Below are 53,594 nucleotides of genomic sequence, written 5' to 3'. Positions count from 1 at the left end.
GTCTTGCGCCGTATGTCAATAGCTGATTGTAAGCAGAACGGAACAGAAACGACCAAAAATTGATTTTCTCCGGAACCAATGGGTCAAATTTAAAAATCTGACGCTCGTTACAGACCTGAGAGTACTACAAATGCTGTAATTTTTACAGATTGACTCTAAAGTTTTTAGTCTTGAAGGGGAAAAAAGAAAAAAAATAGAGCCTTACTTGGTAAGGAAAACAAGTAAGCTTATTTTGGATACCCTTTATTCAAGTTATCATAACTTTGTCAATTTTTGACAAAATTAGCTTGCAGACCGCTCAATCGACGGCAAATTACACCAGCTTTAAAATGAAACCAAGATCATTTTAATAGCTATCTTAGTTTAGAAATTAAAACAGAAACATTGAGTAATTTTGAGTCAATTTTCGTATCAGCCTCTTATAAGCCCTAAAAAATGTAAAAAACGATATATTTTTCCAGGAGCTCGAACGACCTATTTTCATTTTTAGCTAGAAAGACTCCATTTTCACTCTACTTTTCGAATCCGAAAAGACTTTTTGAGTGATAGAAAATTTATATAACTTTGATAGAAAATTTCATATAACTTTTACTCAAACGAACCGTGCATCACCTCAATTATTGAAGGAGTTATGCCAGAATGATCAAACTACTAAAAAAATGTATGCTTTCATAGAAAATACCGCCATGTAGATTACGAGGCAGAGAAATTTCCTAATATTTAAACCTGTTTTACCATTTTCTTATGACATAGAAAAAATTGTAAAATATAATGTAAAAAAAATTCATCGAGCACTTTCATGTGAGACAAAAACAAATCCTCCTCCTTGTTTAAATCCTCCATTGAAAGCTATAGATAAAATTTACGACATCTTCTTTGACTCTCTCTGACACATTCTGGCAAAATTTCCTGACTTTGGGGGGGGGGGGGGGGGACTAGAATAATTATCAACCATCAAAATAACCATCCACTTTCCGAAAAATTGTGTTTGATGGGATGTATTGTGCATTGTTTCAAACAGAGAGCAAATACAGAAAATGATTTATGAACAAATTAAGAAGAAAACCATTTTGTTTTCAAGTACTATTTATATTTAATAAATACTTCTATCCAAAACAGATTGTTGCACAGTTTGATGTTATGGCATTACAAAAGGAATTTTTACAAACCTATCTAATTTAATATTTTGAAGACTGATAGTTTATACATACAAGATACGTATAAATATGATGATTAAAATATTAATGATCATCTTAACCACAATAACTTTAACATTAGTGGAAGTCTCAAGAATTCAATTCACAAAAAAAAATAAAATAAAATAAAAAATTATAATAACAACATGAGAACTGATAAATGCAGCCTTCTCCGTGGAAGTTACTTGATTTGTTCAAAAGTGGCTTGTGACATTTAAATGCAGGGTAGCCTTGAGGTTGGAATACATTGTGGTTGCACAGCTTAGAATTGTTCTACTTGACGAGACTCACTAACATCTGCATTTCAATATTTTCGATAACCATTTGAATGAAAAAGCCTTTAAGATGTGATTAATGACGATTTTAACAAGTCTCTTGGCAGCTGGAGCAAAATTGTATACGTATGAATGTAAATACTAATGACAAAGATTTTTCAAACGCATGGATTTGTTAAAAGTTTTCAAAACGGAGAAGATTTCTTTATGTATTCATGGCGTGATGAAAGAAAATCTATACTTTCAGAGAAACATTCTACTGTGTTTCTTACAACTTAAAATTATAAAAAGGGTACATCTTTCAAACACAGCCCATACTTAGTATGATAAAATGTATCAGTTCTTGGGTTAATATTGCATATGTTATAGTAAGAGTCAGTCAGAATGAGAATGGTGAGACAGGGGAAAAACCATCTTTGCAATTTAAAATCAAAGTATCCAAGAAAAGGGAATATGATAATTGCTCCGGTGGGCCACCAGCCAAGGTCTGAACAAGAAAAAAACATTGCATGCTTTCTCTTCAGGATCTTACGTTGACGATGCTTCTCACGACGTTGAGTTAAATGGTCAAAGGACCAATGTCAATTTTACACTTACATCTTGATCAGAAGTTGATTTGCAGACTTCCTGTTACGTTATTTGACTATCTTGTGAAATTTTGACGAGGAGTCGAGTTGCAAGGTGCTTCAATTCATACCTTCTCTGGGAGCCCATTGTCAGATTCTACTTTGAAGAATGATTTTTGGGGGGGGAAAAAAATGACAGATCTGGAAAGGATGGAGTCATTGGTAAAAAAGAACTTTCCATCAACCAATTTTTTCCCCGGAGAGATCAGGCGATACAAAGCAAAAAAAGGTTAAATTTGTCTTAAAAATACAGACTACACCTCCGACTGGATTAAATGCGGATATGTGAGGTCATAAATATGAGTAATGCAGTATAATTTAGAAAAAGTGTTTTAAAAGTCTAAAAATGTAAAGGAAGAGTAAAGATTAATAAATGTAAGAGAAGTAATAATACTAGTGTTAATATTTCATGATTACGATAATTTACGATGATAAATCATGAGGATAGTAACAATTAATAAGTTGCCTTAAGGCTAGAATGGGTAGAACATAAATCAAGACGATAAAATAGGGGCTTCAAATAATCAGTACAAATTTAGACCAGGAATGACATGAGATCAGGATCCGTTGTAGTTTTCGAACAGAAAACTGAGTGTCATCAGTCAACGGATTCACAGTTGAGTGTTAAGCTATCCAAAAGATGTAGCCACCATTAAACTGAAGAGTCTTCTTACTACTCCTTACACAATTCATTCTCAGCTGGAGCGTCTTAAGTTCTTTACTGTTATACTTGAGACTGCTTGAAGTCATACTACAAAAGAAAAAATACTTCCTCTACCCTAGGGGAGCAAGAAAGTAAAATGTACTCCATCTAAAAACTCTCTAAGTAAAGACTCCCTTTCATGATGTGCTCATTTTTCCTTTTTTTAAGAGAAATATTGCTTCTGCAAGGCACGTCAGTATAATGGACTACTTTCTTTTGGAACTCAACTTACAGACAGTGAAAATGGGACAATGATCTTACAACTAGGTAAAGCGAAATAATAATTGGCTAAAATATTTGAACTAAACGACAACTTCCGAGATGTTCCAGGGACACCATCTTTCGCGAATGCGCCCCTGCAGTGAAGGGATTTAATTCCAGGGAAAAAGCGTGCATTTTTGGGGTTTCAGCATTCATTCTGACACCCAGCAGTAAAATTTAAAAAGCTTTGCAAACCTGCGCAACAAACAAGCACTTGAAAATACATATAATTGGCATAAATAAAAATATAATTTAAGACTAGCTCTTTGTTACAAAAGACTAAAAAAGAGGAAGAAAGTAGAGCCTTCAGGTATGAGAACTTCAAGAAAGCGGAAATTCAACTCTTTCAGCAATTTTTAGACTGCTTCTTCAAAATTTCAAGATCATCAGGCTCAATAGAATTTTTGTAACATCAGTACAAACTTTGTAGCTCCTAATAGTAAATGAAAAATGCACACACAGCTCATTGTACAAAATCTGATGTTCTTTTCATATCAGTACATTGAAATGAGCTGCTGTCTCTAATTATTGACTTGAATGAAATGAGAGGAATGAAGGAAAGATACTTCGTTCAGCGAGATAAAAGGGAAAATGTGTTTGAAATTATTAGAAGCGGTTTATCAAGTTCTGTTAATAGATCAGCAATCCTTACAGAGTTCAGTTCATACGTAGAGTATTCTTTAACAAATCATCTTTGGCAAATAAATTAGTTTTCAATGAGAAAATTTTCTTATGAGGACCAAAGTTTTAATTAGGAATTAGGAAATACAAAAAAAAAAAAAAAAAAAAAAAAAAAAATATCCGAGAAAACACAGTCTTAAGTCTAAATAAAACCTTAATTGAAAGTCTTCTTTGATTGCAGCAAATGGAATTTATATTTGATTTAATTAAATGTAATTTCTTGAACGAAGAGGAAGGACTTCATCATGGACAACTTTCTTACAATTACCTCAACCAAATTCCAAACTGAATATTTTAGCCAGGAAAAGCCTAAGGGGAGATTCTGACCAACAAACAGGAATGTTAAAGAAGTTTTTAACACAAAAATTAGTATTTCACCTCACAAACTTCATTTTGGGATATAATTTGGAATTTATTCAAACTAATTTTCGAGAAAAAATTGAAATTATCAGAGAGTAAATAACAATCTTTAACTAGGCGCAAGGCTTTAATTGTGCGTTACTTCCCCAATGTCCTTTACTCACTGACTTTGGAAAAAATAAAATTTGAATTCTACATTGATTTAATATTGAAAATGAACACGGATGACACTAATTCTAGTTTACGGAAGTATAACAAAACAACCCTTTAATGGTACGATAGCTTAGATTGAGAATGAGTCTGATCACCTAGACTACGACAGAATACACAAAATAAAATTGGAAATATTCTGTACATTATGAGTTGGAACATTTACAGGCAAATGATACAAATAGGTATATTTACAAGAACACAATTTACTAGAAAATACAGAAACTGAGCAAGCAATAAAAGCCTCATAACTTTGCGTAGGGGAAACAGGGGTGCAAAAATGTTTGATTTACCTCGCACGGAGTGTTAGATTTGCCCCAGTTTCTCAAACCGACATGAGAGGAAGAAAAAATGAGGGAAAAGATAGTTGCCTTGCCTGCGGTCTGTAAAAAGTGAGATCTGGCAATTTTTGCACCCCTGAACAAAAAATTAGAAGTATCGAAAAATAAGAAGCAGAGTTGGAAAAAAATGATGAAACTGATGAGAACCCGACCTATTTATGTGAAAAGTTAACTAAATGTTATTAACTTGCCAATGAGCTTTAGGCTCAACTCCTCAAAAGAAAATGTTTCCTCTACCTTTGGAATTAGAAAGGGAGGAATTGAAAATTTCTATTTTTGTCCAATTATTACCACAATGACTCTAACTCGTTGGTAAATATACTCGGTAATGTTGAGTCTCTAGTAAGCGCTCTCCCTCCTGATTTATATCTTGTCATTATTTCAAGGGCATCCACTATAGGTTCATATGTGACTGTACTAATTATTACATGTTGCAATCAAAATGATAAGGTTTCTTAAGATCAACTACTACAATTAGATACATTTAATAATTCATTGAATTTCTGATCAAAAATATTTTCAATAGCTTAAAGTTCAATAAGTGTTTAAGACCTTAAGGACTCAAAACCGCAAAAACCTATGAGTCTGGATGGTTTCTTCTTTTCATATTATAGTTAGCTTCATTTTATGGAAGCATGGAACTATACTCGGGATTTTGGTCAGGAGATCTGAGTTCCAATTTCTGTATGAAGGTTGGTTGAAAATTTCGAATAATTTTACAAAAAAAAGAGAAAAAAAGAGAGAGAAAAAGCAGAGGGGGCTTTCTTGAAAAATTCAGCATTTTATACACGGTAAATTGTACAATATGAGAAGCTGCTGAAAGACCAACAAAAACAGAAGCATGTACATGATAAAACATCACAAACATGAGATATATATTTTATAAGCATAACCAACATTAAACACTATTTACACTATTCAATACTAGCTTTAGATTTACGCACGTTTAAGAAAATAAAATGAGAGAATCAAAATTTTGATTTTAATCGTAAACGAAGAAAAACGAGGCAGAAAAAATGGAACTGAAAAGCGGTGAACGAAGTTTCACTTTGAGAGGAGGTAGAACAGGGAGAGAGTACCAAATTATAATGGACATTGTACATAAGTTGATACACAGTTTGAACGGTTTAGATAACATCGTACATTTAAAAGAGCACAGGCAATATTTGTGCAATTTCTGATAAAAAGCTCATTGGTAGATTTGAAACAGCCAACAAGATATTGGTATGTATAAATGCATTGAGGGCTGAATAATGAAGCACTTACCACCAAAAGGAAAAAGAGAAAAATGAAATGTTTTTTTCCAAACCAGGAAAAATAATTCGCTATAATTCATTACTGGTTCAGTTGGAATAATAAGATTTTGGCGAAATTCTCTTTATGATTGTACAAAATTACGTACTAACCAAACTTTCATACAAAATAGAAGGAATGAAATTAAGGAATAAGGCTTGAAAAGAATCAGAATAGGAAATGTTGAGTGAGACAGATATATCAATAGTGAAACTCCCAAACCATGTATCCTGGTTTGCAACATTGTAGACTTCTTGTCATACTTTCCTTTTGGAATAGGAAACTACTCAACGTCAATTCTTTAAAACTTCTGTGATTTTTCCTCCGTGTGAAAAAGGCTCTGTAAAATCTTCAAAGAATGATGTTGATCTGTTCTCCTTCAAAAAAATATAATGGGAGCAAAGATTTTTGAACACCGCTGATGAAGTACACAATTTGGGAGTTGAAGACATAGAGCTTGTTTTTTCTCTTCTGCTTCTTTAAATCATCGAAAAAAGTTATTTCTTTTTCTTTTCCCCCACTTAGGGACTACAACTTCCCCTACATAGTTGGATGCATAGCTTTTAAGCTTCTCGATCAGTCCAGCGGCAACTTGCTTTGGGACCAATCAGAGGCCAGAATTTTGTCACATTACTTTGGAGTCTTCGGTTGGCTAGAATTTTCAAATTTTCCAATATTTGAAGAGCTACTTTAGTTATTTAATTTTTTTAGTACTGATTTAATTCACAATCTAAAAGACATTGGTGCACTTTCTGCACCTTTCTTTCAGAGGCACAGTTTCAAGTAAAATTCAAACAAGTCGAAGAGATTTGGCATTAAGGACAAAAAATATAACTCCATAAAGGAACTTACATAAATGGGAGGAAACAGGGGTGCAAAAAGCTCCAGAATATCCACCGTTCCTTAAAAGAGAATATCCTGCCTTAAAATAAAATTTCCAATTTTCCTCGCAAAAAGTTCCAATTTAATGGTACAATGTGCAATTTACTCCAGTTTTACCAAATGCTGAACAAAAGAAGAGGGGAAAGTTGGTCACTTTTTGAAACTATGCAATAGGCTAGAGATTTCTCACAGATTTGCTGCAATATACAGAACTAAAGATGGGGCATTTTTTGCACGCTGGAAGGAAAATCTAGCCAACTGAAGTTAGTCTTAATCTCCTAATATTATGTGAAGCAGCAGAGAGATAAAACGCAAAATATCACTTTTACACTTAAAATATTTGAAAAGCAGTGCAAGGTTTTTTTGTTTTTTTTTTTACAAAATTATAAAATTGTCAAAAACTTAATTGTCTGAAACCCGCAATTTAGATAGCTTTTATTAGAAATTCATGCAACCATTAACTTAATGCAGTCTTCATCATCTAGAAACGAAACAAAATTATTTTTTCTATTATTTACAGCATTAGAATTTTCTAGGGATCAAATTTCGTTCTAAGAATTTTAGTAAAAACTCAGTTTCGTAATTGAGCAGAATACAATAGTGAGAAGCTTGCTTGAGTGCCTGAACTCAATTTTTTTTTTCTATTTTGTCTCTTTACATTTTGAGTCAAATGCTACGGGTAAAATGAATTGACAAGTGAAGAGTGTTAGAGATAAAAAAGAAAAAATACCTCAGGGAGAAAGTATACAAGAAATTAACTTAAGTAAGAGTCCAACTGTTTAAGTATTACATTGAGTATTTAAAAGAAAACTAGCTTTTACGCCAAATGAAAAAATTCTGAAATGATATGATAATCTCCAAATTTACTTGGAGGGCTAAAATAAAAGACAATATCACAAATGTCAAAAGTTGAGGCAACCTTTCCACCATTACATTTGAATTTAAGATGAAAGACTATCGAGAGTCACCAAGATGTGAAAAAAGTTCATTCGTACAGCCATGTTCTGTCTGAAGTACGGAACTTCAAGATAAGCTTGAACATCAAACAAAAAATTAAGTAGTTATGTAGTTGCTGGGACATTTTTCAACCCATACCAATTAGAAATAATTGATGATAAAAGAATGAAATCTAAAACTTTCTAAATTTTTGGTTTATCCATTCTCTGCCAAGAGGGACTATTAGACGTAAGTACTATTAAAACCAAGAATATTTATTCTGAGTGTGTCACTTCAAACTTTACCTCACTTGGAGGATTTTCTTAATACAAAAATTCTCACAACCTTTCACTTAGCCAAGAAAAAACAAAAATAAAAAAAAAAAAAATATTAAAAAAACCATGTTCTTCCAATTTAAAAAAATTATTGAACTAAAAAGTGTAGAAAAGAATAATTGTAAGAATGACGATTATGAGTATGGATTTTGATTTGGATACTTTGATCAAAATAAAAAAATTCCCAAAAAATGTTGCGGCTAGTACGGTTGATACTTTTTTGCAACTTTATTCAAATGGCTTTGGTTTAATGAAGTTATACAAACAATGTTTCACACAGTATGATTTTGGGTTATACGAGAGAACAGAGAGAAATGTATTTAAAACATTCAACTAAGAGTCCTCAGATAAGGAATTTTAGAATCCTAATTTATAGACTTTGTGCCTGCTTTCCTTCCTATATGCTTGACTTTTTTTGAAGCTCATAAAAAGATTTGACAGAAGTAAGACTTACACAAGTATAGAGCCCTTTGAGCTTAAAGTGCACAAGATATGTCAGTCGGCACAAAAACTGCCACTACCTGGCGGTAGTAACTGGATCTACATAAGGTATAGCTGTTTTCCCAATTATTTTATTGAGAGCGGTTATTATTCTGATAAAAATAACAAAAGAGGGGTGTGAGGGAAAAAATTCCCTTCAACATTGTTAGGTCTACAAAAATACGTTGAAAAGTTACATAATATTAGAGCTAGAAAATGGGAGTCACAGGAAGTATAAAAATTTGAAGAAAGGGATGAGGTTACATCGAAACATTGGAACGTGAGCAATATGTAATAGATTACATGGTCAGGGTATGTCATTTTTCTTCTGCTAATCTGATCCCCTCGTTTGGCTTGATACGATGAAAGAAACAATATGTTTCTGTATTATGAAGAACTCCAAACCTGTCATCAATGAGGTATTTACCTGCGGTTCAGTTCAATTTTGATAGCTGCAAACACAAAACAAAATTGAAGAAAAATTGAATCAATTACAAAAAATAAAATAAATAAATAAAAAGATAAATAATTAAATTTGCTAAAACTAGAGCTGTGGGGTTAAAGATTCTTGAATGTCTTTCAGATTCGATTACAATTAAAAAAAATTGACTCCTATTATGATTATGATTAAAATTGGAAAATAAAAGAAAATAATGATAAAATTTTGTCTCCTTCATTTTTATGCAGCTTTAGTGGCCAGAAAAAAAGTTTCAGTTAATGAATTTTTGAAGAATTCTTCGAAAGACTTTGAAAGCTGATAGTTCTGCTCCAATATTTTATCTTCTTCTTTCACAGCCCAATTCACACGATTCAACTTTTCACCCGACTAAAGCGGACAAAAAGTTGAATGGAGCATTGAATGCAAAAAGTTTGATTCAATAGCCATGGCCGAGTGATATTTTCAAACGGCTTTAGGGTATCTCCATTACCTTCCCGGTTTGCGAAGATATAAATTCAGCTAATATTGGTGGGAAGATTTTGTTTCAACTTCCTTTTCAATTTTCAATTTATTGTCCATTGGACAATATTTTCCGAAAACACTCTACCCTGACCGGCCGCGCGGATGCCCCTCGGAATTTACATTTAAGGAAAAACCGCTTGTAACAGTAACCCGCTTATGACATTACATTTTGCCCATCCCAATGCGTTCCGTTACATGCAGTTTCTACTGTTTGAAAATATTTGCTCAGATAATGGTTTTGAGGAGACACGGATTGATTGAAAAAGAGAACTAGAGCACAGAGCCTTGCACAAAACGTTATGAAAAGGGCAAGCTAAAATTCAATAAATTCCCCATTCTTACCGTCAATAATATCCTGTTTCATTCTACTAATCTCTTTCTTCATTTCTTTCAGTATTTCTTGTTTGAGTGATTCTAGCTCGGATACACTGCCATTCACTTTACCGCACCCAACAAGCTCTTCAGAAGAATTTGCCAACTGCTTTCTGACAGGCTTAGGACTTTCACAACCGCTTTTACTGTTAGGACTGTTCCAAGATTTTTTTGCATCACCTGACACACCATCACCATCCTGGAAGGGACAGAAAGTTATACAATCTTACAAACTGACAAAAACTGAACTACATTTTACAATAAGGAACTACTGTTTTGATGGTGAAACAACCCAACCACTCATCTCGGTTTGCAACATTACAGACTTCTTGCCATACTTTATTTTTGAAATAGAGAATTACTCAATGTCAATTCTTGAAAACTTCCGTGATTTTTCATCTCTGCGCTAAGGAAATGCTGAGAAAAATTCAATTAATGATGTTGCTATGTTCTCCTTTAAAAAAGTAAAACAGAAGCTGAGATCTTAAAACATTGCAACCAAGATAGTTTAAGTTTCACCATCAATTTCTGACTCACCCATGAAAGCACCTCCACAATGAGCCAGAAATAATCGTTACATATTGCAAAATTAAGGCCAATTGGTTGCTGTTATTTTAATGACTTCACAGGCACAGTATGTCCATGTGTGAACACAGATATCTGGAAGCTGTAAATATAAAAGCACTCCTGTTGATTGCTAACTTTTGACAACCCTCTCCCCCTCTCCTTGGATAAACACTATCTAAATTAAGTTTCTTTCTCGGCAAGCTTATAGTCATTGATGAAACTTTGCCGAATTTCCCAACTTGTTCACCATTAATTTAGATCCATATTTCATTTGAATACAACACTTTTTTCCACTCTGGTTGAAATTTGCAGCAGACCTGTTGTAGACACATAGAAATTTACGACTAAACAAGTAAAAATACTAACCTGGACTACGTCCGTTTGTGTTTTCTCAACAGCAGCTCTTCGCCTTGCCAATGTGCGAGTCATTTCATCTAACATTGATGCCATTCCGGTGGTACCTCTCAAAGTTCCATAATTTCCAGCGCTACCATTACTGCTCGTTGATGATCCACTATTCTCAGCAGATTGCTGCAAAAACCATTGGGAAGTAAAAAATTGGTTAGTTTTACATTCACTTGATGTAATTTACGATCATTTCACACATACCATTAATTAAGTATTTTACAAGAGGCAGATGAAATATAATGATTAGGATACCTACATTAACAGTGGACAAAATATAAGGGTGCATGAAATGGACTACAAGACAAGGTTAAGAACCAAATAACACTATTCATGCCCACTCATCAAAATTTCAACGAATTTTTTTATAATCATCATTTTGATTTTTTTCTTGCTTTTAGAAACATTAATACCTTGGATTTTTTTTAAAAACAATGAAAGCTGAATTTCAATTAGATGCCTCTGTCAACGGGTCAGTTTCATGTAAAAAAAATATTGAATTGAACTATGAAAACAAACCCAAGAGACTTCATTTTCCTGACTCTGGATGTATTCTAAATGCAGAAAAATACGAAAAGAAGGGAAACAGTATAGTACCTTGTTAGCTCGTCGTAGCCTGGCTGACTGCAGCTGAGCAGCAAGGGATCCCGGGTCTTGGTTATCACTGGAATTAGACCGCGACATTGAAGCTTCGGGTTCAACGCTCGTTGATATTGGTTGAGGAGGAAGAGGCGGACAGGGGGGAGGGCAAGGGGGTGCTACAGGTGCAACTGAAGGGGTTGCTAACGACATTGGTGGTGGTTGGGGAGCTGGAGGTGCGGATGATGTGCGATGGTGCCCTGGCACTTGCGGGGGCACTGGAGAGGCTTGAGTGCCAGATACACCGACATTGTTTAGGCCACCGGGAGAGGATGCTGTGCTCGGACTACTGACTGTAACCAAGAGCAAGAAAAAAATTTAGATTTAGGATGTTACAAGATTGGGCTTTTTTAATTTGAGAGTCCTATTTGAATCATGTTGCGCCATCAGGAACAAAATACTGAATTCTGAAGGACCAACCAATAATCTAGGAAGAGCTCTTTTCCATGGTTGCCTTATAGTTATTTCTGCAAACTGTTGTATTAGAGATACGACTTTACGTTGGTTTTCGGGACAACTGTTGGTGTTATTAAGAGGACAAATATACTTTAGTATAAAAGATAGTCTTTTCACTTTCATCATGAGCTGTCTTAAGCTTTAACATTTTGGAAAACTGGTAACTCTTCAATTGAAATTTACTAAAATCCTATCTGAAATTGTAAAATTCAGAGCATTCTTGCCAGAAACTTCAATTTGTGGACCATCAAATACACCAGATGACACTCAATACTTTTAGTGGTAAGTGCTGTAGTTGCTAAGACACCATGATAAAACGAAAATCACGAAACTTACAGTAGTATTTAGAAATGAGCTCATTATCATACCAACTTGTTAGTTTTAGATCCATTTTTTAGCTTACAAAATTACTGAAAATTTGGACTGAAAATTTAGTCGCAGAGATTTTCTGTTTAATTTCCTTTTAAATAAATTTAGAATCTTTTAGTCAATGGAATACAATTTGACAGTCGTTGTTTATTTGTACAGAATGGGGAGAAAATTATCATGCTGATCGAAGCTACTTACTTTGAGACTGTGATGACACCCGCCTTTCCTGTATAATTGCTACATCCTCTCGCGTCATGGTTCTGCAAAGAATGAAAAGAAAAAATTAAGGAATGCCAATTGTTTATCTTCAAAAAGATTGTAAAAATAGTTCAGAGGTCAAGATTCTTGATAAGCAGCTGATGAGAAGCAACTGCAGTTGTGCATTGACACCTTTGAGACCTTGACTGATTGACTGGATTTTATTTGCTCAATAACCTCACAGTGTATGTGTATTTTGTCCATACACACAACCATAATGTAAGAGTTTAGTGAGCATAAATGGTAGATTTTGACAAGAATTGACTTGACTACACCAGACCTTACCAAATTCCTCCTCATGTTTTATTTCTTTAACAAGAAACTAAGCTAAATTCCGGCTAGAAATTTTCAACATGCATTATTTAGAATCTGAGGTAGGGGATCTTGACTTTTGGTTCTTTTAGTAAACCTTTCACAAAAATTACCTTTATTTCTTGACTTGAGGTTTTAAACTTGATAGACAAAAATTGATGGCACAGAAAATAATAAAAGTTGAGAAAAAACTTCAAGAAGACTGACATTCCTCTAGTTGCTACGAACTTCTGTTTATTTTATATTCAGTCTCACGCCGTGTAGATAAGACAAAAATTCATTACCGCAGGGCAGTAAAATTTTAGTAATTGTTTTATAGCATCTGTGCACACTTAGGTTCCTGCAAAGAGAGAGCTATCACGACTGACATTTTCAAACAGAACGAGGGGAAGTTTACAGCAATATACTGTGTCATTAACATAATTACAAAATTTATAATAAGGAGAAAAGTTAGCCCCAAAACACCAAAAAAGAGTAATTGAATGAGTTAAGAAAATTAGTAGCCGTGCAAATTTGTAAAATTTCATAGACATTAAAACCGAAGTTCTGTAAGAAAAAAAAAAAAAAAAAAAATCAAAGGATTAATCAAAAACTTTGAAATTCCTCCGTTTTCCTCACTTTATCTTTGTACTTAAGATTAGTTTGTGGTTCAGAGATATAAAATATGCATGTGATGCAGCAGTACAAGTCAGACATCTGCAATTTTTTTTTTTTGGGGGGGGGGGGGGGTAAAAAAAAAAAAAAAAAAAAAAAAAAAAAACTGTTGACCATCTTTTGAGTATTAAAATTATCCAAAATATTTGTTGCCCCTTTGAGAGAAGGGCGTCCCTTAGTTTCTACCAGAGCCTCAAGTGACATAAGCTTATTCAACGATATGGTTCATCCCAAAAACCAGTTATGCCCTTGCATTAGAGGAAGACAGACAAACTAGGGAAGAGATCGTAAGATTTTGTCTCACTAATTAAGAAAATTGTGTGACTGAGAAGAAAGATATACAGAAAGGTTGTTAAAACACCACCAAATATACTTATTAGGAAAAAAAAGAAGGAGAAAAAAATGAGGAAAAAAATAAGGGAAAAAAATAAAGATAAAAAAAAAACAGGGGACATTGTACCTTGAGTTGGGACTAACATCTATCCTAGGTGGGCCGCCGGGTGAAACTTGATGGTACATTCGGTGACCTACTACTGGATTGTGACTGAAAATGTGAAAAGTACTTGTTAACATTCCATTTTAAGTCACATTTTCTGAAATCCCTTCCGACATGAATAAAAGTGAACTCATGATTTAGAACCCCCAATGATCTTGCAATTTTGTGGTGACAATCTATTATTTTCTTTGAGCATGTTTGAAACCACGCAAAATATTCAGGGAAAAAAAATTTAAATTGAGAAGAAATGTAGACGAGGGTACAAAAACAATGCTTAATAATGAACACCTAAATTTGACCCAGGTGAGGGTTAAATCCACATACTACAGGAATTTTAAACAGAACTAGGGGGCTATGCCCCTTGACCGTTTCGCAGTTCAACCTCCGGTTTACACCTCAGGTGCAATGTGGTGCTGTTATGACTTTATGTTACACAGTATATGATATGATAAACTGAGGCTGACGCATAGAAATATGACAAAAGACTGGATAAGTACTGATCAATGCTGATGCTCGATGCTCTCATGGCTTCCTATGATAGCACCATTAAATCTTCTTAACAGTTTGCTATTTATTTGTTAAAAAAGAAAAAAATGTTGATGATAAGATAAAGAATGTTTTCTTTCAAATCTTACCAGTCATTGCAGTAGTCGTTGAATATTTTTTGCCTCTCCCCTACGATTTTCTTTTCTTGCCTTTGATTGTCGTGTTTTAAGATGAATTCTGCTTTTCCAAAAGTTTTTGAAAACGACCTCTTCAAGAATAACAAATGCTCATGTGACTAATAATTTCAATTCTCACATGGGTAAAAGTTTTGGTAGTTCAACTTATGGTTTGAGCGGCACTCAAACTCATCAAAAAGTCACTAGAAGGGGGAGAGGATTGAGAGAGTTGGGTTAAAAATATTAGATAAACCACAGGTTCAGACCTCCTGTAGCATAAACTCATCACAAGAAATAATTTCTGGACCCTCGCTACTGTAATTCAAGGAAAAATGATAGATGCATAGATCTGATGAAAAAGTCATCTCACCTATATCCCATATCTTCATCGTATTGACTAACTGCCTGTTCATATGTTGGAGGAGGTCCAGGGTCTACTCGTGCGGGCCTATTACTTGCACTTCCTAATACCTGGAAACACAATTGTTGAAAGGGAATTAATAAAACAATAGCATAACTGGTCACTTTTCATCCGAAAACCAATCATGCAAGAACAGTGTTCTGCCTTCCTCGGGCACCATGCGCCAAATACACCTAAAAATCGGGCCTAAAGCGCTCTCAATACGCACCGTTTGCAGCATCGCCATGGCTTGTAAGCAAAAATTTAATTTGGCTCCTAAAAAATGGTAGATGGCTCCTAAAAATTGGGATTTCACGCCAAGGTGGCTCCTAAAATTTTAGGGGGAAGGCAGTACACTGTGCAAGAATAATAGATGGAAGGGAAGGCACATGGATCAACTGCACCTTTTTTCCCCTTATTTTTCAGGCGGTCTATGATGACGTAGCCAAGCAGGGAAGAAGGGAGGGGGGGAGAGGACTGCATTCGCTAACTGGCTGAGCCCAGCTTCAAGCATTGCTTTGCTACATCCGAGTTCCACTTTGGGTTTTTTCAAAAGCTCAGGTATGAAAGAGGTATTGGTCATTGCTGACTTACGAGATTTGCCCCACCATTTAGAAAAGAGAGAAAAAGAGAGAAGAAAAGAAAAGAAGGATACTCACTTCTACAGCGTACATCATCGCCCTGGCAAATGCATCTGCATCTTCTTTGTTACTAAAATTTAAGCCATAGACTTGTTTGTTGTCCCGCCATTGGTGGAATGTTGCTGTAGCTTGGTTGTACTTCAAACTTTTCAAAATGACACAATTAATCACCACCTGGAACAAAATTAAAATCAAAGATGAAATAAATTTAACGTAAAAAAAGCAGGGCCGGGTCGAGGGGGTAAAATGTAGGGGGCGGCAAATTTTGCAATCTTTTTGAATGTAGGTATCAAAAAATGAGAGAAAAACATCGGATTCAGAAAATAAATTACAAACGAGAAAAGGCGACAAAATCTCTCATTTCCTGAGAGTAAAAGTACAGTAATTTCTAATTTTGTCGTCTTTCGGTGATACAAGAGACAACACCTTTAATTAGTCGAGTTAAGAGAGAAACCAAACACGCAATTTGACCTGGAACGGAGCGGCGCGGCTGTTGGCATAAAACGCATAGCGCCTACAAGACTGCAGGAATACTTCACGCATTGCGTCAAACACACTGCGGTCAGCAGTAGTCGGATTGAAATGCATAGCGCCTACAAGACTGCATGAATACTTCACGCATTGCGCCAAACAGTGTGCTCAGTAGCGGTCGGCCGGCGTGAAACGCATAGCGCCTACAAGACTGCATGAATACTTCACGCATTGCTCCAATACAGTGCGGTCGGCGCGGCGGTGGAAGTTGAAATTTTTAACCATATCTATGTTTGTTCTTTCATGATTTTTTCGTTCGTTTATAAGTGGAAGGCCTTGTCCAAACAGGGATGGGTTTACAGAACTAAACTCTTTTAAGTTTTGACAGGGCTTTCACAAAAAATGTGCCCAACACGAGTAAACGCGTCTCATACACCCTTCCCCCACCGGCACGTTCACTCGATGGTTTTTATAGATCGTATTCGACAGATCACTCAGGTTAGATTATATTGATATCGATTGGTTCAATATGTAACCACAGCCTCAAAAGTAAATTTAGAAATCTGAGGTAACGGGTCTTATGTGATCGAATTTTCATTCTCTCGAGTACCAAGTGGCAATGAAAAGTGAAATTGTCAGGAATTTTCTCATTTTCAGCTTTTATAAATTAAATTCTAAAATGTTTGTTAGAGGTTATGTTCTATTGTTTTGAACCAAACGATACATCGAACCACTGTCGAATACGATCTATTGATGTTTCAAAACAAATGAGAAGGGGGCGGAAAAATACAGGCGGCCCATGGCCGGCAAGTAGGTAAATCCGGCCCTGAAAAAGAGCAAGAAGAAAGGGGAAAAAAGAAAAGTTTTGAATTCTCATCTAGTAAACCAAAAAACTCCGATGAACAAATAACAACTCTTCTATAAATACTTGCTATAAAAACTAAGCTAAACAAGGCTAAAAATCGGTACAGAAACCCCATCATTACTGTGAGCTCTCTGATCACCTAAATTTTCATTTTTCGTCACAGTTTGCTCTACCGTTCGATTGGGCTGATATACATGTATGATTTGTGTGGCTATCGACAAAAGATAATCCCTAGATGAGCCCGTTTCATTTAGATTTTAGGAATATGACCAAGGTTTTTTATATGACGTGATATAGTTGTGAATTCTCCCATTTGGACAATACTCAAGTTCATTGTTTGTGACACTTCGTTTTAAAGATCTACCGGGCCGATTTTCATGGTTTTTGCGGCTATCGATAAGAAATAGGCCCTAGATGAGCCCGCTCTGTTGATATTAACCCACATGAGCCCAGAAACGGGCCGGAAAGGGCGCTTTGCGACAGGGCTGCGTAGCGGCCAGGGGGCGTATCCCATAGTAATAATTGAACAGCTTGTTTTGATAAGAACCAAGCTCTGCAAAAAGGAGAAACCTGAAAAATTTACTACTTATCAGTAATAAACTCAGCGTTTGATCATACTGTATTAAATTAATTGAATCTTTTGAAAATTGAGGAATAAGTGTGGTTCAATGGTTGTTGTTTGCAATGGTTGATGGAATGATTAATGATGGTTGATGGAACAAACTTAAGGCTCACCTCGTGATCTTTGAGTTTCCTTCCAACAACACGGAACGTGTTGTTGACCTGGTGCTGGAAAATGTGAACTTTGCTGACGCCGGATGACGTACCACTAGGAATCCATTTCTTGCTGACGTCATCGTAGAGCATCACCGATGCCCGTGCCGAGGCGATGCTCAGCTCACTGGAAAAATTAAAAATACAATACTTCAGACAGTTTAAACCAAACATTTAAAAAAGCTGAGTGGAACTATGACTGAGAAAAATAAGTGCAGCTATAATCAGTTGTCTAACCTTGACCAACTAAGAATAAGTTTCGACTTTCAATAATTTGAGGGTTGGATAAGTTAAAGTTGCTCTTTTTTCTATACATTCCTTCCCATAATTTCCACAGACCTTCCTAATACTTGCCATGCATTGTTACAGCTCATCCTAATTGTTTTACCGCTGATGTTGATGGTTCAACACACTTGAAATTGCAGCGAGCCAAAAGAAAGATAATCAACTTTTGGATTTGCATGCAGCCCTGCTTAAAAACTAAAAACAATGATATGATCAAATTCAAAATAACAAGGCCAACCCTATTGGAGGGGGGGGGGGGGGGGGGCGGCACCGCAGTGGTCAAATCTAGAGTCCATTTATACTGAGAGTCAAGACAACACCCTTCATTTGCCGAACCCGTAATTCCCCGGTCCATTCCAGATTATAATCTTTGCAATCGGTGAAACTGTAATCTTTATTCCCGTTTGTGACACTGTGAAGGCCTAAAATACGGGAACCAATCAGAAATGGATTCAAATTGTCTTGACTCTCAGTATAAAGGGACTCTAGTCAAATCTAACGACTTCTACAAGTCTAAAACTGATTGTGAGATATTAGCCTCATGAATTCTATTTAAAAATTTATAAGGGCCAAAGTACTTTCCCAAGTTGCAATTCATCGTATTCAGGATTAGGTTAACATGTGTTGGATCCTTTAGTTGGAGATGGAATTTGATCAAATTTTCATTCAAGAACTTTCAAAGTTTAGTGCAAAAGCAAAAAGAAAAAATGCTTGTAGGGAAAAGATTCTCAAATTGAGAGGCTAGATCTAGAAACATTAATGCGAACAAAACATTATTTTGATTTTTTATTCAATGTGGCGATGAATATCATTTTGACGTGATAAAAAAAAGCTAAGGGCGAATTACAACTTTCATGATCCCAAAAACTGGAACAAGCGGCATTAATTGGGTTTGAACACTGAATAAAATCCTAAAAACTAAATAATGACGATGGAATTTGTATCTGCTACCGTTCGGAAGGAACGAGAAGATAAAAACTCCTTTTAATTTTTTAACAGTGCGCTACTGCACTACTTAGAGTTCTTCTGATATTGTACAGTATGTATGTGTAATTTCACTGCGTCCTATGGTTATACACTTTTGATTTCAAGTACATTATTCATGTAGAAAAAAATTGTGTTTTGGTGAGGAGATAATTCTACGTGAATCAGAAAATAAACCCGAACATAAGTAGGAGAAAGTTTTTTGGTAAATATACAAAAAAATGTTCTGATGAAGAGATGAAAGGATGATTCTAGGAAAATCAGAAAAAAACATAGGTATGCTCTATGAAAAGATTCCATACATAAAAATGAGATAAATTTTCAGATAATGCAGGGAAAATCCTCACATTCCGTACAAACAGAGCAATAAGAGGAGTTGGTAGCTCGTCCTTGCAAAATATAGTCCGGTTAAAGAAACATTCACTTTAAGAACGATTCTCTATTTGAATTATCTTAAGAAAGGGCATGAATTCCATTGAAACAATACTTTGCTACTTGATGGTATCTGGTTCCACAAAAACATTTACTAACAGAACGTTCTAATAGGAGCTGCCTGAATTAAAAAATTCAATGCTTTCATGCACATGCTTTCATACTGACAATGTCTACCCGGCTTGGATTTTATGACAAGGATAAAGCATGAAATAAAAATGCAAAATTAGGTAGGAAAAATGGTGACACTATAAATGTTCCTTTCAGCAAGCTACTGGATGAAGACTGAAAGTGAACACAGCTAATATTGTCGTGTAAAGTACCAATAGTTCAAGATGGAAAGTTTTCACTGAATTTTAATTTTAGGGAATAGGCAAGTGTTAAAAAGAGGAAAATTTGCGGCTTCTTGATGGGAGCAATGTATTTTTAGAGAACATCTGCTTTCTTACAGCAATTAGGGGAAAGTTCATTGAAAGTTCCGATTGAAGATTCCTTCAGTAGAAACCTTCAATTGGATATTCTACCTTCAAAGAGAACTAGAGCCATCGCAGAAAGTAGAAACAGCCAGAGGTTGCAAGGATACTAGACCGAGCAAGTTTCTTTTGTTTTTTTGTTTTTTTTATCAAGACTAGGTAACAATTTATTCTTCAAAAAGGGAAATTCGATTTTGTGATTGGCCCCCTTGATGCGACATTAACATTTGCAAGTTATCAAATAGTAAAGAATATAACGATATATTCCATGAAATATTCGAGAATTTCAAAGATCTTTGACTTAAAACTATTGAGAACAAATGAACGAAGCTACAAAGAGAGGTTGAATTCCTCAGAGAATTCTTGAGCACACTACTAAATAAATTAGGCTATTTGTACTTGGCTTTCTTCTGTGTCCTTCCGTCATCATCAGAGAACCTGATTTTGTTTTTGGGAGGTCAGAAGTATAATACTGTTGTTTTCTACCTCATAAGGATGTCTAGTGATGAGAGATGAGAGGGTCTTTCGTGTAGGGACAAGAAAGGAAGAAACGAAGTAGGGCGCTTGCAAGAGGGTAAAGGGTTAAAAGAGAGAAGCAAGTACCTTTTTCGCCCATCCTGAGCAGCGGCCTGCAGCTGATCTGCAGGACTGCACGAGGAGCTGTAACCACAACCAGATCAACTCACATTACTACGAGAAAAAGTCAGGTAAAAAGTCATTGAGTTATTTCAACCCGATAAGGGATAGGACTAACCATAAGGCTCATTCAAAAGGAGAATTTAATGTTCTAAAAGGACAGATCATTTGATATGCGACAAAATACGGAGAAAAATCCGAGCTGAGTAAAAGTAGAGTACCCATTACTGACAGGGTATGGCCATTGCTATCTTTTAAGTGCGGGAAAGTTGTGCCGCTTTCTGATTCGTCTACGAGTTGGAGGCTATCACGATGCCCTAATGGCCGTAATTAAACAAACGCTCCTTTTGGTCAGTAAGGCTTCAAAAATTTATGCCAACCGTTTCACTAGAAGTTACTCCAGATGCATCCTTACCAACTCTCTCTCTCTCTCTCTCTCTCTGGATCAATCCAATTTATAGTACTCTTCGAATTATCCAGTTAATGTAAGTTAATGTTACGTAAAATTGTAAAATTAGTCAAAGAGTTTTTCCTATTAGATAATAGAATTCTTATCGGGTATTTAATGATTATTTCATGATTCCTTCTAGAAGGAATTCAACGGTTGAGTAAAGTCTTCATCTTCTTTCTTCACTTAGGTACGGTCGTAAGCGCACAGTATCAGCCTATTTTTCGCGACCAATGAAAAACCGACACACAAATGGCCGTGCTCTGTCAATAGGTACTCTAAATAAGTGAGGAACCGAACAATTTTTGACATCCTTCATGTGAAATCGCTCCAAAATGCGCAAATTTTTTACGCAGACTGTCAAGTCAGGAGTAAATTGCAAACTTTTCCGTAGTGTTCCGCACGAGATCAGAGAGTTTTGAATTCGCCGGTTTCATTGAAATGCAGTTATTGTTATTTTTGCTCTGGCAAAACTTAGCAACAGACCTGCTGTCAAAAATGATCTTGAGTGTTGATCAAATAGTGTAAAATATGAACTAGACGTCAAGAGAATACGAGTGAGACACAATGGGATGCCAACGCAAGCACTGATTCTTTCCAGTAGCGATCATAACCAGTCGCGAGAGATAGTGGACCCACGGGAACCACAGTTTAGGGGGCTCCCTGATCTTAAGATCTTAATCGTTCGTATTCAAAACGCAGGATCATTGTCCCCGTAAGGACCTTGTGGTAGGAGGAGCTTTCGGCCGTGGCGGATAAAATGGTGACAAACTGCTTGGCTACGGCCAAGAGATTAAAAAAATTGATAAAACAAATTTATTAAAAAAAACAAAAAAAAAACAGATGATCCAAAATTACTTTATTCAAGTCTTGTCTTCTTCATTTGTTGTAAATTACCCGTCTTCCTTCTTCTTGTTTCTTTAATTTCCCCCTTTTTTTGTACTTTGATTATTCTCCCTCGACATCGAGCTCTCTTCTCCAAGTTGTTACTTGATGACTTTATTCTGATACGGCATAAACTCTCTCGGTGTATGCAAGCAAATTCACGGACTTTTTTTTTTTTTTTTTTTTTTTTTTTTTTTTTTTTTTTTTTGCATGATTTCCTTTTGACAGTTCTTTTTTCGAAAATGTATACGATGCATTTCACGGTTCAACATGAAGATTGCTCGACTTTTCTGGGCTAGAAAAATCCTTCGACTTTTCCTGATTGAGATTTCCCCTGACTCCTCAAGAACTTGTCATCCTAAAGGACGGTTCTTCCTCCTCATGAAGAAAGTGATCAAATCATGTGTCATCAACCACTTTATACGTCCTTCAAAATCCACGCGAGAAAGAGAAGACTGGACAAAACTCGAGTATATTCGAGTATTTTCGAGAGTCCGCAAGGATCTTCGAGATGAAGGCGGCAATGCTGGGCGGCACTGTTTTGCGGCCAGTTTTGACGCAAACAAAGCGACCGTGCAATAAAGTAACAATGGACCCTCGGCTGGAAACGAAGAGTAATCGGCGGTTAATGGGCGCGAATTGATTCGGCGCTTGATTCGATGCGAGTCTCTGAACCTCGTGAATCGTGATTCGACGCCTGGATCGTGCCGACAATTAGACCCCCGTCGGATTTTGGTCGCCAACCCCCCCTCCCCCCTCTGCGGTTGCATCTGGGGCCGAGGACCCCCACGCGGGTCAACGGGCCCGCCGACAGCGCGCTGCTGGAAAAGTACGAACATTTCCTCCCGAAAATCGGGAACAGAAAATGAGTGTGACGGGGTGAAAGTTAAAAAATCGTGCTTCGGCTTCCCTCAAAATCGAATGGGGCAGTTGCAAGGTTTCAGTTTCAATTTATAATTAATTTTCGGAAAATTCGTAAAAAACGACAGTACCGTTTTTGATTTCATAAAATTTGATCTTTCCTAGCATGGCTTCATGGAGAGGCCGAGTAGTTGCATCATTTGAAACCCCAAACAACAATGCAGCAACGTATATATAAGAGGGTAATGCGGTTGCTTGGGATAATTCTTTGAGAAAAGACGCATAAGAAACGCCTTCATTGGGAAAAGATACTTCCTAGCGTCGCCTCGGAGGCCGAATAGTTGCATCAAAAGGAGACCCGATCGACGGTGTAGCCGCGTGAATTGGTGAGTGAATGCGATTGCTTCAGATGACTATTAGATGAAGAGCAACGACGCATCGGAAACGCCTTCACTACAAAAAGATAATTCCTAGTACGGCCTCGGAGACCGGATAGTTGCATCATACGAAAACCCAAGCAGTTGCCGCTCGAATTGGTGAGTAAATGTGATTTCTTCAGATGATTACTTGATGCAGAGCGCCGACGCATTGGAAACGCCTTCACTGAGAAATGATACTTCCCAGCATGGCCTCAGAGGCCGAATAGTTGCATCACTTGAAAACCTGACAAATTAGCTGCGTAAACTTTCCGCAAATTAAAAACACGTTCATAACACAAATAAATTTAAAAGACTGAAACTGTCCTTGGTGATAGTTAATTGGTTAAATATCAACATCTTTTCTTAATACTTTCCGGGTTTTCTTCGCTGGATCAAGAACATTCTGCGAATATTTCAAACAATAGCGTTGATTAGTTCTCCTTTTCATAAAGTAAGACTGCAGCGGAGATTTTTAAACACCGCGAACGAGATATCAATGGCTAAAGTGCGAAACCGCGTATCGCCATTTACGACGTCAAACTTCATTTTTTCTTTGGAATTCTGAACGACGTGTTTTTTTTTTAAACTTCCATGAATTTTTTTCGCCATTATAAGAAAATTCTGTAGAAATTTCAACTTACAAAGTTGACTTGTTTCTCTTCGAAAGAATAAAACAGGAGCGGAAATGTTGAAACGTCGCATTGGGGATACGTGTTTTTGAACTTCAACCGTCGATATGCGTTTATACAGTTTCACCGCCGATAGGTTCTTGTCGAGGAAAATTCTTCGAGTTTCTGTTTACACTTGTTAAAGGGCAAAAAACGGAAATTTGCCGCTTTGACTAGGTTCCCTGACGGTAATGACGCTACCAAGTGTCAACGATTCGTGGTACCGAGGACGTAAGATTCAGCGCTAATAACATTTATTTGTTTGTTTGTTTGTTTGTTTATTTGCCCGTCAATTTTTTCTCGATCCTCAGCGACGCACGCAGCTAAGCCGGGGCGCGCCAAAATGTTTGCGGAGGAGCTGGGCAGAATTTTGAGAGCGCTTCCTGAGTAAACATTCTTGGCGGGAAGTTAATTTACAGCTTTCCTTGGCTTTGATGGCGAATTGACACTGTTTACATTACGTAACAGCTCGAAACCTCAAACTGAGTGCGCCGGATGCGAATTCGTCATTTGCCGAGTACATATGTACTTACACTCCATATGACATGGTAACCCAACATCGCGAAATCTGAACTTCTAATTATAGGTCAAAAAGTTATAGAGAGACCAAATGTATTAGCTACAGGGTGTTCCAGGATTAAGTACGACTATTGAAGGAGTCGATTCTTTGGGTCAAGAAGAGACGTTTTAGTGGTTTAACTTTTTTTTTCCAAAAACGCTTTCCCTGGGGGCAACCCCCAGTCCCCCACCCTCTTCGCGCCAACCCGCGCTCCATTCAGTCCCTATTATCTCGAAAACGATGAGACACGGCGAAAAAATGCAACACACGTTGTCTCAATATTTTTCAACGCTGAATCTAGTGGTGCCGTCAAAAATCAATTTTTGTCGCTAGAAACATTAATTTTGGCCACTTTTAGGTTCGATTCCCCCTGAGCCCCCCTTTAAAATGAAATTTCTTTTTTTTTTGAGGTCAAAAATTAAAAGAGCGCTGAAAATTACGCCTAATTACCAATTTTCATTAATATTGGTTGATGAACATTGTCACAGTGTCAAAAAGACGAATTTTCTTCTCCAACTTTGGGGGGCCGTGGCCACAAGGGAAAGCGTTTTTGGAAAAAAAAAAGGTTACACCACAAAAACGTCTTTAGACATTTAGAGGTTGGAAAATTGAATTCGAAATTTCAATTTGTGCCCGGTGACGTCATCGAGAGATATCGAAAATCTCCGCTACTAATCAACTGGACTGCATTTTGCAATTTGGAACTATAAATCCTGGTCCGGTTCAAAAACAACGTATGTGCCATTAGTTTCCCTATGCACATAAGTGATTTTTCAGATGAGCCAGAATTTATAGCTCCAAATTGCAAAATGCAGTCCAACTGACCTTCCTCATTTGGACGTGTTTATGCTAAAAGGAACTATGTGCATAGGATTCGCATGTATCATAGTTCCTTTTAGAATAAATAAAGTCCATTTATTCCTCAAAATGCATTGTGACAACGGTGTGATTCATCGACAACGAGTGACGATAGTCCTAATTCCTCAAGACACAACTCAAACGACGATGACAAAACATCAGTGGCGAAACGTGAACGATCGATTTTCGACTTTTCCCCATTTTGAGCCGTGTTAAAGAATCGATAGTTGAGGCGTTCGTTACGAACACCCTGTTCATCGATCCTTATCCATAGGTTTGAATGACGGATCAATCGATAGATCGCAAAGCGCGCCACGCCACGGCGAAACAAGCGCCGATCCTGCAATAAGCTCGGCACGCGAGTCCGGCCTTGGGATTCCGCTCGGCTTCGCACGCCCAACCAATGGTACACATAATCGAATTTCTGCGAAAAGGTGCGGTAAGCTTTATCTCTAAAGTTCAACGAGTGCAGCGTTGTGCCTTCTGTCGCGACATCGACCGAGGACAACCATTGAGGAGTTATTTGCAATACTGCCGTCCTCGGGAAAACGCCGTATGAGCCTTTATGCGTAGCCAAACTTCCTTCGATAAAATACGAATTTATCGGAAAAATTATGAACATTTTCCTTCCAATTTATCGGGCAATTTAGTTCGCAATTCGATCTAGAATATCTGAAAATTGCACTGGAAAATATGCAGAACTTTCTTCCGCGATAAAGTGTTTACTGGGGTATTTTAGCAAAATTTGAAAGTTCAAATGACGTTTTTCCTTAGCATGGCAGAATAAGTGCGTTTAAGATATCCAATGCTATGATATTGTACGATTTGACGCATCATCATATGGGACCGTCTATAAATGACGTCAGGGTCCTGGGATGGTCTTAAATCTTCTCCTCGCTCCGCAAGACTCCATAAAGCAAACTCGAACCCTCCCCCTCAAACAGCTATGCAATACTGCCGTGCTAAGGAAGAACGCCGTATGAACATTCAAAAGTTGCCAAATTTCCTACGATAAAATGTTTATTTTTGAGGAAAATTGTGAATATTTTTCCTTGAAATTTTCAGACACTTTAGATCACATTACGAACAAAATTGGCAAAATTGGCAAAAAAATATTCAACAATTTTCCCGTAATTAGTGATTTGTCAGAGGAAATTTGGCAACGCCTGAAGTTTCATACGGCGTTCTTCGTTAGCACGGCAGAATACTTGAGCGGCTTCAAATAAGTAAAATGCGTAGGAGTCCTGGATTTGGCAACGAGGCGCCCAAAGTGCATCTGCACTTACTTGTCAACTTGTCGCCGCTTGAATGTTTGATGGTCGAATTGCATAATAACCCGACCGGACGGGGTCGGGAAATAATGGTCGGGGCAGTAGCAGGGACAGCGGGAGCCGCTTGAGTTAAAGCGATCAAGTTCACTCACCCGCCGCCAAGCTACGCCACTGCCGCCCACTCAACACCTCGGAACCCTACTTGCCAAGTCCCGATTAAAAGAAAAAAAAAAAAGAGAAAAAAAAACACAAAAATGGAAAAAACTATTAGTGCGACCTGGCGAGCAGTCGACGTGACCATGCATTTGGTCCAATAGAAAGTTTTACGTGAAACACGAAGACACTACTGGTTTCCTCTGAAATCAACTCAAAAGCTCCGAAAAAGCTCGCCAAGTTAAGGAGGCTTTTGCTGCGGCTGTTTAGGGCGAAATTTCAAGTTTCCAGAAAACTGCATTTGAGAGGCTTGAATGCTTGCAGCTTCGGCGTTTGTAACAGTTTCTCATAATTTCGAAATAAACTCTCAGTGCGTCTGTTGCAAAAACAACTGACCGCATTTCGAGGCAATTTGCTTGTTGCATAACAAGTTATGCAGAAAGTGACCAAAAGGTGTACTTTTTTTTTAAAAAATAGAGGATAGTCCAGTTTCTGCGGAGAATTGGTTTGGGTGTTGTAGCCTTAAGAAAATGTGTTGTCGTTCTGTGCCTACTACCTAAGTAATTCATTTTTTTTTTCAAGTATCATAGAGACAAAATATTCTATTCGCACGTGACATACTGAAGTTTTAGGTCCAGGTAACCGAAGTCCACTAAACTTCGGTTACGTGACGAATATTTTTGTTAGCCGTACTAACGCTCGCATCACGTACCGACGGCTTTGGTTACACGCATGTGAGCAAAAAACCTTGGTATTCCATACCATGAGAACTAAAATTTTTGCCTCCGTTTTGGTTTTTTTTTTCCCTGCAGCTAACTACAACCTCTTTTCAAAGATAAGAAAAAATAAGATTCAAACTAAAGAAACCAACGGGAGAAAACGCTGAGTTTTCGTGCCGAATGAGGACCACGCAACTGGGAGCGTTTCGTCAGCCGCGGCATTATCCCTTAATCCTTGAACCGGTTCTCCCTGCGCGTAGAGAATGTTTGAAAAAACGCCACGCACAGCTCTTGGAGCAGCGGCACCACTCGATTCCTACGTAAAAGATTTCGATTTCGAAGTTTCAGAAAAAACGAAGGTCGGATTATCTCCTTGGACGAAAGCGCGGAGAAGAAGACCGGACCGGACCAGACCCATCGGAGCCGTAATACGGCGGATGAGCAGATGGCGTAATTTCGAAACTCGGGAGCTAAATAGCGTAATCCCCGATTTCGTTGAGACTGCGTGGATCCCAACATGTGTCTTCAGAAACGCGTAATCTAAAAGTCTTCAACGGGCATCGTTTTAACTGATTCCGGTTCGTACACTCTTAAAAACTTTGGAGTGAAATTCTGTACCAAAGTCTATATAACCCCCGAGTGATACGAATGCGGATGGGAATCTACTCTCCCCATGGCATGACTTACACTATGGAATTTCTTGCTTGTGTCGGGGATTTGCGTTTTATGTAATTCTTCTGCTGTAATATTTCGCGAGAAACACAATGGTGCCACTGGTTTTCCCTGGGATCAACTCCCAAGCTCAAAAAGTAGCTCTCAAAGTTGGGACCGTAATGGAGGGGTTATCCCACGTTAAGGTGAGAGTCCATCGCTCTATGCACGGATGGGGGTCAAAACCATCGGCAAAGTTGCCTCTTTGTTTGGAGACACTCTAAAGTTGGACGAAAAGTGGACAAAATAGGAGAAAAAAGATGGAAATGATACATAAAAAAATTGAGAAACTAGGTATTGCTTCCCGCCACGAAAAAGGGCGCCGATTCCCATGAAGCAGTGTGGGCCTTTACCAATGGATACATTAGTATTTGTAACATACCCGATGTAAAACGACGGGAAAGAGCGTACACTACTAACGTGGTGAGCGCTCAAAAACTAGTACTTTTTCAGTACCTCTGTTTGAAGAAATTCGAAAAATTTAAATTTCTCGCTCAAATTTCGACAAAAGTGACAAAAATTCCGGACGGACCCTCTAGTGGAAAATCCGCACTTTTTCAGTACTTCCGGACCGCCCTTTAAAAATCAGTCCGAAAATTCTGGACTTGTAGACCCTGTATTATCGCTTCAGGTTTTTGGGCGCTACATAGACCCCGGCACCAAGTTTCACTCCCCGATTTGAGCAGTGGATTTTTCGGACATGCCGTAATCGAAGTTGGAAGCAAAAGCGCTCGCTATCGGAGCCGAGCGCTCGAGACGCGCCGAAAGTCAAACAGTTCCTGCGTCGTTTTTCGATGCTCCAGTTTTCAACGGCGGCGTCGGAAGAAAGCGTCGCGACGCGACGGTGGTGGTGCCCATCGCATCCCGCGGGTGCGTCAACGGCTCGGTCTTATGTCACCGAAACCGCAGACTTTCTCCCGGGTCTTTTCTCCGTTTGTCCCGACTGAAATGTGTACTCGTCGTGTCATAGCTAAGTGATTCATCCCCGGCTCATGACGGGTGTCTCCGAGGAGGTTGCGTCACGCCTCGCGCCGCACAGTAGATTGACAGGGTGTCTAGGTTTTTTTTTGTCCATTTAGGTAATTCTGATGAAATCCTGATTTTTCCTAATTTTTCCTGATTTTTGACTGCTAAATCCTGATTTCATAATTTTATCAAATCCTGATTTCATAATTTTATCAAATTCTGATTTCATAATTTTATCAAATCCTGATTTCATAATTTTATCAAATCCTGATTTCATAATTTCATCAAATCCTGATTCCATAATTTTATCAAATCCTGATTTCATAATTTTATCAAATCCTGATTTCATAATTTTAGCAAATCCTGATTTCATAATTTTATCAAATCCTGATTTTTTGCGGAGAAAAATTTGGGAAATGTAACTCCGCAAAAGTAGCTCGATGAAAAAATCCGATCGGACGGCCGACTTTTCTCAAATTCTGATTTTACGACCGATTTTTCCTCAAATCCTGATGAAATCGGGATCGATCCCGATTGACCTCAAATACTGATGGAATCGAGAAAATCTGGAAAATCCTGATGCTAGACACCCTGGTCGAGTTAATCAGAGAGGTCGGAAATGACATTTTTTTCTAAAACTGCACATGTTGATGTTTATTTCGTCAAATTTTAAATTTTAAGGGACGCTTCTAAAAGAAAATTTCAGGGCGAAACCAATGGAACCATTACATTTTTAGAACCTTAAAATGTGTATAAACGGAGTTACAAGGATTGAAAGTTTCCAAATGTTGTCCGACCTCTCATATTGACTCGATCCACTGTGCGCCGGAATCGAGGTTGGAAATTTCCCGGCTTCTGTCAACTTTATCCGGAGCTTGCCGCTTCCGAGATCTCGGAACCGTGAGTAAGCGCCACCAAGGTCCGTCGCTGCCGCAACTCAGGATCGCGAACCGTCAAGTCGAGACGTTTCGCGAACTATTCGTTCAACACTCAGAACTAATACCGAGGAGACCAGTGAATGCGAAAGGAAAATCTTGAGGCAATGGATCTCGTAGCGTTTGAGCAGAAAATCTTGGACGCTGAACCCTCCGTTCTTCGTAAAATTATCAGAAGCGGATCCAGCAATTTGGCAACACCGAATTTCCTCCGTTTAAACCTGAGCTAAATAATCGATTACTCTCGTAGCACCTGGCCACTTCAAGAATCGGTACATTTCCGTAGGTTTAAATGGAGGAAACCCGATGTTGCCAAATTGCTGGATCCGTAGTCCCTGATAATATATTATATCTGCCCTCCAAAATTAAAAAAAAGGTAAAATCTACGAGGCTAAAGGGGGAGGGGAGGGTCTACACCCCCTGGAGCCCCCTTCCCCTTGTCTACGCCACTATGCTGTTTGAAACGACGTCAGTTTTTGAGCGCTTACTGCTTCCTCCAAATCTCCAACTCTCGATTTTTTGTCTTTCTTTTTTCAGAAATCGTCGCTCCTCCGACGTAAGGGTGTAGCCTCCATTTCCACATGAGCCCCTGTGACCTGACCAGGATGCATAGTAAAGTAGGCTAGCCAAAAATCAGAACTTTTACAGTTCCTTTCCAGTACATTTCTAAGAAATTCAGTACCTCCTCAACAGAAAAATTCAGTACTTTTTCAGTACCTCCATTTGACGAGATTCGAAAAATTTCAAAATTTTGACTTTCTCGCTCAAATTGCGTCAAAAATGACAAAAAAAAATCCGGACCTTCTTGCGGAATTTCCGCTCTTTTTCAATACTTCCAGACCGCCGTAAAAATCAGTGCTATTTCCGGAAATTCCGGACTTGTAGACACCCTGCTAACCTTCAAAATTACCGACATGTGATCACATGTCGGTCCTCTCCCCATAAAGGTACTAAACACGTAGCTGGACGCAGTTTCTTTCCACAGCCTGGAAAGCTGGACAAAGGAGATCCTGTTGACAAAGAACGGAGTTAAGAAGCCGTTAGCTGGGGCTCTTTCTCTCCCCCGCGCGAGTGACCTTGAGGATCGGCGAACTTGCCCGTTGCCGTTGCATCGAGTCGGCAAACTCGATCACGGTCTTGGCATTCCATCTCGTATCACCGTCATCGCGGCTGCAGCAGCCGACGGCACCGACCGAGAGGACGACGACGTCGCGACGCCACGTCGGGAAACACTAGACGCGGCCGCGGTATGCGGAAATCGCGAGCCGCCGAGCCTACGGTCGCTGGGCTGGACTCCGGTCTGCGAAGCTGCCGACGACGCTCGACAAGAAAAAAAAACAAAAAAGGCCAATCGTTGGGTTGTGTTTACAGTTGCTGGTCGACTGATCTGAAAAACGGGGAAAAACTCATCCGAACATCCCTGTTTTGATGCGGTGCTCCCATTCCACGTGCGTCAAAAGTTCCGGGATTCGGAACTTTTTCGTTCCAATTTCTCCCGCTTCACGACCGTCAAAGGTTCCGGGATCGCTTTTAGATTTTTTCAAAAGTTCCGGAAAATGCAAAACATTTCGGGAATTTCAAAAGTTCCGGAATTCAGAACTTTTTTGTTCCAATTCCTCCCACTCTATGACCGTCAAAAGTTCCGGGATCGCTTTAAGATTTTTTCAAAAGTTCCAGAAAATGCGAAAAATTTCGGGAATTTCAAAAGTTCCGGGAAAATTTTAGGAAAATCTCAAAAGTTCCGGAATTCGGAACTTGTTCCGGGAAATGGGAGCACTACATTGATGGAGACCTTACAGATTGGACACTTGAGTGCTGGATATGATACTTTTTCACGGAGTACAAGGTATTTTCAAAGACCGTCAAGAGGGCAGAAAATAACATTTTATGGGTTAGGCCCATTGCTCACACACGAAAAAAAAAAATAAAAAAGTTGGGGGCTATTAGACATACCGTCCGTTCCGGACTCAGAGGCCGAAAGTTCCGGGTGTCGGAGCCGTAGCTTCGATTACTCCGGGTGCTACGCCCGGAACTGTCGGTCTCTGAGCCCGGAACCCGGACGGTATGTCTATACAGCCCGTGAGGACAGCTTGCACGGCCGGAGTTTTTATTTCAGTGCATAAATGGCTCAATTTGAACACGCTGTTTCGAGAGGAGCTTCAGATGAGTGCGTGTCACGGGGTGACAAGTAGCGATTTTGAGCGGGGTTTTGGATCCTGTGATCCTCCAGGATTTTGCTTTCCGAAAGATAAAGCTTCTCCTCCGGTTCAGGGACCGGGAATGGTGGAATGGAGAGACGGAGGGAGGGAGATAAACAGAGGAAACTCGAAAGGACGACATCAGCTCATTTCCGGTGGGTCCATGCCCCGACAAGCAGATAACCGTTGGGTTCGACGTCGGGCCGTGAACTAAACGTAAAGGAGGACTTACGTCGTTCCTTAACGTGCATGTCACTAAATTCATTTTAGAAGTTAAATTGACAAATTTCGGAAAATGCATCGATAAGACGATATTACAGATTCTCATTTTCGACGGCACACTGCATCTAAAAGGCGATAGTACTCAGACAAATTACGTAACGCGGGGGGGGGGGGGGTTGCCTTTAGAATTTCTTGACCGAGCGTGACGAGGGGTGGGGGAGGATTTACCAACCTAGGCATTACGTGATAGTTTGTGTTCTGGATTTCAAATTTGTTTATTTTTTACTTATTTTTCTAATTTGGCGCTTTTCATTTTATTCTTACATAAAGCTAACGTCTGTCGTTAACGTTAACGACTGTCAGCAGAATATTTCGTGTAAATTTGAAGCTATGAAGTTGATTACTTAGTTTATCCTCAAAGAAATAAAATACGAGCGAAAATGTTGAAACATCGGAGTGGAGATATTTGATTTAACACTTTTGCCATCGATATATCGAAGTGGTATCGATATGCGGGGCTCTTAACCCAAGATTCATCTTGATTGGAGGAAAATCAGTATTGCCAGCTTATAGAATCGCAAATGCGTTCGAGTTGACCGTTGACATTGGAGCGACGGATGGCGGGGGAGGCGCATAATCAGCGCTATGCGAAAAAAGACAGAACGAGCGAAGCGTGAATAATCAACTATCGATACTTTCCTATTCGAAGCTATGGTAAAGGATCGATTAACGAGGTATACCCAGATGATGATCGATCCTTTCCCATAGATTTAAATGGCAATAAAATCGACCCATCGCAAAGCACGATACACCAGTGGTCACAAGAGCGAGCGACGACGACGGCGAGATGCAAACGACAGCGATAAAAGGCACCGATGTTGCACACATCGTCGCCTCTGCCACGCAGGGACCTATATCGATTTAGACGTGAGCCCTGTTGGCCGTAGAGCTCCGTGCTTTCCACAGCTCATGTGGAAATAGAGATACGCCTTTACGTCCGTGGGACGACGACTCGGCAGAGTGCAGCTGCAAGCGGCTCGCGCGAAAAGTGTCGCCGACGGCGCGGCTGCGGCGAGTATACGGCGCGCGCCACGCGAATGCAGTTCGCCATTCGCTATCAAAAGACGTAAACGCATTGTTGCCACATTCATTTCCTCGCCTCTGTTTTCTTCGGCCTGGCCTGGGACACCTGGAACTACTAATTTTGTACTTTGGACTCTGTCCCAGAGTCCAAATCTCTAATAGGTAGGGTTTCAATCAACCCACCAATTAAATTGTAATTAAATTGTCAAATTAAATTGTAAATTTCTTAGTACTTGTAGTAGGTGAAATCTTCAATAAAACTTTAATAAAAAAAAAAAAAAAAAAAAAAAAAAAAAAAAAAAAAATCATTTCCGAATCATCGCATCCGATTGCAGAAGAGAACCCATCGTCATTTTGAATGAAGGAACTACGAGCTCCTGTGGTGACTTATACTAAAGTAGATCATCGTGGTTGTTCAGGGTATGGGCCTCGATAAACGATCAAATTCCGAACCAATTCCGGTAAAAATAGACCATTTGCATGATGTCGATCATTATGTAACGGTCTTTTTTGATAAAAATTGGACGGGCCTATTTGATCAAAATGGAAAGGGATGATTCATCATTTCTTGCGGTACTGAGCATTGCTGCCTTGTTTTTATTCGGAAGGAAAGCGAAGTCACGATTTTAGGACTGATACTCGGATGGACATAGGTTCCGGAATTGAATCATTTATGTGACGGAGGTCAAAAGTTCTGGGATTCCTTTTAGATTTTTTCAAAAGTTCCGGAAAATGCCCGAAGTTTAAAATTTCAAATACAGTAAAAAAAAAAGCTCTGATGAGTATCAATGCATGACTGAACAAAAAATTGAGAAAATTTCCCGGAATCCCAGCACTATTTTCCTACCTTTATTACATACAGTTCGGGCCACATTTTTTAGTGTATTTTTTCAGTGGCGTGGCATCCTTTGCGATAAATCGATCGATTTGCCGTTTAAACTTATTAAAAAGGATCGATAAACAGGGTATTCGCGACAAATACCTTAATAATCGATTCTTTACCACAGCTTTGGGAAAATATCGGTAATCAATCATCAGTGGCCTCGCCACTGTATTTTTCTTGCTCATGATATAATTTACGATACTCCTGGTAAAATTTGCCGTACTCTTCCTCCCGGATAGAAGAATAAGGTTTAAAAAAATGGCGTATTTCCTCCGGAAAATAGACAAAAAAGGCGTCTATTCCGGTAAGTGTGGCAGAGGCCGAAAAAGTTCGCGCACAACGTCGCGCGCTTACGCAATTATTGTGACGCGTTCCGGTGGAATTTCAGCGCGATAATCCGCTTCCGAACAGCCTTGCCCGTCTATAGAAGTGCTGCAGTTTGTTACGTCTCCCCCCCCCCCCCCCTCACGGCCTCGGGTGCATCAAAAGGTATTAATTATCATGCGCGAGCTTTCTCCCGCCTCGCGGAGACGCCGCGCTTTCCGCGAGCCAAACCAACAATGCATCGCTCTAGATTTCACGCGAATCGCCAAACTCACTCGGAAGCGGAGGAATTCTGCCCGTGCTCCGGGAAGAACGCCGTACGAGCCTTCAGCCGTTGCCAAATTTCCTTTGAAAAAACACGAATTTCCTGGTAAACTTATGAATATTTTCCTCCCAATTTTTCGGATAATTTTGATCGCAATTTCACCTAAAGATTCTGAAAATTTAAAGGAAAAATATTCGTAACTTTCCCAAAAAATGAACATTTTATTGGAGGAGATTTGGCAACTCTCGAATGTTCATACGGCGTTCTTCCTTAGCACGGCAGAATTCTCACGTGCTGCGGGAAAACGTCGTTTGAGCTTTTAGGCGTTGCCAAATTTCCCCCGGCAATCACCGATCGCCGGGAAAATTTTCGAATTATTTGTCTACCGATTTCGCAGATAATTATGTTTGTAATTTTATCTAAAACGTCTAAAAGTTTCAAGGGAAAATATTCATGATCGTCCTGAAAAATAAACATTTTATCCAAGGAAATTTGGCAACTCTCGAATGTTCATACGGCGTTCTTCCTAAGCACCGAAGAATTCAGCATCCTCTCCGCCTTGTTCCGGGAGGCGCCGGCCATCCTTCATTAAATCGTCCCACTTAGGAAATCATGTTTTTCTTTTGTTATAATTTGACTACATTTTGTAATGGATCACTAAGGGGCCGTCCATACATTACGTAACGCTCCAGGGGGAGGGGGGTCGAGGAGAGCGTTACGACATTTTGTTTTTACGTGTTGAAGGATTTACGTCCAAAATGCGTTACGGGGAGTTGGAGGGGTGGGGGTGTCAAAAATGCCGGGAAAGTGCGTTACGTATAATTTATGGACGGCCCCTAAACTATGAGCGAATTTTGACTTGTGAATGCATTTATTTCAAAGGTTAATTTCGCTTCGATACGAAGCACACATTCAGAAGGCGAAAAAGTAACTCAAAAACCGAGCAACTTTTCAGCAAATTTGAAACGCCCCGGTTTCATGCCGAGCCGAATGATGTCATACGGCGCCAATCAGAGGACGGGTCTCTACGACTTTCGGTTTAACACTTTCTCTCTAACGTTTTCTCTCATTTAAAAAAGATCCATAGACCGGAAAAGAACCATTCCCATTATGAAAACGAGACGAAAATTTCGAGAAAATTTTCGGATTAGAAGTTGCGGTAGGAGCAAATGCATTTAGGTCCTTCTACAGTGAGCAACTCCATGCACAAGCTTGGCAAATCCTGATGAAGCTTACCGGATTTTGAATTTTTTCTCTGATGTATTTCACGATTTGAGAGTTCGTGAAATTCTGCCCCACTGGCACGGAGTAGCTTTCGACCCCCTAGCATTTTTTGTCCGTTACCAAAGGCTCACTTTGGTTCGGTAAAACGACGCAAATCCCGCAAAATAAAGCGTACGTTACGTCGTTTCGCAGTTCAAGACCAATCGCACCGACGAGAAGTCCGAGGAAGCGCTGCTTTCGATCAACTTCCGTAGGTACCACCTACCATCATCCAATTACGCTCCCATCGCTCCGCGTAACAAAAGCGGAGCGTATTACGCCGTTACGCACGCGGGAAACGGGGGCGAGTCGGGATCGGGGTGCCTCGTAAACTGGAAGCGAATATTATTCGATAATTGAGAGTTATTAAATCCTAAAAACGCCACCGTTGCCGCGTTCGTCGGAAGAAAAAACTCCCCGATTTTTCGTAACCAGAAGTGAATTTTATTCGGATACGGTTGAACCTAGAGTCCCTTTAATCCTTTATACTAAGAGTCAAGACAACACCCCCTCATAAAGTCACAAACGGGAATAAATATTACACAAATTGAACGTTTTTCGTAATCTTTGATCGGCCTATTCTCATATTCCTCTTTCCGTTCCTTCTCTCATTCTGCTTGTTCCTTGTCGAACCCGTAATTCCTCGGTCCATTCCATATTATAATCTTTGCAATTGGTGAAAATGTATCTTTATTCCCGTTTGTGACACTGTGGAGGCCTAAAATACGGTAACCAATCAGAAATGGATTCACATTGTCTTGACTCTCATTATAAAGGGACTCTAGTTGAACCCAAACCCTTATTGACATGAGACCGTTCAAGTAATACGGAATAAGCAAGGATTTTTTGGCTGATTTTAGGAAACCCCCCCCCCCCCTCCCCCTAGTAAGGCACCTGTACCGCCGTGCTAGGGAAAATCGCCGTACGATCCTTCCGGCGTTGCCAAATTTCCTCTGGCAAATCGCTAATTTTCGGGAAATTTTTGAATATTTTTCTGCCAATTTCTCAGATAATTTTGTTTGTGATTTGATCTAGAGTGTCTGAAAACTTCAAGGAAAATTATTCATAATTTTCCTTCATATAAACATTTTATCCAAGAAAATTTGGAAACACTTGAATGTTCGTAAGGCACTCTTCCTTAGCACGGCAGTGTAAGACACCCTCTCTTCCTCATTTTGAAATCGCCCAATTTATCAGGGAATAACATAGGAACCCTGAAAAATAGCTGAAAAAATTATTATAGGATTTTTTTCTTTTATTCATTTCTTATTTGCAAAGTGGGAGGCTTGAAAGTCTAAAAACATACGGTTAAGTCTAACCTCCTCCCTAGGGCCCTATATTGCAAGCTTAGAACCCCCTCCTCCTCCATAAGTAACTTACACAATACTGAAACCGCTTCTATATTGCATTGGTCCTGTAACAGCCTCTATCTTCGATTGGTTCTTTTTTGGAAAAAAATCTGTCTGTTAAGGGAAAGAATTTGGACTCAATTTAGTCGTGTGCAGACTAAGTTTTGGGTGTGTACAAGAGGGCCATGAGCTATGGAAGAATAAAATTGAAATATAGTCTCGACGGTGGCCTTGCGGATAAAATATTTCGCAGCATTGCAAAATATATCCGAACTCACGATCGACAAAAAGCGGTAAACGTGAGGCAAATTTTAGGTCGTGAGGTGATTTCCAAAAACAAAAATGTCCTCTTGTTTGGCCGAAAAATAGGTAGCATCTCATTGTTCAAATTTTTCAAAGAAAGAGAAATCACACCGAGGTGTCTGCGATGACCGAGAACTTAGACGAACGATGAAGTAAGTAAATAAGTACCAAAACAGTTTAAGTTGGATTTAACTTATAGCAGGTAAAGTAAATTTACTCACGGTTGAAGGCGTCGTATTTTATACCGCAAAAAAGTCATCTTCAGTCGATTTTTAGAACACTGATCACAAACTTTCGATCAAATATCTGAAGACCGAGACCGACTCGACTGCAAGTCGATTTCCTTCTGATGAATTTCGTCCAATTACTGCGACATGGAAATCGGATTTCTGAGTTCGAAGAATACTTCTCTCCGTCATTATCTCAGTACACTTCGTTTTACTGCGAAATGGCGTCTCTCGGTAGTGGACTTTATTTCGCGCGACGAGCTTCCGCGAAATTCTTAGGCGTTGATTTTCATGACCGACTTTGAACGTCTCCTGCGGACCGATTATTGAAATAGGCCAGCGCACGACCTCAAAATGCGATACATTGCGTCGGTAAATTAGGGGTTTGTTCTGTCTTGTCGTATCAACATAGTTTCACGGTTTGACTCGCTGACTAAATTCTCAGCCAATAGTGGTCCACAAAGTCTCCTTACGACCAAAATTAGGGGGAACTTAATCGGAACACCCGAAACACAGCTTTTTACAGAACAGGAAAAAGTGGCTTCAACGCATTCGCGGTGCGCCTACAATTCTCAGTTTAGGCAACACGAGTTCCTCCGTGGTCGAATAGTGGTATCACCTTCAATGTTTCGCTCATTCAGAACATAAAAAACATATCCGTTTGCCCGACAGAAAAAGGAATCAGTGACTTTAGCGTCATGTCAGTTCGCTTTTAACTTTTAGTTTACTCCAAGTGGGCTCTCTTGTGATCGAATAGTGGTATCATTATGAAATGTTACGTTTATTGGGAACTTGCACGGAGTGACTGACTTTAAAGGTTTATTAGTTTGCCTGCAATTATAATTCTAGGCAATAGAAACTTTTGCACGGCTGAATACTTATATCGCCGCGAGATGGATTGTGAGCTAACGTTTGTATGGCCTCCCTTGAAAAAATTGAGGAACTGTGCAGTAGGAGATCTTACAGGAAAAATGGACTTTATTTTGCGATTAGGAACAAACAATAATCTTTGGCTCACCCGTAAAAACACGTATTTGCAGAGGGAACCTAATGGCAAAATAAATTGTTCTTAATAAAATGAGCCTGAAATTATAGTCCTAATTGCAAAATGCAGTCGAAATAATTTTCCTCGAGCATTCAAATTTTGGGGTTTAATCGCACGACGGAGCGGCTCGTAAATGAGAAGAGTGGAGTGCATCGTCCACTCGGTCCAGGCGACTAGGACGCGATGGTGGTAGTGCGGGTACAGGAGACAAACCCCGCTAATACTGGGTTAATGGATGCAGGAAACGGCGTTTGATTAAAATACACCGACTCCGCGCATCCGCGGGCCACATATCCGCTGTTGCGCAATCGCCAGAACTAGAGTCCCTTTATACTGAGAGTCAAGACAATGTGAATCCATTTATGATTGGTTCCCGTACTTTAGGCCTTCACAGTGTCACAAACGGAAATAAAGATTACATTTTCACCGATTGCAAAGATTATAATCTGGAATGGACTAGGGAATTACGGGTTCGGCAAGGAACAAACGGAATGAGAGAAGGAACGGAGAAAGGAATTTGAGAATGGGCCGATCAAAGATTACAAAAAAAAAGTTCAATGTCTGTAATCTTTATTCCCGTTTGCGACTCCATGAGGGGGTGTTGTCTTGGCTCTCAGTATAAAGGGACTCTAGATGGGGAGAGGACGGAAAAGTCGAAATATAGAGCTCTTAGGGCCCAAAAGGGCAGCCAATCCCCAAACGCGAAAAACGCTGGAAAAATCCCGCTGCTAATCTTCAGATTCCAATATTAAACCAAGATGGTCGAAGATATTTGGACTGCATTTTGCAATTTGGAACTGTAAATTCTAGCTCATCTGAAAAAACACTTATGTGCATAGGAAAACTAATGGCACATACGTTGTTTTTAAACCGGGTCAGAATTTATAGTTACAAATTGCAAAATGCAGTCCATTTATAAGTTGCAGGCAAACAGTAAAATCGGGCACTCTGTCAAATGCCTAGGCAAATAGTCAAGTACTCTTACTCAGATTGAAATTGTTATTCTCATCATAATTTTAGGCCAAATAATTCATTTTTCCTGTGAGTAAGAATTCTCCATAAAAATGAGTATCAAACATTAGTCTTTTACGCGATTTATAGCTCCTCTACGAATATTTATCTTGAAGTTTACAGCATATCATAAGATACAGAAATTTTTAAAATTTTGCCATTCAAATATTTAAGCATCACTTGAGGAGGAAGGAACAAGGGGAGTTCGTAGATTTGATGAGTTATTTTCCCCAAAATATCGAAAAATCGTGAGCTCTTCACCATTTTCTCCAGTTTTTTCCTGATTTCCCGATACCTGGGAAATGGGAAAATTCCCTGACGATTCCCGATTTTCCATACCTATAGACGCCTTGCACGCTAAGATGGAAAATTTTTATGAAAAATGAGTAATAAGTAAATAAGTATCATTCAAGGATGAAATTTCAAAAATTTGAAATTTCAGGCTATTTTTCATAATACTTCAGCAACTTTTTGAAATTTCAAGTGGAAAATTACGTAAAATTTCAAGAGCTTCCTCAGCTTGCGGGCGTGAATATTTCGATTTGGCGTCAGGGACGAACAGCACATCCTCACATCCTTGGATATGCCGACTCCGGCCGGCGCACAGTGAATCGATTAAATAGGAGAGGTCGGACAAAGTTTGGACACTTTAAAAGCTTACAACTCCGTTCATACAAAATTTTGAGGTTCTAAAAGTGGTTTCATTGGTTTCCTCGTGAATTTCTCATGTTAAAGCATCCCTTAAAATGTAAAATGTGACGAATTCAACAACAATAATTTAAATTTTAGTCAACAATTTTATGTCCGACCTCTCCTATTGAGTCTATCCACTGTGCGACGACCCCCCTCCCCCCTTGGGCCCGGTTCGCGCGGTGTCAATCACGAGGGGGCTACGTACTTTAAGCGAGCGCAGCCATTAAAACGCCGAGGGGACAGCGTAAGAGGAGCTCCGCTGAAAAAATTAAGCACATCGTATCATCATATCAGGCGCTTAATTTTCGTCCCGACGCGACGTCCCGCGTGATGTTGGCACTGCCGAGTACGCGCTGCTAATCGGCCTCAGTCTGCTCAAATGGACAGCTTTTTCCCATAATTGTACGGTACTTAAATATGTCAGGGGAAGGGGGTGCGTTCTTAATTGTTCCGACTGTGCTTGCAAGTTGACTGAATCCGTCGGGCTAATAATACTGCAAAAAGACGGTGTTTTTTAATCTAACGTGATTGACTACACAGGGAAAAAAACACATTGGATCTAGAGTTCCAGACTCTTAAAAACATCGACAAGAAAAAATACTCCTGATTTAATCAGATTTAAGCTTAAATCAAGAACCAAGCCTCTTAATTTGAGCGGATTTCCTTTTGATTTAAGCTTAAATCTGATTGAATCAAGAGTCCTTTTTCTTGTCAATGTTTTCAAGAGTCTGGACTCAAGATCAAATGTGCTTTTTTTCCAGTGTACCTATACTTAGAAATAGGTTACGCTGGGTTATATTAGAGTTTTATCGTTATTTTTCGTGATTTGTCCACGGAAAGAAAGAAATAGAATATAAATAAATAGAAAATAAAGGAAGGATATCAATAGGGGCCGTTCCTGGGCCCACCCTGGTCGAATTTCCTTGACGAAACGATTTTTCGTCCGTTGAAGGTCTATATTTTACGGGATGAATCATAATTTAGTCCCTTTCGATCTCTTTTCGGATCTAATACTGGCCTAAACACGGGTCTGAAGGCCGATTTTGACGAGAAACGCGGACATTTCGGCATTCGACCGCAAACTTGCATTTTTCGCCCTAATCGGCCTTAAGACCGATTTACACCGGTATTAAACCTGAAAAGAGACCGAAAATAACCAAATCATGAGGCATTCCATAGAATATGACCTTCACTGCGCAAAAAGTCGTGAAAACACTGGTAAAAAAAACCTCTTGGACCAATGCCGCGGTGCATAGACTTAAGAGTGCAGTTTCTTGTCGCCGGATTTAAGAGTCTTGAACTCTTGTTTCAAGCGGACTTTGCATTGATTCAATTCAAAATCCGCTTGAAACAAGAGTCCAGACTCTTAAATTCGGCGACAAGAAACTGCACTCTTGAACCAAGAGGTTTTTTTTTACCAGTGAATTCGTTGAGGAAGTTCAGAGTGGGCCCAAAATCAGCCCTTATCAATACCCGAAGTTTGATCTCAACACAGTGGCAGTTGAGGTTGGATCGCATCTCCCGACGACGTCTTTGAAATAAATTTCAGGGGTGCGAGATAGTCATAAATACGTCACCCGCATTGTTCTGGCACACGTCGATGCCTACCGTTCCGAACGGCGTGCGTCAAAATCGGAATTCGCTAATCGCAATCTGGTGGCGCAACGAACCGCGGCACTGACGCCGTGCAATTAAAACTCCTCCGACGTTTGACTACTAATGCGACGTGCCGAAGACGAATGCCGCCGCGTGGGCATACGACGAGTGCGGCAAGCAAAATTATAACATGAGATTTAAAATCCATCGTTTCTCAGACGGAATGGCGTAACTCCATGCCAATGACGCAAAATTTTCACTTACGGATAGTATTTTTACGAAAAAATTGTTAGGCGTTTCAAACTGGAAATTTCACTGATTTTTTTTCTTCTGATTAAACGCAAAAATCCCCCTCCTTCTACCCCATGAGAGAAAATTATCCCCCAAAAAAACACAAATTTCCATGATCTTTAGGGATTTGGTACCCCCCGAAATTATTGACCAAGGATACCCCCATGAGAAACTTCTGGCTACATCCCTGATGCTGTTAGAAATGTCGTAGTCCCCCGCACAAAGGAAGGTAACTCCATTCCAAGGTTGCAAAATCGACTCGAAGAATTCACTTTTCTACGAAAGTAAACCTGCATACTTTTCGTCGAAAATCCGTCGGATTTTTGCGTGAGGTCAGAAGAAAAATTGGTGAAATTTTCACTTAGAAATGCTCAAGATTCTCGTAATAAATATGGAATTTACGAGATAAAATCCGGCAACATTGAAATGTATTTACGTTCATTCGCGAGAGAACCGACGATCTGACAAAGTTGTGAGGTTCACACTGAAAAAAAAACTCCGGCCGTGGGAGCCGCAATTACGGGCTATAGACTTACCGTCCGTTCCGGGCTCAAAGGCCGGAAATTCCAGCTGCTGCAGCCGTAGCTTCGGCCTCTGAACCCGGAGCAATCGAAGCTACGCCTCCAGCAGCCGGAATTTTCGGCCTTTGAGCCCGGAACGGACGGTGTGTCTATATAGCCCATAATTGCGGCTCCCACGGCCGGAGTTCTTTTTTCAGTGCACACGGCGTTTTCCTCGGTGTAGTGATAATCGTATCGGCCCAAGAAAAATCATACATATCCGGCTGTTGGCAACGCCGCGCCGAAACCGCCGAATTTAAGCGCGGGAAGTCACGTCACTTACCGGGGTCCAGCGTCCCCTGGGCGAGGGGGCAGCGGGGAGTGGCGTCCCCCGAGAAAGCGTAAATATTTACGGGATATCCGCACCGGAAAGATCTGCATTCTTCATTTGCCTACTCGCTCTCTCGGAGCTGCCTTACTCGCGCGAAGCCGGCCACAATACTGCCGTGCTAAGGAAAAACGCCGTATGAACATTCGAGCGTTGCCAAATTTCCTTCGATAAACTGTTTATATTTGAGGGATGTTATGAACATTTTTCCTTGAAGTTTTTAGGAACTTCAGATGAAATTGCGAACAAAATTAGCTGAAAAATTGAAAGAAAAATATCCATAAGTTTACCAGGAAATTCGTGTTTTATCAAAGGAAATTTTGCAACGCCTGAAGGTTCATACGGTGTTTTTCCGAAGAACGCCGTATGATCATTCGAGAGTTGCCAAATTTTCCTTGATGAAACATGTATTTTTGACGACATTCACGCACATTCTTCTCAGAAATCTTCAGATATTTTAGATTCAATTGCGTACAAAATAGTCTGAAAATTTTGGAAAAAAATATTCACAATTTTCCCATTAAATTCGGTTTTTATCGATGGAAACTTGACAACGTCTGGAGGCTCATACGGCGTTCTTCCTTAGCACGGGAGAATGTACCAGTACAATTTGTCCCCAAAATTTGTCTGATATTTGCATAAGATCAAATGATAAATCAGTCAAATTTTCAGTTGGAAATTCCCAAGAATCTACTGTTAATTCGGATTTTATCGATGGAAACTTGGCAACGTCTAGAGGCTCATACGGCGTTCTTCCTCAGCACGGGAGAATGTACCAGTACAATTTTCCCCCAAAATTTGTCTGATTTTTGCATAAGATCAAATGATAAATCAGTAAAATTTTCAGTCGGAAATTCCCAAGGATCTACTGTTAAAATCGCAAATTGCGAGGAGAAATTTGGCAACATTGAAATGTAGTTACGTTCTTTCGTGGGGGAAACGCCGCATTTAGAAAAAGCAGTAACGCCATCGTCGGCGAGAATCGCCGTTTACTTCATTATCGCGAGGCAACTACCAAATAGGCGTTACAATAAAAGGGATCAAATCCGTTTCTCAGATGAGCCCCGAAGAGCTCGCATCCTTAGGTATGCCAGGGCTAATCCGGGCGGGGTTGTGTCCCTGTTTCACGACCCTGGATTCTGAAGACAATTCGCTAATTGCGCGTTATATGGGCACGCAGGGTGACTCATTTTCGGAAGCCCCTTTGTCCAATTCGTGAACGTAAGGATTCCTCACACGCCCCACTATCAAGCTCCCTGGCTTTGCCGCTGCCCGCCAATTCAAGTCGTCTCACCATCCAGCGGACTGAGTCGACTTCCAAACCCACAGGGACTACAGTCCTTTTATACTGAGAGTCAAGACAACACCCCCTCATGGAGTCACAAACAGGAAAAAAGATAACAGAAATTTAACGTTTTTTGTAATCTTTGATCGGCCCATTCTCAAATTCCTTTCTCCGTTCCTTCTCTCATTCCGTTTGTTCCTTGCCGAACCCGTAATTCCCTGGTCCATTCCAGATTATAATCTTTGCAATCGGTGAACATGTAATCTTTATTCCCGTTTGTGACACAGTGAAGGCCTAAAATACGGGAACCAATCAGAAATGGATTCACATTGTCTTGACTCTCGGTATAAAGGGACTCTATGTTCAATCTGAAATGGTCTCTAAGCGACAGAAGAAGTAACTCCCAGTTTCTGGGAGCGATTCCCCGAAAGTTTCATTCCGGAATGAGTCCGGCTCCTTATTCCTGGGTCCTAGAAACCATGAGTTTGATGGAGCTCTTCCCTTAAGATGCGTCCTTTTTATCTTTGACGGCGGCGGCGGCGGCGGCGCGATGTGGGCGGACGCGACCGGGACCGACCGAGCGGCTATGAGGAGAGTGGCCATCGGTCCCGGGTCCCCCCGTGGGCCCCGTGTCCCGTGTATCCGTCCCGTCGTGACCGAAGCCAACCTAATTTCCACGCGGTCGTGCGCGCTCTTCCCGCCGCTTATCTCCGTTTCCGCCAGGAACCCGGGATCAGGATGAGGGGTCTCCAGGACTTGGGCTCTCCCTGGACGGCGCACACTGGGTCGAGTCAATCGGAGAAGTCGGACACAATTTGGAAACTTTAAAAGCTTGTACTTTAGAAAATATGAGACGGAAAAGGTTTAAGAGTGGTTTCATTGGGTTTTTCGTGAAATTTCCTCCAAGGAACACCCCTTGAAATTGAATTTGTGACGAAATTAACATCAAAATTTGAAACTTCAGCCAAAAATTTCATGTCCGGCCTCTTCTAGTGGCTCGATCCGTTGTGCGACGTTTCCTCGTGTGCTCCTATCCGCCACGCCACGCTTTTCGTTCCCGATACCGAGGCCCATAGCTCAAGTGAGGCAAGATGAGAAGAAAAAGGAGGACCTCCCTTTCCTGATGAATTAGGCCAAATCAACCATGAGAAAGGGTACAAAATTAAGGGATGTATTCTCAGTCGTTCCTTCGACGGCACACAGTGGATTGAGTCAATGGGATAGGTCGGACAAGATTTAAAAACTTCAAAAGTGTGTATCTTCATTATTATGAAATGTTGATGTCTTAAAAGTAGTTCCATTGGTTTTCTCATAAAATTTTCTATGGAAAGCAGCCCGTAAAATTAAAAAAATTTGAGAAGATAAACGTACAATTTTACAATTTTCGTCAAAAAATGTTTGCCCCACTTCTTCCAAAGACTCATTTCACTGTGCGGCACCTTTCCTCAGGAGGCTTCATATGGTTCTTACGGTGATTGATGAGATCTTTAACATGGTATATCACATAAATGACCATAATTTTAACGAATTTCTGTTAAAATTTAACGGTATGACTTTGGTAATAAATCCTTGAAAGAGATTACGACGATTTGTCACAGCAGAGATAAAAAATACAGCGGGAAAAATTCCCCGCACTGGTTACAGGGGTCGGTCCCGTGCACCATCAGAGAAGCTCAAAATTCGTTTTCCTTGGGGTCGATGACCGAGAAAAACATCTGTCCGCCGAGCCTCTACGTCAATTCAGTGAACTTGCATTATTCGAAGGGGGACTCTGCCCCCCACCTTCAGGGGTCGGTAATTCGAACACGGATGGGCCAATTTTGGATTTCTTGGTGTCGATTATGATTACAATTTTTCGTACTTTCCGATTCCGACGAAGCACCTTCAAAAAGTTAACGTAAACCCCGACTTTTGACCTACGGACCCCTCTTTTACCCCACATCCCCAGGGTGTGCGGGGGAAGGCTCGGGGGCCATGAAATTCGTAATCCTTAGGACCGATTTTCTAATAGTCCCCGAAGTCCTGGACTTTGTCCGACCTAAAATAACCGAAAGAAAAACCTGGTATGGTAGGTCTAGGCCACCAAGTATACTAAGAGCCTGGTGAGTCTTTCTGACTGAAAAGACTGCTTCCCTTTTCTATCATACGCAAGAATTAGTCAAATTTTGGACAAAAATTGCAGTTGCAATATTTGAGGCAATTTTGCAACTTTGGAGATGAGTTACGTTTCTTCGTCGGTGAAACGATGATTCGAACATGGTTCCTTTGAGCATAAATACGTCTTCTCGAAACGTAGCAATTATTGGTGAACTGCAACGACCAACGACGATGACTTCCCTTGAAACGCGACAATGGAGCGCTGAACGGACGATTGGCCAAAAACAATGGTCGCCGATTTCGACTCGGCGATGACATCGGCGGCGCGACCTCATCGACGCTGTCGAGAGGCATCGATAGACTTGGGCGGCCGAGAATCGGATCCGTCGGGCGGGAGGGGGAGGGGGTGTCGCTTAATTACTCCAACAGGTGCGACCGGTGCGACTCGAGTGCTCGACAGTGCTCGTCCAGGCGGAAACAGTTTAAAATCAAATTTCGAGGGCGAAAGACAGAGCCGAGGACGGTACCGGGCCTTCGAGGTGGGAGTCGAGTCTTTGCATCATCGAACCCGGTCTCCATCTGGAGCCGCGTTGCCATCTTCAAATTTAAAAAAAGAAAACGTGCGAGGAAAAACGTCGTGGTGGGTAAATTAGAGTACCTGTATAGCGAGAGTATAGACATATGTGAAACTCCGAAAATCCATCAGGCCTTCACCGATGCCTCCACGAATAAAGTTAGGGCCCAGAAATGCAGCCAACCTATGAATTTCAATTATCCAGAGCGATTTATTAATACAATTGTTACGAACCATCGTTTATAAAGCACGTATTTGACTTAGTTTTGCATACATTTACTCATTTTTGCGGAAGAACGCTCATTTATGTACTTTCTTAGCCATCTTCGTTAGAATTGGAATCTACAGACTGGCAGTGAAATTTTGAGCGTTAGAAGTTGGTTAGAGGGGTGGCTGCACTTTTCGGCCCTAAGCCCTCCATGAAGCGATCTGTCCATACTCTCACTATACAGGTACTCTGGGGTAAATAAGTGCCTGTAATAAGATTACTTTATCAGGGGACACTGGGTTACATGGAGCTCTCAGGATCCAAGCGATTGTAAGAAGTCGTTGGGGAAGCCTCTAATAAAGCATCATAAAAAAAACGATTTTCAAGAATTTTGCGTCAAATTCAAGAGTTTAATTTCGGAAATGGATCTTTGCTAGGGATAACGTTATTTTGCCACCATAAAAACACGAAAATGGAGGGAAAAGTGGTACGATCTTGACTAAATTCAGGGAGGCACAAATCTATCTTGCACTTTGCAAAACCTGCTCGTTTTTTCTTCTACATTTTGTACTTTGTACGGTACTTGTTGTGAGCAAATCATTGAGACCCCAGGCTAAAATCTACTTCCGAAGTTGTACCGATGAATTTTACTCGAAATTCGTTAGAAACCTCCGTAAATCGCTGTTAGTCTCATGGATCCTCCTTAAGAAACACAGCTGTCCGAGGAATGATAAATACAGCCCCAACAATGTTTGAGATATGTTGGACATCTTTGCTAGACACGGAAATTCAACCCTCACGCAAAAATTGGCAACATAGGAGACGACCCGATTTTGTAGAGTTCGATCCTCTTCCCTTGGGTCCGACGGGGATGCTTGTCACCTGGCATGCCCTCGTGGCACCTGGAGGGGAACCCGGAACCAGCAGTTACGAATGTGCAGTGCAAAAATCAGCGATACTTTTACTACGCTTCCGTAACATGCGAACACGTCATGACTGAGAATTTCCCAGACTCCCGGCACTATTGCGTCAGAGGCGATTCGTCCCGAGCTCCGTTTGCGGTCGAACTGCGGGCCGATTATTGAAATTGATAGACAAAGCTGTAGACAAAGGAGACAAAAGAGATATGGAGAGATTCTATTGGTGGAAGCGGGTGGTTGCAATGGACAAAGGAGGTAGGTAATAGACTAAGTAACGGCAACCCACGAGAGACCCGACAGTTAGTCTATCGTTTTCTCCCTTTGTCTGGAGAAACCACCCATTTCAACCAATAGGATCGCTCCATACTCCCTATGTCTTCTTTGTCTGTAGCTTTGTCTATCGATTTCAATAATCAGTCCGCAGATGTGAATCAGTTGTTTTCAAAAGGGAACGAGTCCATTTTTGCATGAGCCTTGGATTGCATAGAGGGACATACTAGCTAAGACTCATCGAGGAATGGACCTGTTCTCTTTTCAAGACCAGTGACTCATATGCGATGGATTGCATCGATCGGGTTGGAAATTTTGTCGAAGACTTTCAAACGACTGGAGCGCATGAGTTTATAAAAAAAGAAAAGAAAAACATTTGCGATAGAAAGAAAAATAAATGAGTGTAATTCGTGCTGGGTAAGAGGAGAAGTACGGATTCGATCGGAAAAGAAAAAAACTGAACCGATCGATAACGATTCGGTCGACAAAAGCTGTTAATCGATCGGCTAACCCGTAGATCGATCGGCAAACCCGAGCACTTCTGATTAGCAGAAAATGATTTCTGATTTTTCTTTCTGAGCAGAATTGATCTAAAATTTTTTTCTTTAAACAATGTTTTTGATAAACAGTTGGAAATTGATTAGTTGCCTAATTGTTAATTTAAATCTAAACTGTATATTAATTCAATCGTTCGGTTGAAAACACCTTGAATGATCGAAGCCGCTGCCGCTCGGATCACATTTTTTTCGATCGAATCGACACAGGTTTTTCGATAATTCGTCGATCGGTTCAAGTGTTTACTTTTCGATTGATTCATATTGATTGCATCCATATCAGGGTGTCTACTAAATTTTCATTTTGGGTTTTCTGGATATTTAACTTGGATGGAATTTCCTGATTTCTCGTGCGAATAAATTGCCACTCGTTTGATTTTACAAACCATGATGAATCAAATTTTTCATAAGTACTGAGCTGCATGTAGTTGATAAATGCTTGACGCACCCGCAATTTCCTGATTCGTGGCCGATTTTCCTGATTTTTCCAGGTGACATTCATTTTCCTGCTATTTTATCCGTTGCTCCGGTTTTTACTGACGATAGACACCCTGCGTACCCTCCGTGTAAAAGACCCTTCTCCGTGGCGAAGAGCGTTACGACTTGAAAAATGCAATAAGTAGTGTATTTTCTACGGAAAATACACAAATAGTTAACACGGAAATTGTTTTGGTGTATTTTCCGAAAATACACCAAATTTCAGGAGAAATACACCAAGTTCAGGAGAAAATACACCAAATTTCAGGAGAAAATACACCAAATTTCAGGAGAAATACACCAAAATTTGCGGAAGAATTAGATGAAGGAAAAGAGGCAAAAATCTTCATAGCGCAGCAGTGCAAAGGCTCTCAAGCGGCGCTAGATCGTCATGATCCTGGAATGCGATCATCGCAATCGTTAATCAATGTCGGTAATTATCAACATTTATTGACGATCGATTCCAGCCGACGGAAACACCATCCCTCCGCCGCCGCTGCCAGGTCTCAAGCAAATAGGCGACTTCAAGACTCCCAATCACAGCCTACGAACTTCAACAGCCCTTTTTCCTAGGTATTCATCTTTTTCCTCTGTCGTATTCTCAGCAATATCGTCCACTTTTGGTCAAAGTATCTCAAGCGCCATTAACGCTTAGACGCATGCTTCCGTGCTAGGGCAAACGCCGTGTGAGCATTCCAATGATGCCAAATTTCCTCTCCGTGAATATTTTTTTACGAAAGTTGTGAATACAAAATTTCCAGTCGGCCTCCGACGGCGTAGTGGTTGTAGCACTAGCTCTATGATCGGAAGGTCCTGGGTTCGATTCCCGGCCAGGCGACCCGAGTTTGATGGTCTCAAACAATGGTCCCCGGGACTGGTTGTAGGGACGGAGGGGGATGGAACTTAAGCGCAAGGATTAGCCCTTGTGGGTTATTTGAAGTAGGAAAAAAAAAAAAAAAAAAAAAAAAAAAAAACTTTAGGTATATCTTGAAAAATCGGAAGAAAAATATATTATAATTTTCCCAAAAATTGATATTCTGATAAAGGATGTTTGGCAACGTCTGAGGGCTCATGCAGCGTTCCTCCTTAGCACGTCAGTACATATGTTGTTGAACATATTATAGGATTTTACTGTTTACTTCATAAGTACTTTCGCACCAACTTTCAGGACAATTTCTGAGATTATTTTTGACGATAAAAGAAATACCTAATGTGTAAAATTGTCATAAGATTTTGTTCTTGGGTTTTTCTTAAAAAATTTGGCAAGTTTGAAAATTTGGCAACATGGTCCTAAGCACAAAAAGCGCTTGTGATATTTTGGTCGGAGGTTGATGATACTTTGTGTTGAAAGGTGAAAAGACAGAGGAAGAAAGTGGACAGAGAAATAAAAAAACTTAACTGACACTGAATGGCTTTCCTTGCAGTGTCATGGATAAAACACTGTCTGCTGACCCGGGAAACCATGAGCCTGCTCTAATGAACATTCATGACTTGTAAGAATACGATTGCTGAAGGAAAAACTGAGAGGCGTAACAGTTCTTTTCTCTATCGGTCAGTACTTACAATTGTAACAAATTCTTCAGAGACGACTGAATACTGTCTAAATGCTGTTCCAAAGAGTTACATAATCAACCTGAATAATTTAGGAGATAAAATCTAAATGATTTATGCCCATCATTAGAAAGCTGTCTGCGCTAAGTATGTGGCTTTTAAACAGCCAAGGACCAAAATTGAAGAGAGGAATGAAAGGATTTTGACTAAATTAAATTCATCGTTTTGCGGTGCAACAGAGCCAAAAATTAAGGTTTTATGTTTTCACTGAGGCTAAACTGACAGTTAGTCCAGTAGGCCAATTATTGAGGGTTTAAAGCAGCTTTTTAAGACATCACAATGCGTTATACTTATGCTTCAATAAGATGGGGCTATGTTTTAACTAATTGCGCCAATATGGTTTCAGTCATCAGACCGCAGTAATGTATATCTACTAAAACATGTCCAAAGACCGAGGATTGATGATGGTAAAGGGAGTAATTAACCTAACAGGGTTGTTTTGGAGGTTCAAATCTAAACCTTCTCTGCTTGGAGAAAAATCATGTATTCGCCCAACACCTAATACTAAATACTGGACTCAGGAAATAAGTTATATTCTGCATATGATAGACAGGTGTTGGAGAAGTGACTATCACAATGCACTTAGTACAGTTGGGGATAACCTGATGCTAAAGGGGTGGGTGCATCTCGGAAGAACCGAGCTTGATCATGGAGGTAAGCCTAACAGCCGACCAAACCAACTAAAGAAGCATTGATCATGTCAGCGACCACAGGCCCAAGCTCAGTACCGCTTTATGTAAGTGAGTGATTCTTTTGGGATTCATGTCAGACCTTTGAGTCATGGGGCTTGCTTGATGTGTCAGAGGGGTAGATCCCTTGCAAGGGAAGTATCAATGGTAAATAGCCTCTTGCTGCAAATTGAGATCTGCGATTATAAGATAACAATTCTTGATCCTGTAAATAAAATCTGCATCAGAGAAGTGGTTCAAATGTAGAGAGAAGGAACTAAGCCCCACGACAACTTACCTCATGATGAAAAAAGAAGCACGTTCTCTGAAGAAATCATGAATAAACAAATCCAGAAAAGAGGGTAAGTAGAAGTTGGTTGAGCACAAACACTGAAATTCCTCAAATTCGGATGCACCACACTTCACACACGAACGCACGAGTCAAACACATTTCTCCAATAACACGATTCACAAAAAATATTCGCATAACATCTCGGAACACAATTCACCGATCAGACGCCATTTACAATAATAAAATAAATGGGATTTTTCAGTAACCAACCAACAGCAACACAGCTGCCCGTGCACGGTTGTTGCTACTGCAGCAGAAAATTCCCTTCTGTCTCATGGCGAGGGATATTTCGACACGAGTGCCCTGCTGCTCTGGAAGCGCGCAATATTTGAATTTGCGGACTTGATTTGAACGAGCGCATATCCCGGAACGAAAAGAAATAAATCTATTCAAGTGATTGATTCTTTTTTACTACGATTCTGTCCATTTTCTTCTTCAAACTTGTAAGTAGGTAAAACACTGTTTTTCATTACAAATGAGTTCACTAATGAGAGCAAAAGATAAACATTGATCATATCTACTTTTTTATTACCTCGGCTCTCAAAAAATTACAAAAAGTACCTGTGAGATCCTTTTCTTGAAGTTCTGAGTAACTGCACCTACCCCACAAATTTTGAACATTTTCTTGTAGGTTTTATCTAACACAACGTATACGAGATTGCAAGCACCTCCAAAGAGCAATACAGCCCTTTTATGTATTGGGTGCATTTACAAATTGCGAAAAGATGACAGGTTTTTTCATTGCACAAAACACTAATTTTACAGAAACCATGTCATTTTCTGTGTAGTGCTG

The 53,594-nt window shown here is 39.8% G+C and overlaps 1 protein-coding gene across 5 annotated transcripts; it reads right to left on the bottom strand.

The window, feature by feature from the left end:
• Positions 1-1,068: 1,068 nt before the first annotated feature.
• Positions 1,069-53,013, bottom strand: ena (ENAH actin regulator enabled). 5 transcript variants are annotated; one of them, XM_019054098.2, is made up of 11 exons: positions 52,748-53,013; positions 20,659-20,715; positions 17,843-18,008; positions 15,790-15,945; positions 15,101-15,201; positions 14,033-14,116; positions 12,547-12,608; positions 11,482-11,816; positions 10,846-11,010; positions 9,883-10,111; positions 1,069-9,031 (listed from the first exon to the last, which is right to left on the bottom strand). In XM_019054098.2, the coding sequence occupies exons 1-11, from the start codon at positions 52,750-52,752 to the stop codon at positions 9,003-9,005; spliced, it is 1,389 nt and encodes a 462-aa protein (XP_018909643.1). In that variant the 5' UTR covers positions 52,753-53,013; the 3' UTR covers positions 1,069-9,002. The 5 variants fall into 5 exon arrangements, with proteins under 5 accessions (XP_018909643.1, XP_072158134.1, XP_018909645.1 ...); XM_072302033.1 differs by lacking the exon at positions 52,748-53,013 and adding an exon at positions 38,256-39,162; XM_019054100.2 differs by lacking the exon at positions 20,659-20,715 and having other exon boundaries at positions 52,748-53,011.
• Positions 53,014-53,594: the final 581 nt, after the last annotated feature.

This window comes from Bemisia tabaci, chromosome 1 (genome assembly GCF_918797505.1).
Source record: "Bemisia tabaci chromosome 1, PGI_BMITA_v3".
Classification (NCBI taxonomy): Eukaryota; Metazoa; Arthropoda; class Insecta; order Hemiptera; family Aleyrodidae; genus Bemisia; species Bemisia tabaci.
The sequence above is the reverse complement of the archived record's forward strand: the minus strand, read 5'-3'. Positions and strand labels throughout refer to the sequence as shown.

Coding starts and splice junctions, on each gene's coding strand:
- ena (XM_072302033.1), bottom strand. CDS start 38,293: ATGACTTTTTTGCGGTATAAAATACGACGCCTTCAACC. Junction 15,202..15,789: donor CGATGATGTACGCTGTAGAA/GTGAGTATCCTT, acceptor TTGTGTTTCCAG/GTATTAGGAAGTGCAAGTAA. Junction 11,817..12,546: donor GGTGTCATCACAGTCTCAAA/GTAAGTAGCTTC, acceptor TCTTGGTTACAG/TCAGTAGTCCGAGCACAGCA.